The sequence below is a fragment of the Pseudochaenichthys georgianus genome, chromosome 5 (assembly GCF_902827115.2).
Source record: "Pseudochaenichthys georgianus chromosome 5, fPseGeo1.2, whole genome shotgun sequence".
Lineage (NCBI taxonomy): Eukaryota > Metazoa > Chordata > Actinopteri > Perciformes > Channichthyidae > Pseudochaenichthys > Pseudochaenichthys georgianus.
Window position 1 is genome coordinate 42,033,466 of NC_047507.1, and position 64,991 is coordinate 42,098,456.

Sequence of the window (64,991 nt, forward strand, 5' to 3'; positions counted from 1 at the left end):
ACTATATGGATATGACGCCCATAATGCTAAACGGGAGCAAATGTTAAAAGGGGACCCAATTATCCCAGTGGGGCCGCCGGAGTCCACGCCGCCGAAGCTAACGGGGCTGCAGGGGGTTTAGCTCGCTAGCGCGTCCCGGGCCATAGGTCCCGGCGGCCGTAGCTAGCCCCCTGGGGCTCCGTTAGCTTTGACCGGCGGCGGAGTCCGGCGTTATAACTGGAGATCAAGGAATGCATCGAAACGCGGACTTGGTTCGCCTGCAGCCCGCTGTAGTATTAGCTAAATAAATGATGTTGAACAAGGTAAGCTGAACACCGCCACAATTATTCTGCTATGTATCGGTACTTATTTTATTTTATTGTGAATGACAAGCATTAAGAATAATACCAAATAGCTAATTATCTTGCAGATTGTCTCGTTTGATTATGAATGTAACGTTTATATAGTGAAACTACACTGTTTTATCCAAACTAAAGTGCCACGCAGTAACTTGGTAGGCCCATGCATGTATTTCAGCAGGAAATGTGCAACCTAGATGACATTTACCAACACAGACTATATAGAAATATTTGTAAAAGTTGTTCATGCGTTACTAAGTGAATATGGCATTAACCCTCCTGTTGTCTTCGGGTCAAATCTGACCGATTTACTACATTCATCAATCATGTTTTACATTCGATTGCATTAAGGCTTTATGATATCCTTCACAGTACACATTTGAACATATACTGATCACCACTTTCATTAAATTATGGATGATTTAGTCAACGTTGTAACACCCACGGTGTTCCCGGTCACCGCCATAAAGAAAAGGAATTACTAACCATCCAGATCAGATAAAACACACACACACAAACCCACGCACACACTAGATGTGTTTCCCCCATAGACTGTATATAAAGCATATACAGGTTTCCCCTCCCCATTATGTGCCTATCACACCTGCCACACACAAACACACTGCAGAGAACAATTTGATACATTTCCCGCTCTTATGTGCCCATCCCCCCACAGTTTGAAAGACTGATAAATTAAATGTGGTGATGGTTTTTGTGTTAATGTAATCGCAGTTAAAACAGGACCGGTCAAATTTGACCGCGAACACCAAACTAAGGGGGAAAACACTTTTTGACTGTCACATTTTGGCATTGCATCACTATTTTAAGTTCTATGTGTTGCTTGTTAATCAGTCTGTAACCCTACACCTAACATATAACTTCTCATGTATTTTTGTATAAAGGTTTCCTTTAGATGATCCAGACAGGCTGGACCAGTGGGTGCTGAACATCCGGAGAAATAAATGGACCCCCAAAGTGTGTTCTCGCCTGTGCAGTGAACACTTTGAGAGTCATCACTTCAGCACAGACTCATGGGTACAGATACTTTTTTTTTATTAAATAACTTTTATGGTTCAATTTGTAGGTGTCAATTGTTGTTGACCCTCTATTGTCTTTTATAATGCACTCTTAAATTTAAAACAACATTATTCAAAAGAAAGTTGAATATCTACAGACCTCAAACAGTTATTTGATGTGTTTTTGTTTATTATTTTTATTAGGGAAGGAGATGCCTGAAAAACACTGCAGTGCCCACCATTTTCTATTTCACCAAAGAACAACAGCCTGGAAGGAAAAGCAGGGTGAGTAGCAATGACGAGGTAAGTGACACTCCGTGTTGGCCTGTTAATAGCAATGAGGAGGAGGTTGCAGATGTAGACCATGGTAGTGGTGAAAACAGTCTTGCTGCAGAGCAGAGCAATATTATTATGATACAAGACACACCTGAAGAAGCCTTTGTTGTTCAAAATGTCGAGCATAATGACATTCCAACAGTCAATGCTTGTGAGGATGTTGGTTTGGGTAGCAGCAGCCAACAAACAAAACAAATGGAAAACAGGCAGACTCCGTTCACTCTTACACCATTACAACACAGCTGGCTAGCAGCTCTCTGAGTGATCACTGCTACATTATTTCTGAGTCTCCAAAAACACTGAAAAGGAAACATTCCCACGTTGAGGTTAAGCTATGCGCAGCTCGCAAAAAACTGAGGTTGAAGGCCCAGCAGACAAGGAGACTGACGGCACGAGTTTCTTCCTTGGTAGGTATTGTAAAAGTACTTCAGAAGAAACTCCTTATTTCAACTGACTGTGCCTCTCTTCTTGATGGTCTTGATGAGGTTCCCCGAGATGTCTTTGAGAGAATACAAAAAAAGAAGAAGTCAGTGTTTTCTGAAAACATGAAGCAATTTGCCACCACATTGCACTTCTACTCTCCAAAGGCCTATGACTATGTCAGAGAGAAGTTTTACTTGTCTTTGCCTCATCCTCAGACCATTCGAAAATGGTACAGTAGCATCTCGGCAGATCCTGGATTTACTGTTGCTGCATTCACAGCTTTAAAAAGTCATGTTGCTGAAAGGAAAGAAGCAGGGAAAGACACAGTTTGCTCATTAATGATGGATGAAATGTACATCCATAAGCAAACTGAGTTTGGGGGGGACCAAATTCATGGGTATGTTGACATTGGCTCTGGAGAAATTGAAAATGTGATTGCAACCCAAGCATTGGTCCTTATGGTTGTTGCAATCAACGAGTCTTGGAAGATCCCCATTGCTTACTTCCTCATAAACAGCATGACTGGAACCGAGAGAGCAAACCTCATCCGAGAGAGCCTTGTTAGGCTTCGTGCAATTGGAGTAAGGGTTATCTCTTTGACATGCGATGGACCCTCCCAAAACGTTGCCATGATAACGGAGCTTGGTGCCAAATTGGACATTTTTGACATGAGATCATTTTTTCTCCATCCTGAGGATCACACACAAAAGATCTATGTGATCCTTGATCCATGTCATATGCTCAAGCTTCTTCGAAATGTCTTCTCAACAGTTGGGGTTCTGGTAAGAGAAGATGGCCAGCAGATAATGTGGAAGTACATCGAGGAGCTCCGCAAGCTGCAGGAGAAGGAGGGCTTGCGTCTTGGCAACAAACTAAAAATGGCCCACATCCAGTGGAGAAATCAGAAAATGAAGGTCAATCTTGCAGCCCAACTATTTAGCAGCAGTGTGGCAGATGCCCTTGAATATTCAGAAAAGGAGCTTAAGTATCCTCAGTTTACTGGAAGTGCAGCCACAGTTCAGTTCCTGCGCACAATTGATGCAGCCTTTGACGTCCTTAACAGCCGAAACCCACTCGGAAGAGGACACAAAGCACCCATCAAGCCAGCAACTAAACACCGTGCCATAGGTATTCTATTAGAAGCTGAGTCCCTTCTCCGTGGGCTTAAAATGAAAGGAAAGGACAACAAACTTGTTCCTTTACATGCCACACAGAAGAAAACACCCATCTGTGGTTTCATTGCTTGTGGGAGAAGTGTTATTGGCATCTACGAAGACCTGGTAGAGCAGCCAGCGGCCCCCTGTCGATACCTTCTGACCTACAAGTCAGGATCATTTGGAGCTGTTTTTCTCTGCAATCAGAGCGCGTGGAGGTTACAACAACAACCCCAATGTCAGGCAGTTCCGAGGGGCATACAAGCGTCTCCTTGTAAGGCACCAGGTGAAAAAAGGCACAGGCAACTGTCTTCTTCGTGACAACACAACCATCCTTGACTCAACACCGGCAAATATCAACATGGCACGCAGGTTGGGTATTGAGCCAGTGGAAGAGATTGTGACTGAGGATGACACCCTTGCTAACCTTCCTGATGTTAACCATCTCTCTGAGTACAAAGAAGCAGCGATCTCATACATCGCAGGCTTCATTGTCAAACAGATAGAACAGAAGGTCACCTGCATGCCTTGCTCACATGCACTGACATCAGCTGACTCTGTGCATCCATTTGTAACTTTGAAGAACAGAGGTGGCCCACAGAAACCATCACCAGGCATCACTTCAGTGTGTCAAGTTACCGAAAGATGTTTTCAGCGGCTTCTAAATGCCAATGAGGGAAAGGCTCCACAGGGAAGAGGAACAACAGCGGCAATTGTCCATCAGGTGCTTTCTGAGTGTTCTGAGAAAAATCTCTTCCCACAGCTGCACAACCACATGTTTGACATGTGTGTTGAAGCTAACCATGTCCATGTTCTGGTAAAGATGGCTTCTGCCTTGTACTGCAAAGTCAGATTAAATCATATAGCAAGGCGGCAGACGGATAAGATTAAAGAAGGAAAAGTAGTCCGTAGAAAACTGACCAAATTAATCAATTTTTACGGAGACTAAAAAAAAGGTTGTTGGCCAGTTCTGTGTTTTGCAGGTGTACGTTTATTATCTGTGTTTGTCAAAAATTGTGTATGCATATATCTATATCGTATATATTAAGTTATTGGTTTGTGTTTTACGTGTCATGGCCAATCAATACCTTTTTTGTAATTTACGGACCTAGAACAAGGAACATGGCTAGTGGCAAGCCTTACTCTCTTTGGAAAACATTGTATATGTTGCTTGGAGCCCGCATGAAAGGGGCCTGAGTAACTTTCAATGTCTACTGTTAAATATTCTGGGTAATTTCAACGTATTTGTGGCACTGCAGTGTGGGTATTGTGTGAACCTGATTATTAGTTGGAGTCTGCATGAACGGGGCCCAACTGTTTATTATCTGTGTTTGTCTATACTTGTGTGTACATATTTGTAAATATAATTATACATCTGTATAATATATATTAAATTATTGGTTTGTTGTTTGCAGTGTTTACTGTGATTATCAGTTGGAGTCTGCATGAACGGGGCACAACTGTTTATTATCTGTTTTTGTCTATACTTGTGTGTACATATTTGTAAATATCTGTAAATATAATTATACATCTATATAATATATATTAAATTATTGGTTTGTTGTTTGCAGTGTTTATTGCGATTATCAGTTGGAGTCTGCATGAACGGGGCCCAACTGTAAAATACTCTCAAACCCAAGCCGGGATGCTACTCAAAGACATAACCATCGGAATGTATCATACTAAATTGTTCAAAGAGCCTTAACATATTGCCTACCTCAACTGTTCAGTATATCTTAGAGCCTGCATGAATGGGGCCTAAATGTATATTGATCTGTGATCCATAAACCACATTTGCAACCTCCTCCATATTCATGTTTTTGTAGATAGTTTCATAAGTTGTGTGTCAAAGTTAAACAACTGTTCATTGCCAAACGAGTAAGCATATGGAAAACTGTTCAATATGTCTTAGAGTCTGCATGAACGGGGCCTAATCTCATATTGATTTGTTAAACATATGCTTATTCAAATATTCATTTGTATGCTATGGTTTCTTGATGTGTTTGTCCAAGTTAAGGATCAGTTCAATGCAAATTAAAAAAAAAAAAAAAAAATCTATAAAATGTAAAACTTTTATAAAAAACATATTTCTTTCTTCGATTGCTGTTTTGACGAAAGGCTAAGTAACTTTTGGCATGTGATATTATATATTTTCTGATATAGGTCGTTTATAACTGTAAAAACATACTTTTGGAATGTATCAGTGATCTTTTGTTCATTGTTTACCTCTTTTTGATTGTTCATCAAATTCACGTTCCTATTACATTTTTATCGAACATTTATCTTAGCTCTATCTTTCAAGATGTTGACAACTGCCTTAACCTGTTTTTTCTTCTTGACCCTTCTGCACTGGTTTTTAGCATTGTGTACAGACTTTGTTGTGTGTGTTTGTCTCATTTTTATTTTTTGTTTGTCCATGTCCTGTGTCCATGCTTTTCAGTTTATTTTGCATTTTTGTCCCGTCTTATATGTTCCCATTCCTGACCTGCACCTTGTCGTGGTGAGTGGGCTTTAAACTAAGACGGGTCATACTGAATAGTTTGTGCACACGTTTTTAACATGTGATCTTTCTTTCATGTAGGACGCTTGAGGGAAGTTGCAACGCCTCGGCCAATGGGATGTCTTCTCCACGTGAAAGAGATTGAAGGCATCATTTATAACTTGAGACCATTTTCCAAAAGTTATGACTTGTATTGGCTTAGGCAGTAATGGATTACATCGAACACGAATAAAGATCGTATAGAAAAAAAGGAAAGTGTAATCCTTAGTTACATAGGAAAAGATGTAATCGGATTAGTTTAACTTTTTTTAATAATAGGGAAACTCAGGATTACAATCTTATTCAAAACCTAAAAAGAGCAGATAGTGGTTGTTGTAAAATGATCAAATGGTATCTCTTCTCTGGAAGCCGTACTGTTCTGGAGGATAATACTTTAATTGTGAATCTGTACACCTACTGCCTGAATCTGCTTTATGGTATTATATTATACATTTAAGTAAACAAATCATATTCATATTCCTTCTCTCCTGTGTTTATTTGCATTGCATTTGATATTGAGGTAATCCAAAAGAAAAAGAAAGTTATCAGGTTACATTACTTTTATATCTTGATACTCACATGAAGTTACTGGTTGTGTTTTTGGCAAGTAGCCCTCCCAAGCCTGTACATAGGTTATATCATTTTAATTACTGATACAGTTGTTGCACATCTTTCATTTATTTGCTAGTGTACTTAAGTCATAAAATGATTCGAAACCTTTACTTTTCATAAAATGCAAGATGTAACTTTCAATGTGTATTTATCACATTTTCAATGTGAAATAGATCTGATTAAATAAAGAGTAAAAGCACAATCTTAAATGTTGACATTTATCATTTTCCTATGCTTATTGTTAATGTAGTGGTGTTATAAACAAAATGTTGTCCTAAAGGAAATTAAGATGTTTTTTATTTGTTGACAAAAGATTTAAAGTTGATGCTCACAACATGTGGGAACATTTATGGAGAAAAATGTTTCTATTGTAAAACAAATATTTATCTGCATACTGAACAATTCGAAACTCTAAAAGGTATTATCTTCTGTGACGTTACGACCCTGTATGCTTATGACATAGTTGATGCCAAAATACATGGGATTAGGGGAGACCTTCTTGTTGTTTGCATTGTCACTGATAAATGACAGCGTAGTATTCATTGTCAAGATTTTGTTTTGTTAAACTTGGGACTCTTTTCAGACTGCTCCGGCTTGGGAAAAGATTTGAGCCTTAATGTGTAATGTTTTCTGTATTGTATGGTAAGCTTATCCTTGCATTTGATAGTCCCATTTGGATGTGATAGCTAACATTTTCAGTAAGCAGTAGACAAAAGAAGTGAACATGTGAATGTATTTATTTTCAATATTTACATAAATACAGAATTATTTTAACAAATAAAATAACAAAAAACATCATAACAAATACAAAATAAAAGGTTTGACAGACAGCCATGCCCAGCATGGGCCTGGAGAGCTGCAGAGTCCATTGGGGGAAGAGGGGGGGGTGGGATGTGGGGAAGAGGAAGAGCAGCCATGTTAACAGTGTTATGGCTACAGATGTAATATCTAACTCAACATTAGCCATGACAGTCTGGGCTTAGCAAGGGCCTTATAATACATACTCTAAAGGCCAAAGACAGTGATACTGACTAAGCAGTTCACAGTCTTTGGAGGTGGTCTTTCAGGCAATTGGCTAGTGACTTAAAAAATATATAATTTCCCCTAGGGAAAAAAAAACAGCCCAGGACTGTCATATCTCATGTTGGAGTGGTCAACAATGGCACCATTTAGGCTATGAACAAAAGTAGCCATAACACTGTTAACAAACTTCCGGGCCTTGTCCATTTTGACAGGATTTGCACCAGCCCTCCACCGGCGCCTCTGGGAGAGCATGATCTTCATGCCAAGGTGCCGATGGTGAAGCTGGTCCAGGTCTTCCTTCATCTGGTTCAGCAACTGAACACTGGGCACATCCCCCAAGTCATTTCCGCCACAGTGGATGAGGAGGACATCCGGGACTGCTCTTCCTCGCAGGGAGTAGGAAAAGAAAGGGAGGACACCTCTCCAGCGCAGTCCACCCCAACCGAACCAGCACACCCTCAGGTCGAGGCCAAGGTTGCTGCCGATGGTCTCTGTAGCTCTCTGGGCTCCACGCCGGACATAGCTGTCTCCGATTATCCATACAGTCACTATGGGAGGAAAATAAATGAGAGTAACAAATGCTTCAGATAATGAGGAATATCAAATGAATTATAAAGGGTTTCTCATTTTGTTCCTTTGACAATAACATGCAAAATAACCATTTATATATACAGTCTATGGTTTAGACCTTAAAACGATGTTTAAAACGAAAACTAAACGTCCAGGTTTTTTTAATGGTAATTTTGAGACTGTGAGTCGCTTAGTGGTAGCTCATATAGTCTTGATTCTTGTGGTTCAACGTTTTGCTCCGTATTTTGATGGTAGTGGTGTCGAATCCTGGATTTTGCATTCATTCGTCACTTCTTTTTCAGTTTTTGTTTTATTTAATATATGTTTTTTTTTAAAACCCCTCTCAGCTAACTTCCTCCTGACTGCTTTTCTGTGTTTTTTTGTTTCATTTTGGTTTTGTTTTGTTTGTCTACCCTCCCTCCCAAATGTCTTTGGGTTAAATATAATGTATTATTATTATTATTTACTACAGGGAGAATTACAAACAATCCTCCTAAACCACCAAGTGTGCCAATCCAGAACAGATACGCTCCGCTGACCGAGAGCCGGAGATCTCTTTCTGATGACCTGGATAACCTGTCCTCTTCACACAGCAGGGTAAGGACCAATAGCTACTCCAAAAGTAAAAGGCTAGAGGGAAAGCTAACGACTGGGCCTGAAACTCTGATTGTGGGTGACTCTGCTGTAAGAGATGTAAAAGGTCTGTGTAATAAGAACAACACCAAAGTACTCTGTTTTTCCAAGGATGTGGTCTCTGACTTGGCTGAGAAGATCCTGCATATTGGGGCTGAACATCCGACTGTGAAGAATGTGGTTCTGCACATTGGAACAAATGATGTTGTGAAACAAGAGTCAGAAATGCTGAAAGAAGACTTTAAATGTTTGCTGGAAACTGTCAGCTCTCTAAATGCAGAGGTGTTCATCAGTGGCCCTCTACCGCCAGTCAGAAGAGGAGTGGAGAGATTCAGCGGACTGTTTGCACTGAACACCTGGCTTTCAACTGTCTGTACTGACCATTCTGTCCATTTTATTGACAACTTTAACTTTTTCTGGGACCGCAGACATCTTTTCAAGGCAAATGGAGTTTGCCTGAACAAGTCAGGAGTGAAATTGTTTATCTCTAACATATTCAACTGCCTGCGTCATCAATCTGTTCCCTCTGCCAAGGACAAGCGGCAAGAGGAATCAAAACAGGAGAAAGACACAACACATCGCGCAGAAAACCCTGAAGAAGTATCACTGCACCCGCCTGAGGAATGTTCTGATTATGGGAGACCTATGACACAAATGGAGGAGTCTCCACTGCCCGTCACCCCCCCTGTCAACGCCTTTGAGGATACTCTTCATTCATCCCCAGCTCTCTCTACTCTCCGCTCACCCTTTCACCCTCGCCCTCCCCCCTGGAGTTTGATGACCGCATGAAGGCGACGCGCAGGGTTGGCAGCATGTCCTTTACCCCCGCCCCTCAACGACGCCCAGTGGCGACTGGTCATTAGGGGCAGGTGGGGCATATAAAATATATTTTAAGATCATGTTTAATCATCTGATTCGTCTGTACATTGCTGTTTTAGTCTGTGCTCTTCTAATTAGTGTCTACAGTGTGCCTATTGAGCTGTTTAGAGCCACGTGGGACAAAACCCGATCCTGCCCCTCCCTCTCTCTGTCTAAGTGAACGGTGACTGTAAAAACTACACTGCGCATGCTCAGAGTATTGTCCTATTTAATGTGTGTGGCAAAAAAATAATGACCATAGGGGCATAGAGCTGCCATCCCCACCATACGTCATCTCACATCATTCAGAGCTGATTGGCTGTAAGTACGTGTGCCGCGAAAAGTGTGGTGTGTGAAGAGGAGACGAGAGAGCTGCAGTGAGGTGTCCTAAAACCCGGAAGTAAACTGCGCATGGCTTCCCTCGACCTAAAAGCAATGAGATTTCTCCGTAGGATTTTAGAAAATAGCTCAAAATAAGATCTGTGGGAAACAAACCTGTTAGAGATAAATGCACGTTTTGTTCAGCCGGATAATATCCACATGTCTACCCTACTTTTATAATGTTCTAATCATAAATCTATTGATTAGATTAGATTTATGATAGACTTTTGAAACTACAAGAAGATAAGGAGGACTTTTACAAAAAAGTAATAGCGATTTTTGTCCAGAAGGATAGGCAAATGGACTTCATCTTCATGTCAATGTAAGACTGCAATTTTATTGAAAATGGGATCTTACTAAGAGAGAACAATTCAATATTTAAATGATAAAATTACATTTTTTTGGGTATCCTTTTGTTGAACTGTCTGTTTAAAATTAATTGAAGCATCAGACAAAAAAAGCTTTTGAAAATAATATTATATTTTGATTTAGGTCAAAATATAATATTTGTAAACCTGAAGAGTCAGTGCCAGAGCCTCACCAGCCATGAACCTCACTGCAGAAGCTTATATATAGACATCTAAGTATTTTGTGCCCCACCACTTTTGTACATATAGAAACGCCACTGACGACGCCCATCAAAATCGCCGAAGCAGAGATGCGCACCATCTCCCCCGGCTTACAGTGTAGCCCTCACCCTGCCCTCCTATGATGAGAGGAGCAGGGTGGTGGGTCCTCCCTCCCCTTCAAAGCCTGATAGGGATGTGTGTGTACAAAACGCTGCAAACTGATATCTGCTGGGTTCAGGCACACCCCTGCGAAACGTAACCATGGTTGACCATGGTCACCATGGTATTCCATTGCCAACCATGGTAATACCATGGTTGACCACAAAATACCATGATGGTCACAGTACCATGGGGAAGAGACCATGGTCAACCATGGTCAGCCTGCCATGGTCACAGTACCATGGGGAAGAAACCATGGTCAACCATTTGAATATTTGAACCATGGTCTCAAGAAACCATGGTCTACAGAAACCATGGTCGACAATCATTCTAATGAGGCTCATGCAGGCACCGTCACCTGATGAAAGTATATAAAATAGTCTTTACATTTTCACCAACTGTTTAATGAGCATTTAATGAGTGTGTGTGCAACTATAGAGTGACAGTGTACTGTAGATGAAATTAAGTGCAATTAACATGATCTATACAACATTTAAAAATTAAATGCTTGAAACTATTGAAAAGCTTGTATTAATTTATATTATTTCCAGTCTGGTGGACCATGGTTTATGTCCATGGTACTGGTGGACCATGGTTTATATCCATGGTAGACCATGGTTTATTATGTCCATGGTAGACCATGGTTTATTATGTCCATGGTAGACCATGGTTTATTATGTCCATGGTAGACCATGGTTTATTATGTCCATGGTAGACCATGGTTTATTGTGTCCATGGTAGACCATGGTTTATTGTGTCCATGGTAGACCATGGTTTATGACCATGGTAGACCATGGTTTATTGTGACCATGGTAGACCATGGTTTATTGTGTCCATGGTAGACCATGGTTTATGACCATGGTAGACCATGGTTTATTGTGTCCATGGTAGACCATGGTTTATGACCATGGTAGACCATGGTTTATTGTGACCATGGTAGACCATGGTTTATATCAGTGCTCTACCATGGTTGACTGTGGTGCCATATCCCAACCATGGTCTACCATGGTTATACCATGGTTAAATGAACCATGTTCTACCATGGTCTACCATGGGCTACAATGGTTCATTTCGCAGGGGCAAGGGCGTATGGCACTCTCAACTCTTTCCAGGACATGCCGGGGCCCTGCCTGCCTGTAGCTTTGCCGATATCTGTGTTGATAGGTAATAGATGAAGAGCGGTGAATCATCTTAGATACAGGAAGTGCTGAAACGTTTGTGTGAGTTTATCTAATTTAGCAGTGATTCCATGTCAGCCACAGCTTGTTACAAAAAACCTGACTGATAGTGTGTTTAACAAACTTAAACTAGCTTTATTAAATGTCAGGTCTTTGGCAGGAAAAACATTTTTAATCAATGATTTTATCACTGAGCACAATCTCGATTTTATGTTTTTAACAGAAACTTGGATTGAACAAAATAACAGTGCAGCTGTTCTTATCGAATCAACCCCTCCCAACTTTAGTTTTATGAGTCAGGAAAGAATGCATAAGAAAGGGGGTGGAGTTGCTATTCTGTTCAATGATTCCCTTCAATGCAGGAAGACATCTTATGGGAACTTTGCTTCTTTTGAATATGTGGCCCATCAGCTGAAATGCTCCTCTCGAGCTCTGTTCCTAAATATCTATAGACCACCCAAATACTGTGCAAGCTTTTTTGATGACTTTACTGAACTGCTGTCTATAGTGTGTATTGACTTTGACCGTCTAGTCATTGTTGGTGATTTTAACATCCATGTTGACAACCCCCAGGACAGAGGGGCAAAAGAGCTGTTTTGTGTTCTTGATAGCTATGGACTGACTCAGCATGTGACGGAGCCCACGCACAATAAGGGGCACACTCTGGCCTTAATTATCTCAAAGGGTCTGAATATCTCTAAGGTTGTGGTGACTGATGTTGCACTCTCTGATCATTCCTGTGTTTTCTTTGAGAGCTCTATTTCTGTTCACAAAAATGTTCAAAAAGAGGTAACCACAAAGCGATGTTTAACTGAAAATACTAGGGAAATGTTTACTCAGAATTTTTCTTCAACACTTGCCCCTGCTAACATCTCAGTAAATGAGCTAGTAGATCATTTTAATTCCAAAAATTAAAAATGTTATAGATGCCATTGCTCCAACTAAGGTAAAGGAAGTGACTGGGAAGAAAATATCTCCATGGAGAAAGGCCATGACCGTGAAAACAGAAAAAAGAGAATGTCGAAAAGCTGAACGCAGGTGGCGAAAAACAAATCTCCAGGTTCACTTTGAAATCTATAAAGAGAGACTTGGCCTTTATAATTTGGAATTGAAAAACGCACGACAATCGTTCTTCTCTGACATCACTACCAAAAACAATGCACGTGCCTTGTTTGCTACCGTCGACAGACTAACTAACCCCCAGTGTCAGTAGCCTCTGAATTTCTATCCACCAGGGCGTGCAATGATTTTGCCTCCTTCTTCACTGACAACATTCAGAAAATCAGACAAGCAGTCAGTGCCTCTGCATCAGGTACAGCAAATGTGTTGTCTCTGTGTCCACTTAACATCAAGTCAAACACAATTCCATCAGATTAATGAAAAAAACCTAGAGGACATTATTCAACTTCTAGAATCCTCCTCCTGCTGCCTTGATATTATTCCAACAGGATTTTTCAAAGATGTTTTACCTTGCATGGCCTCAGATCTACTTCATATAGTAAACAAATCCAAACCACAGCACTGAGACTGCTCTTGTAAAGGTCTTTAATGACATCCACTTAAACACAGACAGTGGCATAACTTCAGTGTTAGTATTATTAGATCTCAGTGCTGCGTTTGACACTGTTGACCACAGCATATTACTAGACCGACTGGAAAACTGGGTGGGACTTTCGGAAACAGTTCTAAATTGGTTTGAATCCTACTTAAAGGACAGAAACAACTTTGTTTCTATAGGTAAATACACATCTGAGTTGACAAATGTGACATGTGGGGTACCTCAAGGCTCCATCTTGGGGCCTCTTCTCTTTAACATCTACATGCTACCACTGGCTCAGATAATGAAAAACAACAAAATAAGTTACCATAGCTATGCGGATGACACACACATTTACGTAACAATTTCACCAGGAGACTATGCTCCAATTCAAACACTGAGTAAGTGCATTGAACAAATCAATGACTGGATGTGTCAGAACTTTCTCCAATTAAACAAAGATAAAACTGAGGTAATGGTTTTTGGAGCCAAGGCAGAACGTTTAAAAGTTAGCGCTGAGCTTCAGCCTGCAATGTTCAAACCAACAGATAAAGCCTGAAATCTAGGTGTAGTCATGGACTCTGACCTGAGTTTCAACGGTCACATTAAAACAGTTACTAAATCAGCCTACTATCACCTAAAGAATATATCTAGGATTAAAAGACTAATGTCACAGCAGGATCTGGAGACACGTGTCCATGCTTTTATCTTCAGTAGACTGGACTACTGCAATGGTGTCTTCACAGGTCTCACTAAAAAATCTATTAGAAAGCTGCAGCTGATTCAGAACGCCGCTGCTCGAGTCCTCACTAACACTAAGAAAGTGGATCACATCACTCCTGTTCTGAAGTCTTGACACTGGCTTCCTGTGTGTCAAAGAATAGATTTCAAAATACTGCTGCTGGTTTATAAAGCTTTGAATGGTTTTGGCCCAAAATACATGTCTGACCTCCTGCTAAACTATGAACCATCCAGATCTCTCAGGTTTTCAGGGACTGGTCAGCATTCTGTCCCCAGAGTCAGAACTAAACATGGAGAAGCAGCGTTCAGTTATTATGCTCCAAATATCTGGAACAAACTCCCAGAAACCTGCAGGTCCGCTGCAACTCTTACTACTTTTAAATCCAGGCTGAAGACTTTTCTTTTTGTCGCTGCTTTTAATTGAACTGTTCACATCTTAAACTGCACTGTAACTTTTATCCATGTATTTTTTCTTTTAATGTTTATTTTATTATCTTTTCTTTTTAATGACTGATTTTAAATGCCATTTTCTTAATGTCTTTCGTTTTTTGTAAAGCACTTTGAATTGCCTTGTGTTGAAAAGTGCTATATAAATAAACTTGCCTTGCCTTGCCTAATGTGTTGTTTAAAATAATACTTCTGCATACAGTATGTGTGACAATGTAGCATAAGTGTTGCACGGCCAGATACGGCTCGAGAAGCTGACTCAGACGGAAATATCGTTTTTATAATATATGACGGAAATATATGATATATTATGATATTATATGATCGATGATCTGATCGATAATGTGATATGAGTGATAAGTGCGACACGTCGGCGTCTTCTCTGCAGGCTACTGCGGTTTAAACTGTATTTCCTTTATCCTGTAATATGACTTGATAGATTTAAACCCCACACACTGAGCTCTGATTGGTCAGCAGGCGGTGCTTTCACTGAGTTGATCTCTTTTCTATAGACGCCGGAGTCGGGCAGCGTCATGTAAAACAAAGTTATTTAGCCTTCCCAAACCTGAGAAATCTTATGTTTATACATTTCTTCATTTAATTGTATATTTTTATTTGTTGCACATTCTAAATGTAACTTTGTATATTATATCAATATTTGTATTTTTTTATTCTTTTATTTATGTCATTTAAATATGCAGCAACTGCCAATTTCCCCAGGATAAATAAAGTATTATGATTGAGAACTCTGACTCCTTTGTCTTCAGTCTTGTTTTCTTCACCTGTGTAGAAGTACCAGCAGGTATTTTATTGCTACCTGATTTATAGAATGAAATTAGCCTACATTGTAAATCAGAGGCTGTACCTAGATTGCCTATATCTAAAAATGAAGATCCTTTACGTTTTGAACATGGACAAAATGACATATTTTACTGACACATTAAGCAGAGCTTTACGTAGAGGAACAGAGATTGCTCACGCAGCTTCAGCTTCCTGAAACTCTCAGTATTGTGTCATTATAGCAGCAGGGAGAGAAATATATCATGCATAGCTGAGAAACCAGATACACTCCACATTCTGCTCTGCACACCCATTTCTGCATCTTCAAAGTACAACCTTTGCTTATTTGGGAGAAAAACCCTGCAAACCAAATAATTGATAATTTATGGAATTGCATTTGACTCTAATCACATAATCTGTGCGTTAGAAAATGCGCTGCAAGTGGATTGTATCCAGTACGGCCTACTGAACTCCGGTTCTGATAAGCAAGCCCGCCTTAACCTGCCATCAGGCCCTGGGGCTGACAGGTTTTGTAGGCCCCCTATCTAAACAACAAATCAAAGTCATTTATAGCCTCGGCAGGCTCTGTGATCGCACTTCTCCACTCTGCTCTGCCCGCCTGGTCCTCTCCTCCAGATGAGTGACGTATCGGGCCTCCCTCATGTATCTGTCCGGTTGCCGTTGGCTCCCCTCCACGTAGCAAGTCCTCGTCGTCCTCTCATCTCCTCCAACAGATAATGTCCCTCCTGTCTGTTTTTCCTCTCCCGCTACTCCAGCTACTCCATCGCTATCAGAACCAGACGGCCTACTTGGCTCCGAGGCCCCGCGGCCGCTCGGTACAGAACTCATCTGTCCTTCCTCCTCATCCCGGCCTACAGGTTTAAAATAACCTGCAAGCTTCGGCATGTTTTGTAATAGCTGCTTGTCTCCAAACTCCTTTTCCCTCAACAATTTCCTTTTCCGAACTTTTTCTTCTCAAACTTTTTCTCCTAAACAACTCAATCACTCGCAATTTGAATAAGTCACATGTGAAACATATTCTCATTCTGATTGGCTGTGAAGTGGTGCCAAGTGACTGTTACGGAGTCATCTCTGAAATCCATCGATCTGATTGATTAGCGGAGCAAATGATCAAAATACTACGGAGGAAGATATTTTCGTTTGGATTACTGGTCTGGGGGAAGCTCGCGAGTGTGTGTGTGTGTGTGTGTGTGTGTGTGTGTGTGTGTGTGTGTGTGTGTGTGTGTGTGTGTGTGTGTGTGTGTGTGTGTGTGTGTGTGTGTGTGTGTGTGTGTGTGTGTGTGTGTGTGTATGTGTGTGTTTGTGTATGTTTGCGTTTGTGTGTATTGTGTTTGTTTCCCGGGGAAAACACTCAGGAGAAACCCCGGCTGTTGTTCTGCCCGCTGTGACGTCAAGTTACTCCGTTCTCCGCTTGTAATTATGCCGAAGCTTCAAAGTTGTATTTATCATCTGAATTTGCCGAAACAAGTTTACTATTCTGAAAGCCAAGACTTTGTTTATTTGAAACCAGATGAAAACAAACTGTAACGGACCCTGCCGTGTTATCTATGATTACTATACGCCTTACATTCATAATGTCAGCGGAGAGAGGGGAACAGCAGAACAGCAGAGTGGCGAGGGAGAGCTGTCTTCTTCCCTTTACTACGTCCCAAAATCACAGGCAAGACCACCTCGGTCTGCTTAAGGAAACTAATCTCAGAGTGGTTTAAAACACCAGCTGCCTTTGTATCACTGTGTTATGGTGGCCGACCTGCAACAACAGCCCAAAACACTTACACAAGCAAAAACGCGCTACACTTTCGAAAATGCCGTGACGCACACAGCTGGGACCTGAGCGCTTGGTGATGTTCAGGATTATAGAGCTGACTGGACAACTGTCTCTGTTGGCATAGTCAGTATTTTTCATAACTCTAAGTGTTTTGACAGTATATTTATTTAGTAGTATAGTATTTTATTTCCACTAAATCTTATTAAAGCTAATTCAATAATTGTGGGTTAATCGATGAAGATTAGGATCTAGAGGTGAGGTCTGTCATGGCCGTTTAAACAGTGGACCTGCTAACAGTAGAACTGAGTCATCAAACATGATGTTCAGAGACAGGTTATAAAGACATCTGGAACAGCCTGTGTTTCACTAAAGTATGTTAATTCACATTTACTTCTGCTTTGTACTGAAGTGCTTTTACCTCATTTACTCTTTTTTCCCAATGACTTAGAGATTTCAGCTCAGAAGCTGCTGCTTCTTCAAGTCCCTATAACCACAGATCCAATCCATAGATAAAACAATCATGAGTTTCAGCCATATATGTATAAAAACAGTAGCCAGTTTATTATATCTACATGGAAATGTCCTGTCTAATACATAATTCAGTAAGGATTCTGTTTGCCTTATCTGATCAAAATGGCCTGGACATATTTGTATAATGCAAAACAGTTTAACAGTAGCACAAAATGATCATAAAGAGGAATGAACACTCTTAAATGCTTTCATAAAAACGTAATATATATTAACCTGTGTATAATTATCTAACACCATAGTACAACACAGTATTTCTTTTAGACAGGCGGCCCTCTGCACTATAAGTGCATTAATTTGGGACTTGAACACATGAATACAGGACGGCGTAATTGTATTTTTACTGCGGTTTAGAATATTTCCTAATTCTGTACTGGAACTGGAAAAGGCCCGGGGTCTATACCCCAGTTCCTTTTCCAGTTCCAGTTTCTCTAAACAAACGTGCAATTAAGAGATGTGGCACGGTCACATGCACAGTGGAATTTCAATCCACTGCTAAGTAGGCTATATTAAAGGCTCCATCTGTAAGAGCGCCAGGCAGGCGTTAAACATGTATCGGACCGAACGTTTCCTGCAGAACAACAGCTCTGAAGCACAAACAGTCACACACAGAAAGTGCCAAATATGGTCAGCACCAAGGCGCATATACAAAATACTTGATGCAATAGGCCTACATTAGAGTAGCCTATTACATGTGACGCAAACAGGAGCTTAAGCTGCAAAACAAACAGTTCTTCTGATATAATTCAGTCTGCAGATACAGTCTTCCAGAAGGTCATCAGATTGTCTCTGTGCCGTCGCCTTGGTGACCTGATGACTGGTACTGCTAGATAATAGACTTAATGTCCTGCCAATCATCATTCATCATACGTTGTTCCCGGAAATGTGGGAGTTCTGGCGGTGCAAGAAACACAGCGACTCACGGATTTGTATCTTGCGTGAAGAATTGTGCGTCTAAAATCGGTCTACGGTAACGCGCAGCTCCTGTCAGACCGGCCAGAGACATCCGGGCCCGGTTACTGACCCGGCGGATCCTCATTAGGAAGTCATCATTCCCCACGATGTAGATCAGCGGGTTTATGACGCTGTTCAGACTAGCCAGGAATCTGCCCACTTGATGTGCGATGTAGATGTTTCGGAAACTGGCGTGGCAATCCCCACTCTGTTTCAAAATTCTGATTTTCAGGTTAACATTCCGAAAGACATGGTAAGGGATGAAACAGACGGAGAACAGAATCACCAGAACCACCACCAGTTTTACACACCGCTGCTTCAGCACAGGGTTGACGTTGGATGATTTTTTTGCGAGAACCACAACAACGTGTCCGTAGCAGAGCAGAATGATCACCAGCGGGATGGCGAACCCTGTGACGGTCCAGCCGACGCTGTAGGGCAGGTATGTTTCGATCAGCTCGTCAGAGGTGGTGTCATAACATGAGTTTATGGATGTTAGAACATTCTTGTCGAAAAACATATCAGGGAGGATCTGGATGATGACCAGCAGCCAGACCAGCGCGCTGACGGCCAGCGAGTGTCGGCTGCTGATCCTCCCCATCACCCGCATGGGGTGCACGATGCCCAGGTACCTGTAGATGCTGATGCAGGTGAGGAAGCCGATGCTGCCGTACAGGTTGAGGTTAAAGCAGAAGCGGGTCACCTTGCAGAAAGGCTGGCCGAACTCCCATTTGCTCTCGCGCATGTAATAGTGCACGAGGAAAGGCAGGGTGAACAGGTACAGAAGGTCCGCGACCCCCAGGTTGAACATGAAGATGTTAATGTTCCCGATGTTGTTCCAGCTGTTGCACAGGCTTCTTAGTCCCCAGATGTTGGACAGCGTCCCAACCACGAACACCGTGACGAACGCGGACGGCAGGAAGGTGTGCGTAAAATCTAGGTCGATGCGCTCGCAGGGGGCCGTCGTGTTGTTCCCAGACATCTCCTGAGTCCCCACTCGCGAAAGAATCTCCATATCATTCAACTTCCACTGGATAAAAACACAGCTGCCAGCCGGCTCTCGCAGAAACTTGTGCAAAACAAAACTGAAGTGCATTCGAAAATAAGATGCCCGCCCACTTCCCCGGCAGGAGACGGTGTGATACACATGCAGACTAAACACAGATCACACACAATACCATCACCGACCTGCATTCCTGTGAACTGATTTACTCCAGCTGTTTATATGAATAACACTTTATGAAAATGTCTCGTGGACTTATTACTATCAGAATATGAAAATGTCCTGCTTCAGGTTCGGCCCTGAAAGCACTCACACACTCCCCTCTCTTGACAAACACTGATTATGCAATAACCTTAAAGGTGGATTGTGGACCATCATTAAAACCAAATGCAGATAAGCCAGGGCCAGATATTAAGATATTCATCCCAGGAAGGAAGTGATGTGTTTGGTTAAACACACAATATGTATCTCATTTCCATGAATGTGAATCAATCCAGATCATTTTATTTGGTTTTATTTGGTATTAATTATTTAAATATTCCAAAAATAATAATCTATTACAAATTCAGCACATTTTCTAATTAAAGACTCTTTTTAAAAAAAGCTTTCATGTCATGCACCCAGGTGACCTTGTAATACCCCGACGTGTTGGACACATCTCTTTTGATTGGATTCCAGTGTTTAATATTGAATTTTGTTTTCAATAGCTGTAATAATAATACATTACATCATTGTAATGCTGAGCTGAAGGAGGACACACCTCTTTATTTACCTCTTCATTTCGGCAAACATCTCAGGGCTTTGTGGACTTAATCCATGACAAACTGGAGTTGAGACCAGGAGGCAGAGTCGCAGTCTTACACGCTTCTCTGCGCTCTCTCCTAGGCAGTCACCCATAGGAATCCCGAACCCAATAAAATACCCAATATTAGCGGTGTGTGTGTCTGCCCAAGGACAATTTAAGGTAAAACCTAATAGAGGTGTCATACATAATAACCTAATAAAAGTAAATGTAACAACTACTACAGTGCAACAAAACAGGAAGATTAAATGTGGTCTCTTAAACATAAGATCTCTAGCATCTAAAGCAATATTGGTAAATGATTTAATATCAGATTATAATATTGATATATGCTGTCTCACTGAAACTTGGTTGAGACATGAAGAATATGTCAGCATAAATGAGGCCACTCTACCCAGCCATGTCAACACTCATATTGCTCGAGGCACGGGCCGAGGAGGTGGAGTTGCAGCAATCTTTGACTCAAGTTTACTTATCAATACTAAACCAAAATGTAATTATACCTATTTTGAAAGCCTCGTTTTTAGTCTTACGCATCCGACCTGGAAAACTTTGCAGCCAATCTTATTTGTTACAGTGTATCGTGCACCAGGTCCTTATTCAGAATTCTTATCAGAATTCTCTGAGTTTTTATCAACTTTGGTTCTTAAAACAGACAAAGTAATTATCGTAGGTGACTTTAATATTCATGTTGACGATGATAAAAATAGCCTTACTGTTGCATTTAACTCTATATTAGATTCTGTTGGTTTCTGTCAGAGTGTAAATAAACCAACCCACTGTTATAATCACACTCTCGACCTTGTTCTGACTTATGGTATTGAAATTGAGCAACTATTAGTCGAACCGCATAATCCTGCTTTATCCGACCATTTCTTAGTAACTTTTGAAGTACTGTTACTAGACTACAAAGCATTAGTCAAAAGCTCTTGCAGCAGAAACCTATCTGTTAGTGCTATAGCCACATTTAAGGAAGAGATTCAACCAATACTTAACTCGATAGCATGTCTGCATGTAGGGGAGGAAACTTATACAAAATGTACACCACCCCAAATTGATCATGTTGTTGATAGTGCTATAGATGCGCTGCGAATAAAATTAGACTCTGTTGCTCCTTTGAAAAAGAAGAAAATAAAACAACATAGATTAGCTCCATGGCATAATGCCGAAACCCGCAAAATAAAGCAAAAGTCTAGACAACTTGAAAGGATATGGCGTTCCACTAAACTTGAAGAATCTCGTTTCATTTGGCATATTACTCTCAATGAATATAAGAAAGCACTGCGTAAAGCGAGAGCAGCCTACTACTCTTCATTAATAGATGAGAATAAGAATAATGCAAGATTTCTTTTCAGCACTGTAGCCAGGCTGACAGAGAGCCACAGCTCGATTGAGCCTTCTATTCCCTTAGCACTCAGTAGTAATGATTTTATGTGCTTTTTTAACGATAAAATTGTTGCTCTTAGAAACAAAATTAATGACCTCTTGCCTTCGACCAGTATAGTGTTATCAACAGCTCCCGGAATCGTAAGTTCTAATATTACACTAGATAGTAAACTAGAATGCTTTTCAGCCATTAACCTTGAACAATTACATTCAATGATTCTCTCTTCTAAACCATCAACGTGCATGTTAGACCCAATTCCAACTAAGCTGTTGAAGGAAGTTTCTCCATTAATTAGCACTTCTTTATTAAATATTATGAATATGTCTTTATTATCAGGCTATGTTCCACAATCATTCAAAGTAGCAGTGATAAAACCGCTTCTTAAAAAGCACAACCTCGATCCAGAGGTTTTAGCCAACTATAGACCTATTTCTAATCTTCCGTTCCTCTCAAAAATTCTTGAGAAAGCGGTCGCAAAACAGTTGTGTGATTACTTAAAAAACAATGATTTATTTGAAGATTTTCAGTCTGGCTTTAGAACACATCATAGCACAGAGACAGCTCTGGTTAAAGTCACAAATGATATTCTAATAGCCTCAGACAAGGGACTTGTCTCTATTCTTGTTTTGCTCGATCTTAGTGCTGCATTTGATACTATCGACCATGATATCCTATTGCAAAGACTAGAGCACTTAGTTGGCATACAGGGAACTGCTTTAGGCTGGTTTAGGTCCTATCTATCTGAACGCTCTCAGTTTGTACGTGTTAACGATGAATCTTCCACGCAAACCAAAGTTAGCTATAGAGTGCCACAGGGCTCAGTGCTCGGACCTATTTTGTTCACATTATATATGCTTCCGTTAGGCAATATTATAAGGAATCATTCTGTAAACTTTCATTGTTATGCGGATGATACTCAACTATATTTATCAATCAAGCCTGATGAAATTAATCATCTAAATAAAATTCAAGACTGCCTTAAGGACTTAAAAACTTGGATGACCTTAAACTTTTTGATGTTAAACACGACCAAAACTGAAGTTATTGTACTTGGCCCGAAGAATCTACGAAACAAATTATCTAAAGACATACTAACTATGGATGGCATTAATTTGGCCTCCAGTGAGACTGTAAGGAATCTTGGTGTTATATTTGATCAGGATTTATCCTTTAACGCCCACATAAAATCAATTTCAAGGACCGCCTACTTCCATCTACGTAACATTGCAAAAATCAGGCATATCTTGCCTCAAAACGATGCAGAGAAACTAGTCCATGCATTTGTTACTTCTAGGCTGGATTATTGTAACTCTTTATTATCAGGGAGTACCAAGAAGTCAATCAAGTCGCTTCAGCTGATTCAAAATGCTGCGGCTCGTGTACTAACCAGAGTTAGGAAAAGGGACCACATTACTCCTGTTCTGGCTGCCTTACACTGGCTCCCTATAGAACACAGGATAGAATTTAAAATTATTCTTCTCGCCTACAAAGCCCTTAATGGGCAGGCGCCATCTTACCTTAAAGAACTCATTATACCCTACTGTCCTACTAGGGCATTGCGTTCCAAGAATGCAGGGTTGTTGGTTGTTCCTAGAATCTTTAAAAGTACAATGGGAGCCAGAGCCTTTTCTTATCAAGCTCCACATTTGTGGAATCAGCTTCCAATTTGTGTTCGGGCGGCAGACACCCTATCCGTTTTTAAGAGTGCGCTTAAGACCTTCCTTTTTGATAAAGCTTATAGTTAGGGCTGATTAGATTCAGCCCCTAGTTTTGCTGATATAGGCTTAGTTTGTCGGGGGACATCTTACTTCTTCCTTCTCTCTGTCTATACCCGTGTACACTCATGTTCCGATTAACCCAGCTTCCCCAAATGTCTTTCTTTTTGGTGTCTATATATGCTGGGATCCGGAGTCATGGATGATCCTGCGGTCCTGTGTCCTGGATCGCGAGCGCTGGATCTTGAGTCGTGGCTGTGGTCCTGGATCATCGGTCCTGGATGGATATCCTCGTGGATTCATCTTCCTATTATACACACATGCATTTCCAAACATTTGGACTACCTATGTTGCAAATGTATTATCTTTTCAATTTACGCACGGCATCTATTGCACGTCTGTCCGTCCTGGGAGAGGGATCCCTCCTCTGTTGCTCTCCCTGAGGTTTCTCCCATTTTTCCCTTTAAACTGGGTTTTCTTTGGAAGTTTTTCCTTGTACGATGTGAGGGTCTAAGGACAGAGGGTGTCGTATTGTCATACTGATATTCTGTACACACTGTGAAGACCACTGAGACAAATGTAACATTTGTGATATTGGGATATATAAATAAACATTGATTGATTCATTGATTGATTTATTTATTGGTACATATGGTTTTATGTATTTTTATGAAAGTTGAGCATTTTTTTATTAATAAGTCTAGTTTTGTTGAATAGCTTTCATTTCCTTTGACCTAGTGACCTCAAATCAAAGCAGCATTTTAAAACAACACCTGGACAAGTAGAACTCACCTCTTTCAATGAAATCAAAAATCCATCCTAACATTTGCAAATGAATACCCAGACTGACTCACTTAGATGTGTGAACGTGCAGCATTAGTGTGTAGCTGATGGAAACTATGAGATCACCGAGATGGAGAGTAAAGCAGAGCAAAGGGGAAATACAGAGCTGGGTGGATTTCTGTTCTGTGTGTGAACACACAACCCGAAGTGCACGATCTAATTATCATATCTATCAGGAACCTGTGGCTGCTAACGGTCATAGAGCAGACATCATGTATCAAATAGTACATGAGAATATTAAGAAGCAGAGAAATGAAACAACCCGGGGAACGATCTGGAAACAACTTTAATCGTATTACTTGTTGAGTTTCCATTTACACAACATCTGGATACATTCTCACAGATACTTTCATATCTTGTTTTCCATCCTGATTTGAACACTTCTCTCAATCAAACCCTGGTTAAACCATCATGTGTGTATGCAGGGGGGGGGGAGTACTAAGATCTTGTACTTAAGTAGAAGTACCAGAGTGTAGGAAGACTCTGTTACAAGTAAAAGTCATGAATTGCAGATGTTACTCAAGTTAAAGTAGAAAAGTAATAGCATCAAAAATATACTTAAAGTCTGATTTAAGAGTTGATTATATTTCACATCATTAATTCAAATCTGTAAAGTAACTAAAGGCATTCAATTAATGGAGTAGAAGTACAATATTTACCTGTAAGTACAAGTATCTTACATTTGTACTTAAGTACAGTACTTGAGTAAATGTACTTAGTTACTTTACACCCCGGTGTGTTGAGTCCCTTTCCTCAGATGCAGCTCATAGCCAGGGCAGGGCAGCGCGGCCTGCGGTGGGGGGGCGGCGGCGGCAGGGGGAGGGGTTGCAGGAGCAGGACTCGATCACCATCACCTGCTGCAGGGTCAGCCTGTTCTGGGGACAACGGAAAACCACCCGCACGGTCCTGGTAAGGGAGGGGCTGCAGCTGGGGGGGCAGTAGCGGGGCCGGTGGGCTCCGGTGCTCCTGCAGCCCTGGTGCTCCAGCTGGTCTGGCAGAGGGGAACTGTAGCTGCTCTCACACCCCCCCGGACCCTGAAATACAAGTTGTTCAGCTGTGGCTTGTCTTGTTACATGTTCAGCGACAAGTCATTGAGGGATAATTCTTATCCTAAATGATGGCACAACTTTTGGTAGGGATGCTGTAATCAATAATGTCATGATTTATTGCAGTGTCCTTTTAACCAAGCCTTACCTCCCTTTGCCCCAATCAGAGAACAGCCTCACTCAGCTCCATGGTCTAACACACTATCACCTGGAGACCCAGGTCAGCAGGGTCAACAAGTCTTACACCGTTTAAGTTTTTTCTGAAATTGAACTTAAGCCGCTTTTTTTTTACAGAGTAGGATCCTATGCTCACATAAAACACTAGTGGGTAAGTGTGCTGATATTTGAATCAATGGATAGCAAGTTCCAGCCCCGCTGCAGTCAGCATGTCGTCGTGTCCCTGAGACGCTTCACCCCAAAGTGCTCCTGTGGGGATTGTCCACAGTATTGAGTATGTAAGTCGCTTTGGATAAAAGCGTCTAACAAGTGACATGTAATGCAACCTTTAGCCACAGTCTTACATCTCACCCCCACCCTACTCTCCATATAGGATCGCATACATGAGGTCTACATGAGGTCTACCTGGTCTACAGTTGGGCCCTTCTTACAGTGGCTTGAGATCACTGAGCTCGTGTTGTGATTGCTGTCTGCTGTTATGTTGTGTCTTCTAGCTAACAGGAGCTATGCTATTCAGAGTTTCATATATAGTCAATCTTGTGTATATTGTATTCAATGTTTACATTTGATAGGCTGGACAAGCGTAATGTACATTGCCTTCAATTCTGTATATTATTGATGTTGTATATTGATATTGCTCCATAGATATGTATTCACCGTTTTGCGTATTTTGTTTATCTTCTACAGCTAATATGTATATCTTTATTGTTTTATAATGGAATTTTGTTTTAATTACATTTTTACATTATCATTTTTTTTTTTTTGATTGACTTCTAATTAATGTGCAATATCTGGACATAGCTGGTCAGGAAACCAATCCCACTTTTGAATCAATGAAGTATGTCTTATCTTTTATCTTATTTCATTCCATATATGGGGTCAGATCAGTCTCAAAAATAAATAAATGCACACAGAAGGATACACAAATATAATCCGGATTTATATATATATATATAAATATGTCTCTATCCACAAACATATTTTTCAATGCACACACAAAAACGTAACATTTGTAAATGTAACACAAATAGTTACATCAAAAACATATTTGAGTATTGTTACATTTATATAAAAAACGAGGCGAGTGTCTTCGGCCAATCAGATGTCTGCTTCATTTTAAGCCAATCACATGCGTGTGTCCCCACGAGGGTGTGCCTAATGCGTTTGCAACGTAACATAACATCTACGGGGTTTGCGGAGTCTGGGGATGTGACAGAGTCCAGGGGGGGGCAGTTCAGGGTTCATCTACAACATGGCATCTGGAAGTGAAGTATAATACTTTCACATCTTGTCGTTAGTCATGCAATAATCTCAAATGCTAAATGAGTACTTTTGCTTAATTATGAAGGTAGCTCAGTTAGTTCGAGGATATTTTGAAACCTGTTCAGTAGGTTTAATTGTGTTGTAACTAATATAAGCTAACATTAGCTAGCGCTGCTAAGTCTGTCTGAAATGTCTGCATGCTAATTTGGTTGTTCTGCTATCAAGTATTATCTTTAATTGAAGTTTGACAGGGTCTATCGCTTCAAGAAGAAGTATATTGGCGTTCATGATTAAGTATGTTTAAGCTATGAATGGTTGCTTTGTTACTGGTGTGTATTGATGTATTATGCGTGGCATTTAATGCTAGCATTTGCGAAAAATTAAGCTAAATAATGCTAATAGACAACCTAGGATGAGTAGGATCGTAAGGTAACGTTAGCCATAGGAGTAATCAGTGGGTAAAATCAACGTTCTAATCACAGTAAATACCGTGGTAGCAGAGTAGCAGTGGGCAAAATATCCTCAAACTAACTGAGCTACCTTCATAATTAAGCAAAAGTAATAATTTATGATACGATGTTATTGCATGACTAACGACAAAATGTGTAGTAGCGGGAGCGCCACTTCCAGATGCCATTTTGTTGGAGATGAGCTCTGAACTGTCACCCCCCCGGACTCTGTCACACCACCAGACTCCGCAAACCGCGTAGAGCAGGGGTCCCCAACCTTTTTTGAACCGAGAGCTACTTTTAAAGTTGCCCGTCTGCCGAGATCTACCAGTCCAAATAGAGAGGCGTAGCCATTACTGACAGCCTACTACCAGGTAAATACACACTTCTACTTGTATAAAACTGACCTTTGTACGATTAATACTTCATAAAATACTGCAGATCCTTTATCTTAATTCTTTCTAATCTACACACATACAAGTATTTAACTGAAGTTACACAACAGTGTTGTTGATACAGAGTTGGAGTTTATTCACACGTCACTACAGTGGGTAATGTTTTCAAGAAGCATTGAACAGTGCTGCCACATATGACACAGGGGAAAAGACTCTGAACCCTTTCTTTGCCATTATATAAAAATAGTGTTGCTACAAAAGTATAAATTAGGCTTCCTAATAAGACAACTCAGATCTGAAGCTACTCAGGAATCTGCTGCCAACGTGCAATAAAAAAGACCAAATTAATAGAATCATTACATGATGAATTACATGACATTTATGAATCCTTCTGTGGGCATTTATTTCTTTTTGACACTGATCTGACCCCATACTTATAAAACCAATTGAATGTAAAAATGATAGAATCTTTATTGGTCACACAAACATGCCCACAGCACTTACAGTGACCTCTGCATGTAACCCATCCTAGCACTATGAGCAGCGGGCAGCTATTGCCCAACGTTGGCCAGGGGAGCAGTTGGGAGTGAGGGTTTGGGGGTGGAGTCCGGTGCCTTGCTCAAGGGCACCACGGCAGTGCCCAGGAGGTGAACTGGGACCTCTTCAAGTGCCAGTCCACACTCCATACTTAGGTCTGTACGGGGAACTAGCGACCCTACGGCTCACAGTCCAAGCCCCTACTGACTGAGCCACTGCCGGAGATGCACAGAAAGCCAGTATCTCACCAAAAGCCTTTGTAAACGATATGCCTGTTTTTACTCTGAAAAGTCTTAAAGTGTGTGGTGGTGACTGACCGGCTGCAGCCTGCGGAGCCCCGGCAGAGTCTGGCAGGGCCGGACCTGGCACAGTCTGGCCTCAGTCTGCAGGCGGCAGGCCCAGTTCCTATTGGTGCTCCGGGTGGAGACCCCGGGGCCACAGTTGTGGGAGCAGGGGCTCCAGTCTGAGCTCCAGTGGATGCAGTTGGAGATGGAGCCAAACGGCGGGCCAGACAGCCCACCCCCCGGCTCATCTGCTGGAGGAAAATATGTTCTGTGTGCATCAAGCTGAAAGTTGTTTGGAGTGGACAGCTTTGATGAGAGATTCAACACCATATGGACCCTGACATGTTGTAAACTGCAGCGTTGCTAAGAATAGTGCTCACAGATGTTTGGTCTTAGTCACTCTTCCTTGGCATTAAAATCTGTTTATCTCTTCACAACACAAAGCTGGTATTTGCCTGTGGGACCATGTGTTCACATGCTGACCAGCTTTTAGTTTCAAAGGAAATAGCTGAAAATCATCCATCTACTTCAGGGATTTCCAAAGGGCTTGCAGGGATCAGAAGGAAATGCCTCTACGGCTTGCAAGGTTCCTTTGGGCTGTCAGCAGAGGTGGGAGAAGTACTCAGATATTGTACTTAAGGGAAGGAGTGTAGGAATACTCTATTACAATTAAAAGTCCTGCAATCAAAATATGGCTTCGGTAAATAGCATACACCATTTACACGGGAACGCAAACTAAACAAAATCGATATCAAAAAAGTCTTCCGTTCACACGGATACGGTTCAATAAACGTGTCCCTTCACACGAGACCGCTCGACCCGCTGGAGAAGCTGTAGTACATATGCCGGGCCTGTACCACCTTGATGGTGGAGACCGAGTTCCCCGACCTCGCCAAAAAGGCTGTAAAAGTGCTCATTCCCTTCACCTCCACCACGTGTGAGCGCGGGTTTTCCGCATTGACTTTGATCAAAGCAAGTGCCGGTCAAGGCTGCAGCCAGAGGACGATCTGCGTTTATTCCTGTGCATCAAAGACGCAGACTCATTGTTCCCACTAAAGTAGGGGTGAGTGTAATAAGGAGGCAACGTTTCGTTCAGCGTGTTGCCGGGAGCATATAAGGATGTATCCACGATGTTGGACATTTTAAAAATAAAAATAAAATATGTGTTGAGAACACGGTGTGCGAAAATATACGGGTCGTGCTGCAGCAAGATTGGCCTGTCCTCTGGAAGAAGGTGTCGGCGACTGACATGCAAGAAATAACGGCTGTTCCAACTGTATTAACTTCCAGGGCAGTGAGTTGAACATGTAATTGGGTTGTTTGGTATATTTTCATGCACGCACACGCATGTTCCACAACACACACTGAACAACACTCAATTGTCCAATCGCTACCAGTGTCCATGCGATCTTGTTATAACAACAAGTGCACGTGACTGATGCAATATGGTTGAGACCATTCGGCTTATTCTAGAGGGGTGCAAGGAATAGTCCAAGTAGTGGGGGAGTTTTATACAATATGTTTAAAACATAAAGATAAAAAGGTTTTAAAAAGTTAGCACGACAGATTCAAACACAGAGACGAGACAAGAGGAGAGAAACAGTCTTAATTTTCTCTTACTGGACCTCTTCGAAATGCAATTGAATACCCCTGCATTATAGCAACAACAACAATAATAATAATAATAACAATAATAGCAATAATAATTGGGAGGGGGGGCGCGGCTGTTCTTATTTTCTCTGAGGGGAGGCTCACCTTCCCACACTTTGAAAACCCCTAGCTATACGAAAGAGAAAAGTAGTGGATACAATCCGTTTCATTCCCGTGTAAACAGCACCATAGTTAAAGTAACGACAGTAAAAGTAGTCGTTGTGCAGATTGGTCCATTTCAGAATAATATATATGATGTGTTTTATATTGATTGATCATTAAAGGGTTCTCAAAGCTGGTGAAGGTGCAGCTAGTCTGAATGACTTTGTAGACTGCAGGGTAGCTGGTGGAGGTGCAGCTAGTCTGAATGACTTTGTAGCTTGTGAATTTACTCCAGGTGGAACTAAAGTCTGATTTAGGGCCACCCCTCCCTACACGCAGATCACGCAGACTGCGTGGGGCCTCACCTTGCTGAGGGTGCCTCACCTTGCGGACGATCTATGCGTGAATGCGGTGCAATTATGCGCTCCACAGTTTCAGTTTCCCCGCTGCGAGGCTCCGGCGCAAACAGTTCTAACTGCTCCGGTGATGCACTAGAACCCACCCCCCCATCAACGTTCGCAAAACATATGTGGCCGACCCGGAGGGCCATATGAAACACTTTCGTCCCCCTGCGACGTAAGCGTGACATATGCGGTTTTCGGGGGAAAAGAGCTGGCTCCGCTGCGGTATGAACAGGAAAAAACGGTGCTTATCAGGCTCAAGCTCAGAACCGGCCCTGGAACCGCGTTGGTGTGAAAGGGGCATAACTGACAGGTCAAATTTGACAGGGAACACCAAAGTAAGGGGGGGGGGGAAACCAACACGACAGAAGTGCATTGTCCCTTCTTAAATAAACAAATACAAATTCAAAATGTAGCTATTTCAGGCTTTTGCTCTTTCATATGAATCTGAACAAACACATTTGTTGTTGCCGTTGTTCTTCTGATCGTGTAACATCATGGACAACATGACCCCCCTCACCTGCAGGGGGGTTGGGGACGATGCTGTTGTCCCGGCCCTCACACACCCACTCCCTGCAGCAGCGGCCTGGCAGTCTGAGTAGCTGAGGGCGGGTGCACCCCTCAGCAGGCCTCTGCAGATCCTCGCTGCACAGGGGCACACAGGTCACCCCCCCACCCATGCAGTGGCACAGCTGGGCACAGGACGGTTGAAACACCTCCCCCTCCTCCAGCCTCCTGCCATCCAGCTCACAGCCCAGCTGGTTTCCACCTGACCACAACAGAAGGAGGGGGGGACGTTATGTGGGGGAGTGCCACGTTTACTACCTCCTTTTGGTGCCAATATGTGGTGAGTTAAGTCAACATGTGCAGACAGAGAACCTGCAGGAAACATTTTGTATCGAATCGCTGCCTGGAGCTGGGCAAGAAACTGTTATAGGGAGTAGGAAAGATGGTCGGTTTTATCAAATAACTGAAAACATGAAAGAAATGAAACACATACCTGCTCAATAATGCAATAATTATTATCATGATGAACATAGTAGTATCAGTAGTTGTAGTGGTAGTAGTACTTGTTGTAGTAGCAGGCAACCTCAGTACTATCAGTAGTTTGAGTAAACTTAAAACAGAAACCTCAGATTGCTATATATAATATAGCAATATATATATATAATAAGGGGAAATAGGAAGGGTATATTTCAAGCTTGTTATGTTAATAAGTTAATGGGCTTTTTTTTAATGAACTAACATTTGTTTGAAAATGTTCTCAACTTTTATTGACTTGTAACTGTGTAATATATTTTTACACAAGGGCTTAGGACAGCCCTAACATGAAATGGTTGTTATCCTTTAAATGAGAGGTAGGCGATGCTATGGTAGTAATGAGCAGAGCACGGAGTAGCAGTAGCTTCTGATCAGACTGATTTGTGTGAGTGTGTGAGTGTGTACGCACCAACACACTGTCCCGGCTCCCCAGGGAAGCTGGCGCTGAGGTCACACTGCAGGCCCCGGGAGGCATCACAGGGCCGCCGGGGGCCACAGGCCTCGCCCTCCTGCCGGGCGCACAGCCTGCAGCACCCACAGCCGTCTGACACCAGGGGGACCCCCGCCGGGCAGCGCGGCATGCTGGGAGGGCACTGACAGGGCCCAACACAAGGTTGGCAGCACACCTGGTGTGAGAGAGCAGAGGTGGGAAGTAACTAGTAAGTACACATACTCAAGTACCATTTTGAGATATTTGTACTTTACCTGAGTATTTCCATTTTTTGCTACTTTGTACTTCTACTCAACTACTTGTATTTAATACCTTTTACAGATGTGGATGAATGATGTGAAATATAATCAAGTAAGCTCCAAGGACCCCCTCGGCGGGTCCTTTTTTTTCTTTTTCACGACACTGTGTCTCAGGTAGGGATGTTCCGATCGCCAATTTCGGGGCCGATTGCCGGAATCAGTATCGGCCGATACCGATCACCGATCGAGTGGGCGGGGCCTAAATGGAAGATTTAAACATCACTTTAAATCTTCCATTTAAAGTGATGTTTCAAACTCAGTTAATGCTCATTCACTGGAGCTTCCACACACAACAATCAACTTAATTATTACATTCAAATGATGTACATTATTCAAGTTTACATTCACTTTGGAGAATAACACGGGAGAGATGAGCGGAAGCGCTCTCTTTTCCTCTCTCCCTCTCTCTCTCCCCCTCTCTCCCTCTCCTGACAGCCTGTCAGTATCTCATGCAGCTCACTGATCCAGTAATGAGTGACCCGACAGTGAAGAAAACATATATTTATAATGACTAGTTTAGCTTGTTCCATAGATAAAATAGCTAAGTGTGTTCGGTCTAACTCTTGTGTGTTTCGCTCCGCTCACCGGAGCTGTAGGATTTCTGCTTCACACACGTTGCATTCCGCTATTTTACTGTTTTTTTCGGACACCTTAAAATAATGCCAGACCGGTGAAGCCATTTTGGCGAGCTTGTTTTGCCGCGCACAGAGAAAAGTGTCATGTATTTTACGTCATGCGATCGGCTCTCGCGATCGGCATGTTTAGAGATCACCGATCGATCGGTAGAGAGTGAGTATCGGCCGATCGATCGGAGCATCCCTAGTCTCAGGGGATCTTAATATGTAACAAACTATTAATGTGTTATACCAGATTAACGGGAATAATCTCAGCTAATTGACGATACAAACCATTTTTACCGAAACAAAACACAAGTCTCATAAGAAGCATCTAAATGACCCATGAGCGAAAAATGCTAACGCACTTTGGCACAGAACTCAAGATAAAAGATACCCTTATTACTTATCGTAGCTGCACATACAAGATATCCGATTAAAGCTGAGATTCCACAGATTATTTAGGTATATATATCATCACTGAGTGATCCGAACTCTTGACAGGGGAAGCAAACTCAGACATCACAACACGTACCTTTACGTAGCTTATACGGGAGATCCTCTCACCGTAGCTGTCAATCTGATCAAAAGACGTGTTCAATGGCATTAAAACGAGAAAAATCGGTTAATCCATAGGTTGATAATGTTTCTGGGACATTTTTTTAATTTATAATCCATAATTCCATTTTTATGTAAAAATCGGAGGGTAAAAGTTAGCTGCTAATGGTAGCTACCAGAGTTATCGCAGCTTCCGGTCTTGGCTATGCGGCAGTCTCACACACGCACATTACCAAATAAGGAGTATGTGGGAGTTCCCCTCGATTCCATTGGCTCTGACGGTTAGAAAGAGATGTCAATCAGCAAAATCGAACAAGGGGGGCCAGAGATAAGTCAAATTCACCCAAATGACCCCAGAAGTGGGTTTTTTTGTGCTAAATCTCTCTAAAAAGGTCACATTTCACTTTTGTTGCATCAATCTTGATACAGGGTACTTATTGTACTTTGGATTCCTAAAGCTTTTAGTCTACCATCCCATTATTCAAGGGTGGTTTTCACTATAAGTAAAACCATTTTTTTGGACGGACACAATCATTTACATTGTTTTACTGTGTTCAATCTGAATTTACTTTAAAATAAAAACATCTATATTGATTCTGACACTTCTACATCCAATTCACAGGTTTATCATTACTTTGAGAAAAAATATTATTAATGTAACCCTTTTAGAAGGGAATATATGGTCATTTGTTCTGGGAATGTCATTTTCGAGCCTGAGACCTGAAAAACAGGCTCTGGGTTTAACAGGTTAAACCAGCCTTTAGTTCCACCTGGAGTAAATCCACCAGCTACCCTGCAGTCTACAAAGTCATTCAGACTAGCTGCACCTTCACCAGCTTTGAGAACACTTTATGATCAATCATTATAAAACATATCATATATATTATTCTGAAATGGACCAATCTGCAAAATGACTACTTTTTACTTTTGGTATATTTTGATGCTAATACTTTTGTACTTTTACTTGAGTAACATTTTGATTCTGAATGCAGGACGTTTACTGTAACAGAGTATTCCTACATTCTACTTCTACTTTTTCTCAAGTACAAGATCTGAGTACTCCACCCCTGGGAGCGAGAAACAGCTGCTGTTTATACTGTCGCTCAGCAGCCTGTTGTGCAGCCAATTAGCTCTCAGGGTATAAAAGTAGGAAACAATGCTTGTTTCTACGGGTTCCACCTAGAGTTTAGTTTTGACACACCTACCCTGAGGTAAAGTTTGGCAACACAGTGAAGTAAAGTATGCCTTCACTGAAGATAATTGGTTAGTGCTGGAAGGAGTTTGGCATGAAGTCATGTTATGCGAAAGTATTGTTGGAATTTCTTTCTACTGAAGAAACAACATGATGCTGTTGAGGGTTTCAAATAGGGTTGCCAAGGGGCGGAACATTTCCGGAAAGTTTCTGGTAAATTTCCATGGGAAGTTAAGCTGGGGAATTTTGGAAATATTCCATATTTGAAATAAATACATTTAAGTGTTCCGCACTCTCGCGGGAATATCTCCGCGAGCGAGCTTAAGTTTCACTTTCGATTGCATGATAGAGCCCAGGGCAACCATAGATATAAACACTAGATGGCTCATGGGAGATTTTCTAGCGTAGCTAACCGGCCGCCATCTTGCTACAGTCAACAGCTACTCTGGTACGCGCTACGGTAGCTGTTGTAAGGTGAGTGATCTGTAGTGATGGCAAAATGAAGCTTTGAATGAAGCATCGAACCACTTGGACAATTGTGTCGGAAATAGGTTCATTTCTCGAAGCTTCAGTTACAGCCTCTCCTGGCGAAGTGCAAGGCTGCAGTGGGTTTAACGTATCTTTGCCTTGAAAAATATTCGATGCACTCACACACACTAAGACTGAATATCATGTTCTATTTTCAATTAAAGATTGATAATTGTGTGTATTGGGTTATTGAGAAGAGACTAGAGAGTGCTGGACATTTTTTTGGGAGGAGAGGGCCTTTTATCAGTTATTAAAGTTGAAAAGCAATGATTAAAATACATCCATTCCGGGCTTTTAACCAGCTGCGCGGAGGACAACGCCTCATTCGGGCCGCCGGCTCTACCCGCTATCTATTCCTTAAAATATTGAACTGTTTTTATATTACTGATAATTGTCTTTTTTTTCACAACTTCTCCACAAGTGTTTCCCAAGCCAGAACGACCTATCTTTCTTCCTGGCTTGCTCTATAATGATATCAAATGCAATACCAACAACAACTCAACAGCAACAACGCAAACTACGACAACAACCCACACATTGCGCATTGTTTAGAGCGGTCATAAGGTGTTGAAGCGCTAACATTTGAAACTGTTTCAACCTGTCACCTGTCAGAATCGAGACCAGGCAGTGCATTGAATCGCGTGACTGGACCGCGAACCAGTCAAGTGATTCATTCAGGAAATGAAGCAGTTGCTGCTTCGGACGTCACATGTCACGTGATTTGAAGCAGTTGCTGCTTCGGACGTCATATGTCACGTGATTTGAAGCAAGCTTCGAAGCACTGCTTCTATGGAATAGGAAGTCCAGGGTTGAAGCTCCGTTCGAAGCTTCAGTGTCAAACTGCCATCACTAGTGATCTACACAAAAATACTCTTAAATCGCTGAAATCTTGACTGATTTACAAACGGTTTGGTTTATTATAAACATTATTAGCATGGCTATGATACAGGATGCTTGGACATGTTGAAATTGCAGCTTTTCTTTGTGTATGTGGTTGTATTTATTAGCTGGCTAATAACAAGAGGCTGTCAGTGAGACCTAGTATTACAAAGTTGACCCACAACTCCACCAGTGGGAGAGGCAGAACTGCTCTTTCTTTTCAACATAACTTAAGTTACACATGATTTCTTCCAAGTGGTTTGGCTTGTTAAAAACATCTTACATTTTAGATACATTATGATACAGGAAATTGCTGGCTTTGTGTTTACAGAAGTACCTGACTATGCCTGACTTGTGTGCAGCCTACGGATGCTCTAATCACCGCAGTCGGCAAACAAGAACCCGTGGAATCACCTTTCACGTGTAAGATATGACAATATTATGACTATAATTAGGATAATCGTTAATTACTTAGTGGATGTATGTACATTACAAGTCTTGCTACACAGGATCAGTGGGGCTATGTGAGATAAAAGTATTGCAAGATTGATGTTGACCCGGCCTCTTTAGAATATGTTACTACCATTTCTTTACATTTTTATTTTTATAATTATTTAATGTTTCTTTTGGACACGTTTTTTATAACTGTTAATGTGGTTGTCTTATTCTTAAAGTATACAAACATACAATTACCCCAACAATATGATAATTTCAGTGTATATTTTTGTCCTTACCCTTAATGTTAAAGGAAAGACGGGAGGACAATGTTGACAATAATTTATATATCTGGCTAACTTTCTCCAATTAAACAAAGATAAAACTGAGGTAATGGTTTTTGGAGCCAAGGCAGAACATTTAAAAGTTAGCGCTGAGCTTCAGTCTGCAATGTTCAAACCAACAGATAAAGCCTGAAATCTAGGTGTAGTCATGGACTCTGACCTGAGCTTCAACAGTCACATTAAAACAGTTACTAAATCAGCCTACCATCACCTAAAGAACATATCTAGGATTAAAAGACTAATGTCACAGCAGGATCTGGAGACACGTGTCCATGCTTTTATCTTCAGTAGACTCGACTACTGCAATGGTGTCTTCACAGGTCTCACTAAAAAATCTATTAGAAAGCTGCAGCTGATTCAGAACGCCGCTGCTCGAGTCCTCACTAACACTAAGAAAGTGGATCACATCACTCCTGTTCTGAAGTCTTTACACTGGCTTCCTGTGTGTCAAAGAATAGATTTCAAAATACTGCTGCTGGTTTATAAAGCCCTGAATGGTTTAGGCCCAAAACACATTTCTGACCTCCTGCTAAATGATGAAGCATCCAGATCTCTCAGGTCTTCAGGGACTGGTCAGCTTTCTGTCCCCAGAGTCAGAACTAAACATGGAGAAGCAGCGTTCAGTTATTATGCTCCAAATATCTGGAACAAACTCCCAGAAACCTGCAGGTCCGCTGCAACTCTTACTACTTTTAAATCCAGGCTGAAGACTTTTCTTTTTGTCGCTGCTTTTAATTGAACTATATCTTAGACTGCACTGTAACTTTTATCCATGTATTTTTTCTTTTAATGTTTTAAATTTAAATTTAATTAATTTCTCCATGACATTTATGAGAGGGACTGCTCGGAAGTAGGATATTTGGGATATCCGTCGTAGCCAGGGTTTACGATCAGTTTTTGGGTGATTTGTACTGAGGAACAAGTATCACAGCACCGACGGGTGAAAAATAGTGTTTTGGTAACACGGGGTGTTCAGGTAACACTTAAAGACTTTGTTATGGAACGCAAAGCAGAGTAGGGGGCTAGTACACCCTCCTGAGGGTCCGGTTGTGGATGTCTACAATCAAAACAATCAGGGACGGAAATGTTCGGATTTCCAAAGGGAGGTTCTGTGAATAAATAAAAAATCAAGAACCGAAATAATTGAACTATTCATATCTTAGACTGCACTGTACATTTTATTTTATTAGCTTTTCTTTTTAATTACTGTTTTTAAATGCCTTTATCTGAATGTCTTTCATTTTTGTAAAGCACCTTGAATTGCCTGGTGCTGAAAGGTGCTATATAAATAAACTTGCCTTGCCTTACTCATGTTTTTAAGGTTTCCCAAAACCGGAGAGAGGAGGAGGCAGTGGGAAGTTGCCCTAAGAAGGGGTGGTTTTGTTTCCTGTGGCAGGACACTGCTCTGCAGTGAGCACTTCAGTTGTGAGGACTTTGACAGGACGGGGCAGACTGTCCGGCTTAAAGATGGTGTTGTGCCAAAAGTATTCAATTTCAACATTTATGTGATTAAATGTCACACTTTAGTTTTTCTTTCTGCGAGTTTAGGAATAAATAATGTGTTGTGTATTACAGCACATTTTAAACACTCAAAATGTCTTTAATTATGTTTATTTTAGCCGGAAGCAACAAGAAGCACAACCACTTCTAGAAGAGCGGAAGATGAACCTCAGCCTAATGTTGTGAGTATTCTGAATGTGGCCAAGACCAGAGAGACGGTCATTGATTTCAGGAGGGCGAGGACGTCTCCTCTACCCCTGTGCATTCTGGGAGAGGATGTGGCTGTTGTGGAGGACTACACATACCTGGGAGTGCACTTAGACAATGCGCTGAACTGGAGGATCAACACTGACGCTGTGTACAAGAAGGGGATGAACAGACTCTATTTTCTGAGGAAGCTGAGATCCTTCCACGTGTGCAGCAAGATGCTGGAGATCTTCTAGTCTGTTGTGGCCAGTGCACTCTTCTTTGCTGCGGTCTGCTGGGGGGGGGGGGGGGCAGCATCAGAGCCGGTGACACCAGCAGGATCAATAAAGTGATCAGGAAAGCTGGGTCTGTCATCGGCATCAAGCTGGACCCCTTTGAAGCTGTGGTGGAGAGGAGGACACTGAACAGGCTGTTGTCCATGATGGATAACCCACCCATCCTCTCCACCTGCAGCTGGACAGACAGATAACCCCACCCCCTCTCCACCTGCAGCTGGACAGACAGATAACCCCCCCCCCCCTCTCCACCTGCAGCTGGACAGACAGATAACCCCCCCCCCCCCCTCTCCACCTGCAGCTGGACAGACAGATAACCCCCCCCCCCCCCCTCTCCACCTGCAGCTGGACAGACAGATAACCCCCCCCCCCCCTCTCCACCTGCAGCTGGACAGACAGATACCCCCCCCCCCCCTCTCCACCTGCAGCTTGGACAGACAGATAACCCCACCCCCCTCTCCACCTGCAGCTGGGACAGACAGATAACCACCCCCCCCCCCCTCTCCACCTGCAGCTGGACAGACAGATAACCCCCCCCCCCCCTCTCCACCTGCAGCTGGACAGTCAACGGAGCTCCTTCTCCAACAGACTGCTGCAGCTCCGCAGTGCCATAGCTCTGTACAACAAATCCCCTCTGGCTGGGAGATAACTCTCTGCTCCATAGTTTCTCTTGAATAACCACGTTGTACATTTTACACATATATAATCTGTTCAATATTTAATATTTAACATTAATATTCCATATGCCTTATATTTATGTATATTATATATATATATATATATATATATATATATATAATATCCTGCCAAACTCAACATGTATATTTTCCTCTTTCTTTATTTTATTTATTTGTCTTGCTTATTTCTAATTCATTGTAAAATGCCTTGTCCCTTATGCTGCTGTAACTCAAAAATGTTTCCGAAATTGGGATCAATAAAGTACCATCTTATCTTATCTTATTTGCATGTGGAATGTCACTAACAAATGAGAGCATCATATGGCTCGTCATATGAAGTCCTTTATCTTGGTGGTACCCAGGAAGGTCTATGATGGTGTTACTCGGAGAGCCCAATGTCATTTGAGGTGGTACTCTGTGTAAAAGGTTTGAGAGCCACTGGCCATCTCACTTGAATAAACATGTGCAAACACTTTCATAACACCCAAGGACACCTTACAGGGCATAGGGGCAATATAGGGAACAATTAAAACAGTGGATTTAGTGAGATATCAGCCGGGGTGAGACAAACATAAATGGACTACAGAAGGACACAAAAGGACACAGGGTACAGTTTATATTATTCTTGGACTTTTTTCGACTACAAGCGCACCGTGACTACAAGCGCACCGTGCTCTGAAGTGGTAACGTATTTCAAAGGTTCTGGATTTGTTTACAAATCTAGAAACTAAATACAAAACTAGGATGATATGAAGATCTCATGTCAAAAATAATTGTGATAAATTAGACAGAACTGGCCTGTCTGTGAGCACATTTTATGTTGGTTTGGTTCTTCTGATAAAGGTGTGAATATCTAAATAATATACCAACATATGCTATTGTCATTAGTTGTGTCCCTGTTCTTCAAGCTAAGGCATTGCTAAATTAACAACTATTGGCTTACAGAGTGGTAACATGAGACCGATTTTTATATATAAAATATAAATGTATTTAAATTTTATAATTTATTTTAAATATTAGCAATATAATAAAATAAATGGAAATATGTATACACCGGCAAATATTTAATATAAATACCTTGTGTGTGTGTATAGCTATTGCTTTATCTGATTAATGTTATTTTCATATGAAAGTCCATGATTATAAGTATGCAGTATCATAACTACATATTTGATGTTTATAAAAAACCAAACCGTTTGAAAATCGGTTGAAAATTGAGCAAGCTATGGTTATTTAAATAGTAAACCATAATGTTATGAATGAGAGCACTGCCTGTAGCAAGATGGCGGCCAAGTGGCAACGTCGGTCTCCATTGGCCAGCAGCGCGGGTGAGTCATCTAGTGTTTATCTATGAGCGCAACGCCTTCGTCACATGTTGCCACTTGTTTGTACCATTTTCAGGCGATTTGTAATCTGTTCTAGAAAAACGATGTGTTTTGGGATATTTGAGGAGAAACACTGGACTAGATTAATACATTTGTATGTGATATTTGCAATTTAAACATTAAATAAATATATTACCCCATAATATCATCAAAACTTACTTCACTTTGTGTAGTCCACAGGCTCAAATGTGTGGCTTCATTTGTCTTGTGCTTTGGGCTCAAACGTGTGATCATGTCTTCTAGAAATCATCTGTGCATGTGATGGAGGAGTGCACAGTGCCTGTAGGGGGTGTGGTCTCAATACAACTTTAAATAAATCCATTATAGAGAACCGCAGTGACGCGTCCTAAAACCCGGATGTAAACTTCTTCCGGTTCCTTCGTCAAAAACGCAATGCAATTTCTCCATAGGATTTTGGAAAATAGCTCGAAATAAGGTCTGTGGTTGACACACATTTAAGAGACGGATCACGTTTTGTTCAGCCGGATAATCTCCACATGTCTCCCCTACTTTTATAATTTTTGAATCATAAATCTAGTCGCCAAAAGCGAAATGCTAACGTTATGCTATAAACGAACTACAAGCCAGGACAGCAGCAGGGTCGCACGACTTCAACGTCACGCCAACTTAAGATCGTTTCAACTGACTTGCACTGAAACTGCACTTTGAACACTTTAAATATATTAACATTTTAAACTGTATACCCCGTTTATCTAGGCCCTTTTTGTTTTGTTTTATGTATACATGTTACACTGTGGGAAACGATATTTCTGGATTTATAACACATGTAGAATTTGTTTACAATAAAGCTGACTTTGACTTCCGCGTGCTTGCATATTTTAACAAAGCTTTTCATTTTAGCCACACTGAATTTAACTAGAAGTCATGGCTGTGTCAATGACCAGTCTGATATCGTTTTACAAAGATGACAAGAAGAGTGTAGATAGAGGAGAGAACCACTACAAGTCAGGACACGTAAAACAGTGCAGCCTAGATGAAGGTGTGCTTACCGGTGTTGTCAGGGCTAGCATGAGGGACAAGGTTTATAGAGTGTCGGTGAGTAGTTATAGCAAGAGTACCGTTAACCTAGAGTTAATTTATTCACATTAATTCCCATCAACAAATCCATTTTATGTGTCACATGAAATCTTTATTAGGCAAGGCAAGTTTATTTATCTAGCACTTTTCAACACATGGCAATTCAAAGTGCTTTACAAAAAATGAAAGACATTAAGAAATGGCATTTAAAATCAGTCATTAAAAAGCAAAGCTAATAAAATAAACATTAAAAGAGAAAATACATGGATAAAAGTTACAGTGCAGTTTAAGATATGAATAGTTCAATTAAAAGCAGCGACAAAAAGAAAAGTCTTCTTGCTGGATTTAAAAGTAGTAAGAGTTGCAGCGGACCTGCAGATTTCTGGGAGTTTGTTCCAGATGTTTGGAGCATAATAACTGAACGCTGCTTCTCCATGTTTAGTTCTGACTCTGGGGACAGAAAGCTGACCAGTCCCTGAAGACCTGAGAGATCTGGATGGTTCATAGTTTAGCAGGAGGTCAGTAATGTATTTTGGGCCTAAACCATTCAGTGCTTTATAAACCAGCAGCAGTATTTTGAAATCTATTCTTTGACACACAGGAAGCCAGTGTAAAGACTTCAGAACAGGAGTGATGTGATCCACTTTCTTAGTGTTAGTGAGGACTGCAGCTTCCTAATAGATGTTTTAGTGAGACCTGTGAAGACACCATTGCAGTAGTCCAGTCTACTGAAGATAACGGGACAAGTTTTTCCAAATCCTGCTGTGACATTAGTCTTTTAATCCTAGATATATTCTTTAGGTGATAGTAGGCTGATTTAGTAACTGTTTTAATGTGACTGTTGAAACTCAGGTCAGAGTCCATGACTACACCTAGATTTCAGGCTTTATCTGTTGTTTTGAACATTGCAGGCTGAAGCTCAGCGCTAACTTTTATACGTTCCACCTTGGCTCCAAAAACCATTACCTCAGTTTTATCTTTGTTTAATTGGAGAAAGTTCTGACACATCCAGTCATTGATTTGTTCAATGCACTTACTCAGTGTTTGAATTGGAGCATAGTCTCCTGGTGAAATGGTTACGTAAATGTGTGTGTCATCCGCATAGCTATGGTAACTTATTTTGTTGTTCTTCATTATCTGAGCCAGTGGTAGCATGTAGATGTTAAAGAGAAGAGGCCCCAAGATTACAAATTTTACACACCAGAAAACACAGAAATATCCATGAAATAAACATACAGTAGGCTATAAACAATTAAAGGGATAATTGGGAAGGCATTACAAATGTAAATATATTTTAAATAATAAAACAATCCCACCACCACAGGTATCGACAGGAGAAGAGGGAATTCTCTCCACAGAATGTGAATGCCCATGTGGAGAATGGAAATGCAGTCATGCAGCTGCATTAGCCATCTTTGCCATCCACACTTTCAGCTGCACTGACACCCCGTCAGTGGAAGAAGCCAAAGGCAGCTAACCGTACGCATTCAGTGGAGGAGCTATTTCCTCCAACCAATAACTCATTCAACCCGCTGACAAGAGAGCCCACCTCCGAAGATCGTGACTGGCTGAGGGACAGACTCGGGGGCAGGTTCTCAGGAATGTCTTGGCTTCTCTCCCCCGAGCCAGAAGAGGAACACTACAGCTTGGAAACACTTGCTGTTCCTGAAATTCTCAAATCTGTTGGGCATCAGGGACCTGAGGCAATTGTGGCAAGCATGGCATAGTCTGAGGAGCAACAGAGGGCAATTCAGGTGGCTACACTGGTCAGCGAACCAACCCAAACGGGCATTTGTTCAGGAAAGGAAGGTTGACTGCCAGCAGCTTTGGAGCTGTCCTGAGGTCAAAGCGTGTGACTGCTTCCCTTAGTGCCAGGGTGCTAGGGCAACAACAGGCCCTTGATGGTGCTTTGTCTGTACAGTGCGGGACTATGAATGAATGTGAGGGCGTCAGGGCATTCACCACTGCAACCCAGATGCAGGTCCATGAGTCAGGTTTGTGGCTCTCCCAATCAGGAGTGTTGGGGGCATCTCCAGATGGTCTGGTAGGGTCTCCCGCTGTGCTGGAGGTACAGTGTCCCTACGGAGCCAGGGAAATGACAATTAGTGAAGCATTGCAAATCAAGGGCTTCTGTGTCAGTAAGGAGGGAGAAACATTCAGCCTGCTTGAGGAGCATCCTTACTGGCACCAAGTGCAAGGTCAGCTTCACCTCACTGCAAGAAAGAAGAAGAAATTAAGAAATTGTGAATCGTTTTTAATTTACATTTACTCGCCTTTGCAATGTTGTGGTTGTTAGAGTGTTACCCCCTAAACGCACCAGGAGCGTCTGCGCCGCGTTACGTTGCGGCTGCGCCACGCTGCGACCTCCTCCTGCGACCTAACACACCAGGCGCGTTTCAAAACGTTGCGGAAGCGGAGCGTCGTGTGTGCAGCCTCGCAGTTCTTAATTAACTTTAAAACATTAATATGTAGTTGTTACCTTCCACTCCACAAACTGCAGCGACTAAAAACCAGGCCTTGTCCTTTCTGATGTTGTCCTTGTAAAAAGCATCGGTTACATCGTATAACATGGTGTGTTTCTCCACTTCCATTATGAACACCTCGTCGTCCATTGTGCGTATCGTAGTGGAGGTGTTGTGATGAAGGAGGGGGGGTCTGCTAAATTAGTATATACGCAGGATGGGCCTGGCCCGGATGCTCACCTTTCCACTTCCTGCGAGGGGGGGGGGCTGCCTGTCCGACCTTACCTTACGGCTGCACCGCGGCAAAAATAGGATTCATCCTAATTTTAGAGAAGCGCTGCGCCGAGCCGCTTCTGGGACGCGTCTGAGCCGTAACGCGGCGCGTGTGGTGGAATAGCACCCATTGACTAGAGTGGCCGCGATCCTTACGACCGCCGCGGCGCAGCCGTAACGCGGCGCAGACGCTCCTGGTGCGTTTAGGGGGTTAGGCTTCCTGTCAGCTCGTCTGTTGGGAAGATATAAAATATTAGTTTCATGGAAGTCACATCGTCACATATAAGAGCATTAAGACATACAGTACATAGGCTAAAACAAAACATCTAAAGATATAACCTTGCACTTTGTCTCGTGAACATTTTCACTATTTTGACATTTTTATAGATCAAAATTGAACTAAAGAAATAAAGGTAGATTAATCCATATTGAAAATAGGTGTCAGCTGCTACACTAATTATAATAGTTAGATTTCTTAATTAAGATAAGATATTACTGTATTGATCCCAATTTGGGAAATGCTTGTGTTGCAGCAGCATAACAAGAAAAACTAAATATAAGTTGTTATTATATATACAAAAGTATGTGAGGGATGGAATATTAAATTGAATATAAATGTAAAATGTACATGTGATGTTACGTCCAAGAGAAGCTATGGAGCAGAGTTCTCTGCCAGCCAGAGGTGATTTGTTATTAGTTCAATATGTCAAACTGATTTCCCTGACTACAATCTTTAGTTCCATGGTGAAACGTTATGCTGCTTGTACTAATTAGACTTATCATATAAGCCACACAGGTTTTAATAGGATGTATTCATTATCTTTACTTATGTTACGGTCTTTTCAGCAGTGCCATCTCTAAAACGGCGATACACTACCCATCATTTACATTTCACCGTGACATGGACAACAATGTAACGTCAGCTTACCTCATGACACGAATCCAGACTCTCCTTTGGAAAACATTGGCCGGGAAACGAAAGAACGAGCACGTTTCATGCGAAGACCTGTGGCTGCAACCCGGAGCAAAGCAACAAACCATTGCGTAGCTAACTAGTAGCGCTAGCTTTAGCTAACGTTAGCCAACGAAACGAACTGCCGAGTAAAATTGGAAAACACTGGTAATTAATTGTTCTATAATTTGTAAAACTACGGTGTTAAAAATGACCATTTCAAAAATAGAGATTCTAATGGTAAGATATAGATATACAGATACTAAAGAGACTACAGATAGGCTACTAAAGATAGGCAGGTACTTGCTTTCAAGCAGAACACAGGGGAAAACAAACTTAGCGGGAGTGTTTACGTGTGTAGGCGTAATGACGTACAACGGACTCGACCATTTCTGTAGTCCTATTCAGCCACTCGGTAACAACCATCGTTTTTCAGACACGTAAACTCTTCACAAATCACCAGTGGGGTCACTGCTGATGTATCTACTGTCGTAGAACAAAACGTGATTTATCTCTTAAATTTGTGTCAACCACAGACCTTATTTCGAGCTATTTTCCAAAACCCTATGGAGAAAATACATTGCTTTTTGACGAAGGAACCGGAAGTGCTAAAAATGCTAACTTACTTCCGGGTTTTAGGACACGTCACTGCGGTTCTCTATTGACTTATGTTACGGCACGGTGCCTGGTGCGTTCAAGTCCCTGACCATGCCCCCTTTTGGAGCTGTATACCACACGAGCGTTCTTCTGGTGCCGATCTACAAACCCATCTGCAGGAAACAAGTGTGCATAACAAACACTGTGAAATGTTGGACAGAGGAAAGCATTGCCACCTGACAGGCATGTTCAGCCTGCACGGATTGGGATGTGTTTTATAGCTCATGCTCTGATCTCAATGAACTGACGTCAACTGTCTCATCCTACATATCATTTTGTGTGGAGTCGAACATTCCTTGTAAAGACATTATATAAAGACATCATTATTGTGATGCTTTGAACTATTTATAGTGTCAATTGGAATGATCCACATCTGTGCTCCCGGGTGTATCTTGTATGTTCCTGCCTGTGTACATGACATAAGCTGCTGCTCATAACCAATTGCCCCTTGCGGGATTAATAAAGTTGTTGATTGATTGATTGATTGATTGATTGATTGATTGATTGATTGATTGATTGATTGGTTGATTGGTTGGTTGATTGATAGCCTTGCAGTAAGCAATGTGCTATGTGCATGTGATTGAGGAATGGCATGGATATTCAAGTGAATTGCATCTGTTTGTTTTAGTCAAGATTATGCTAAAATATACTTTCCCCAACCACATTTAAAGGTGGGGTATGTCATTTATTTCAGATACACTTTTTGTTATGTTCCAAGGAATGCTCTTAACATCCCGATAGCAATGAATATATGAAATGCTTTGACAAAAAATCCATTAAAAAAATGTCATCTGTGGAAGCCGTGGCGCTGTAAAAAGCACGACCAATCATCTGAGTCGGCCCGGCTAAAATAACTGGATGGCCTACCTGCCTGTCAGCCTTCCATCTGTGCACAAAGTTATCTCGTGCCCTCATTGGTCATGTGCGCGTTCATGTGTATTGGAGGAGGGACTCTGTGAGGAAGTGGCAGCGCCCTCGAGCTGGTTTCTCCAAAGTTACCTACCCCACGTTTAAGTTCCCTATGAAGAGCCAACCTTCAATTTAGAAAATTCCCAGTTTATTCCCATAAATTCCTGTTAATTCCCGTGGAAAGTTTCCATCTTTGAAAATTCCCGGAATTTTGCAACCCTAGTTTCAAATGACAATTTCTTTCTCTGAGCAGCACATACAAGTCTTTTATATCACACTTTACTGCATTGATGTTAGATAAACTGCTCCTGACTCTGATGCCACCTGACAGTCTTTCCGTGGATCTCAGGGTGAATCATCTGTATTCCTGCAGCTCTACACAGGCTCACACACGTGGCAGCAGTGTGGGTTGTTTGAGGTGATTCAAAATGAATCCATGTTTACTCGAAGTGCTTTGACATTCCACATCTCAAAAAAAGCCAGCCTCTCAGTATGTCTTCCAGGGACAGCCCCATGTCAAACCGTGAGCTGCACCATCAGATTATAGTTTCATCATTGAATCATACCACATATTTTCAGTGTATCTATTTCCTATGTCACCCAGCAAGGTCAGGGGGAAGCTTTTCTAATGGACTACTATAGTGAAAAGATTAGTCAGCGCAGATCATCAGCAGGCTTGGGGAGTAACAGATTACATGTAAAGAGTTATGTTATCAGGACACAAACAAGGTAACTGTATTCCCTTACAGTTACATACAAAAACACATATCAGGTTACTGTAACATTTCTATAACTGGGGATTATTTGCAGGATTACAATGTTAGTGAAAATCTAAAAAGAGGATCAGATTTTATCGTAGGAATTATTATTGTGTTTATACTTTAAGGGTTCAAGGTTCTTTATTGTCAAACTAGCATTGCTACAGAGTAATTATGTCGTTGAAAATCTTAGGTCACAGGTTTCTCCAACAAAGAAGAGCAGAGTTGGAGAGAGCCAAAGACAATGCCGCCGTCTTCACCGGCGCACCTTCAGCTTGAAGTCTGAATCGATACGCAGGCCTGAATCTGCTTTATGGTGTTCACTTTCTTTGCTTCATTTGTTCTGTTTTTAATTCTGTAGGTGAACCTATGTTCATTAAATAGTGTGCGTATTAAACTAAAACGGAGCATTTTCTGTAACTTATTTCTGCTTTGTTCAACTGTAGTATGTGCTGTGTTTCCGTGTTGGTGTAGGCTGCTGCCTGAATATGCTGAAGGAAATACAGGTTTTCTTACCAATCATTTTTTATCCTAAATATCTGGGTTTCTTCTTTTCCAAGGTCACATTGTTCTGTTGTCTTAAATAATTCACTTCATTAAAACATTTGATTGATATTTCTTTACTATTGGATTTATTTGCATTGCATTCAGTATTGAAGTCATCCGAAAGTAACGGAAAGTAACCAGGTTGCATTGCTTTTATATGTTCACACTCAGATTAGGTTACTGATACATTGTGTTTACAGGTAACGTGTAATTGTAACATAATACATGTATAAAGTTACCCTCCCAACACTCAGACATCACAATAGGATCTTTAAATATCCTTTGATAAGCACGACAGATCATTCTGAGGGACAGCAGTACAACACCTGGACTGATTTTCCAATCATACAATAAGATACAGTCATTCATATTTTTTTCCATGTCAAACATTTGCTCATCCCACATGGGATTAAGGGACACTGTCATTTCTGAAGCATGCAACATCTTCTGGTCACATATACAGTATGCCAAACAAAAAGCAAAACATCAGCTACAACAATATCCTCCTGATATAGATCTGCCTCATGAGGCCTCACCTGAGTGATGGCACACAGCAGCAGAGAGCAGAGCAGCTGTCTTCGGGCCATGTCCCTCGCCACTGCCTTCTGCTCCTTCTCTTGTTCTCCTCCCGCTCTGGAGAAGATGTATATTAGAACTGCCTGCCTCCATTCACTTATATAGTCCCGGTTCTGATGTCACAGGCAGTGGACTGTGGAGTAAATAGTAGCTGGAAAAGAATAAAACCTCCCAGGACCAGGACACCTTTCTGCAGTAACCCTTTCCACTGCCCCACGTTGCCCTGGATAGGTCTGGACCTGCAATGTGCCGCTCAAATATCCAATCAACTTTTCGGGTGGCTAACGAATAAGAGCTAATTTAAATTAGACTAAACACTGACTAGCCTATAATGTAGTATTTACAATGGATCATGGATGTGCATGGTGCCGCAAACAGCAACGGAGTGTTGGCATATAGCTGGTGAACACATTGGAGCGTTTCACATTTAAAGAGACAGATGAGTTTGTTGAATATGTTGCCTGGTCACCAGAAACATGGCTATTACTGGAAGCTTCTCAGGACAGCTAATGTCTACATTGTTAGCCACACACATCATAAGAGAAGCAAATACAGTACATTATACCCTACCGCCATTCTTTTATGAATGTCAGAATTGCCAGGTTCCCTCAAAAATTCAATCAGCTAACAATCCCACAATGCAATGAGTCACATCATGTGATGATGTCACGATTTACTACTCCTTATCAAGAACACTTCCAAGGTGTGTTTCATGGAATTAATGATTACCGAATTCTGCTGCCCCAAAGACATGGAAATTATTAATAAATTCTCCTTAACTCAATACATCTGAGTAAAACATTTCTCACCACAAAATATGTTCATTAATTGAAACAATTAATTATAGCTGATTTATAATATGGCCATTATACATGTGTATAGTTGTTGTGTGTGTGAGTGTGTGCAGCATTTTGAATCAGCTAAAGAGTCTCAAGAGACCTTTTGGGACAGCCTGATAATACAAAGTTACAATAGGAGGCATTTAAGTAGCAAATGCAGGGACTAGTTTTTCTGTAATGTTGTGAGGAAGGATATGCCTGATTTTTGCAATATAACCAACGGTCCTTGAGATTTGTTTTATGTGGAAGCTAAAGGACACATCCTGATCAAGTATAACGCAGAGACTCCTCGCGGTTTTGCTGGAGGCCAACTTGGTGCCATCCAGAGTGAGTATGTTGTTGCAGTTTATTTTTCAGAGATGCTTAACTCTAACCCTTTAACATCACATTGAAGGTCCTTGAAGTTTTTAAGTCCTTGAGCCAATTCAAAATGGTAATGAACTGATTGGTTTCATCAGGCTTGATCGATACATATAATTGAGTATCATCCGCATAACAATGAAGGTTTACGGAGTGATGCCTTATAATATTACTCAAGGGAAGCACAATATGCTTTATATTTATACATGATATAATATGAATAAAATAGGTCCAATTACAGAGCACTGCGGCACTCCATGGCTAACTTTGGCTTACAAGGAAGATTCATCATAACATGTACAAACTGAGACCGTTCAGATAAATAAGACGTGAACCAGCTTCAACTAGGGTTGATTAGCAGGCTTATTTATTTAATCGTTTATTTGAATCGGGACAGTGCACATTGATGAACACTTTAAAACAAAATAATGCTTACAAGCATAAATGAACCGGATTTTAGCTTTGAGCTCATTTCCATCCGTAGTCCCGTCACATACAACATATAAGAACATGACATTTATATGCATAGCAAAAATAAATACATGATATCCAGGAAGAGCATGAGCAGCATACACGAGCATTTACCACATGGCAGTACAATGTAGCAGCTGTGATATATAAAGTGCAAGATAAGATAAAAGTGCTACCTAAAGTGCAAGAGGAGTTACCCCTGTGTTAAAGTGCATTAGCGGTGATTGCACGTCTGTTTGTTGCTCAACCTTTCTTTGAGTTGACCTTTGAAGCTATTGAGAGTGGGACAATCCCGTATCTCAGTTGGGAGGCTATTCCAGAACGAGCTGCCTTTAACGGAGAGGACATTTTGTCCAAAAGTGGTCCGTCTGCGGTGGACTTCACAGTCTCCTCTGGTTTCTGACCTAGTGCAGCGTCCAGTGTGTTTTTTGTGGATGATTCCCGTAAGGGAGGGGGGGGGGGCAGTCCATGTAAACATTTATAAAAAAAACACATACTTTTAAAAGACTTAAAATTGTCAAAACTCAAGAAATTGTGTTTCTCCAGGATGGCACAGTGGTGGTATGAATGAGGCTTTCTGTCAGACACCTTGATAGCTCTCTCGTACAGCTGTTCTCTGGGTTTCAGGTCTGTGGCTCAAGCGAACGACCAGTTTGTCAAACAGTATTCAATATGGGATAGAATCATACAGTGGAGGTATGACTTTGCAGCTATGTTGTTCAGCTAGTGTTGAACCTTGTCCAAAGCATTTACAAATCAAAAGCCCTGGATGAACAGCGAGGTGCGTGGCAAACTGAAAGTGCGCACTATCGCGCACAGAGCTGGAGATTTGGAGGAGTACAGGAAATCTAAATATGATCTCTGGAGAGCAATCAGCAGTGCAAAGAGACAGTACAAAGAGAAGGTGGAATCTGACTTCAAAGGCTGTAACACCCGGAACATGTGGGCGGGACTAAGAACAATGACAGACTACAAAGGAGCAGCGGGGGGTGCTGCGGGAGTGTCTGCGTGCGCATCTCTCCCAGATGAGCTGAACAGCTTTTTTGCACGTTTTGAGAGCGGCCAGGCTGTGGAGGCACAGAAGGACCAGGAGCCCTGCCCTCTTGTTTTAGACAGGGCAGATGTGAGCAAATCCTTTAAAAGGGTTAACCCACACAGGCTCCTGGACCTGATGGCATCCCTGCCGTGTTCTCAGGCTGTGTGCAGTTCAGCTGGCAGAGGTGTTCACAGACATCTTCAACAGGTCCCTGCTGCAGTCTGTAGTCCCCACATGTTTCAAACACTCCACCATCGTTCCTGTCCCCAAAAGGACAAAAATCACCAGCCTCAACGACTACCGCCCAGTAGCCATACACTGTAAAAAAAGTCCGTGAAATTAACAGGGAAAAGCTGTTCACGACATCAAAAAACTGTAAATAGAGAAACAATGAAGCAGTGTTTAATTTACAGTAATATTTCGTAAAGTACTGAACCAAGCAAAACTGTTAGATTCACATTAAGAATTATGTTAAAATAATGATATTTCATTGTATAATTTACAGATTACTGTGGTTTGAACACAGAAAAACTGTAATACATAAAACAATACAATACAGTTAAAATTACAACATGACAGTGTTAAAATCATGTTTTTTATATATTTTTTCATTCTTGATTATACTAATATACTTACTTCTTATTTCTATTTGTTTAATACATATGTTTATTTTGAAATTGGAAATAACCCAGTGCTGAGATATTCTTGGAAATTAAATGAGAATCCATAAAACAGCTGGCGTTTGGATTCTGGGGCCGCCCGGCTATTTGGAGTGGAATGCAGCCCACGGCAGACAGCCCAAACAGTAATCGAACACGCCACTACGTGTGGACCAGAGCCCTAGAGATACTAAGAGTTACGACACTCCCATAGACCTCCGTTGTAAAAAATGGCGGCGCCTACTTCCGGGGTATGGACATCGAAACAGTTCAAAATATTGTCATTTGGGCGTTGGACCTCATTCACTTACATTACGGCGCGTCGATTAGTTCCAGAGGTAAGTTGCTGAAATATCGAACTCTTTTGAATTGTCAACTGTCTATATTGTATCAGAGGCCCTTTATGATGCTTATACTGGTCTTCATTTGTATATGCACAGCGTCATTATCTATATTTTATCTTGGTTGTTACAACCAATTGTGCTAGCATTGCCTGCTAGTTAGCTAGCGCGACTTCGTCAGCTTTGAAGGTAAGATTTCAGTAATGAATCGCTAGCAGCTTATATATCAATGATGCTGGGTAACTAACAAGCAGGATTTAGATTGATTATGTGTTTTTATTGTTATTTTGGTTTTTATCTGCTGAACCTGACCGTGTCAGCCATCCTTAGTCGGCTTTTTCTGTATGATATGACTTAACTGCTAGCACTAGTAGAAATGAGGTGGCGTTTGTGATAAATATTTCATTTAATATTTCATTGCATTTTGGGATATACTAACATTTCATTATGTGACATGTTGACTGTACTTAGTTTTTTTTTGTACTGTTCCGTGTTAACTTATCTGTACTGTACAACTAGCGCTACTTTTTAATGCTTGATGGCATGCTAGGATAGATTCCTTTGTATTGTAAATTAAACACTAGTTTAATGATTGTTCTTCAAAGGTATTATTCAGTCTTAAAAAAATAATAGCCTACTGAATAGGCTACTCTACAGCAGTGAATGAAGGATGAGCCTAAAACATGGTCATGCATCCAAAATGTTTGTTTTTAACAAAATAAACACAAATAATTAGCACTTTTTTTTATTCAGCCTCATATGTCAGCCTCATATGGCTGCTGCTGCTGCTGCTGCTGCTGCTGCTGCTGGCAGAGGCTGCTGCTGCTGAAGGAGGGGGAGGCTGGAGGAGGGTACTGCTGCTGGAGGCTGCTGCTGCTGAAGGAGGGGGCTGCTGCTGGAGGAGGGTACTGCTGCTGGAGGCTGCTGCTGCTGAAGGAAGAGGAGGCTGGAGGCTGCTGACGGAGGACCGGGAATGGAGATGCCAAGTACATCGATGGCAACGAGTAAGGTGTTTGGCAGTGGCCTAGATGTGCAGAGGTCTGTTGGGTCTTCTTTGCCTTCTTACTCTGACTCTTGCTGCCAAGATACCCTTTATGTTTATCCTTCCTCTCAGCCCTGATGCACTCTGATGCAATCCTTAACCTCAGCCTGATGTATGTTGAGAGGATTTTTTTCTTCAGGTCATGGCATGAGGGCAGGTTGCTGTCCAGCAACATGGCTTCTTGTTCCAGCTGTGACACTGCATTTGAGGACTCCATGAGGGAATCGCTCGTCCTCACACGGAACAGCTGCTCCACGTTCTGAACAAGGGTGAAAACCTCATCTGATGGACGGTAAAGTGCACCCCTTTTAAATTATTTTAATACCAGCAGACCAGCTCTCTCATTTTCACCATCACTGACATTTTTCACTAGGGCACACTGGCATTTGTCACAAAGTGAGAAGCTGATGACCCTTTTCACGATGTATCCTGCAAGGTGGTATAGCACACAGGACTCGGTTTTAGTGATGTCAGGTGGTGTTGTCAGGTCTACCAGCTGCTCCACTCTCAGAACGTCAGGAGGACTGCAGCTGCTGTTCTGCGTGTCCAGGAAGTCTGCCAAGTGGTCTGATCCATCCTCCACGTAACTGCCAGTATGCACTGGCGACAGGAACTGGCCCACGGTGACAGCGCGCAGTGCATATTGGAACTCTACAGGTGTTGGGGCAGAGTTCCTCAGACGAATGGACGAAAATGTGCTTTCCAGGCAGTCTTGAGTGAAGCGGCTTGTGAGAACAAATGTGTGCCCTTGTCTCAACAGGTCATGCTGGACCTCCAGGATTGTTGTTGTGGCCATCACCAGTCCTGTCTGGACTGGTTTCCAGCTGCCTTTGGGACCGATCTTCAGGCCCCGAAACAGATGGATGGAGTCCCGGAGGAAGCTGATGGCCTTATCATACTCCTCCATCTTGCAATGACTTAGGGCAGTAACAGTGTTGCGTGACGACATGAGGTCAAACCAGTGGTCCACCGTCTCCAAAAACCACGCAGTGGTAAGGTAGGACTCTGGTCTGTGCTCCTCCGCCACCATGTACCTCAGGGCAGCAGTCGATGACTTGGAGAAGACGTGCATTGCTGAACTGACCTTCATTTTGTCAAAATGACTAGGCTCCAGGACGCCTCTAGACCAGTGGTTCCCAAACGGTGTGCCGCGGCACACTGGTGTGCCGTGAGGCAAGTCCGGGTGTGCCGTGGGATTTTGTGACAACCATACGTTATTATTGCAATATACAACTACATAAAAATAATAATTTTTTTATTTACTATATCAGTACTTTGTAGGTTTATATGTACGTAATCTGCGCGACTACATCTCCACCTGCAGTGCTGCATAAACATGGCTGAGTCAGCGATAACTCTCGAGGGGTGGAGGTATGCCCATTATTTTGAGTTCATCCGAAGAATAGACAGGAATGTGACGGTGAGGTGCAAACTGTGTCCAGGCCAGAAGCTGTTATCCACTGCTGTGACACCACGTCAAACCTCAACAAGCACCTGCAAAGAACACGTGCTAAGGTGGAGCTACCGCACACGCTATGTGTTTGTTTATATCACAGTCTGTTCTTCTTCTCTGTCTTCCGGTTGTTGCCTGTTTTGAATGACGAATACACACTACCGCCGCCTGCTGGTAAGGAGAGTTATTGCCACTCACGCATGCGCAGTTCGTACGTGCTCGGCTGAAGTCTTTGCGGTGTCTGGTTCCAGTGCAACACATGGCCAACACGCAGGAGAACACGCCGACGCAACAGAGTCAGCAGAGATAGACTGCGCAAAATATACAGATAGCAGGAGACAGAGGACAGCCATGGTCAGATAGCAGGAGACAGAGGACAGCCATGGTCAGATAGCAGGAGACAGAGGACAGCCACGGTCAGATAGGAACACATTCAGGATGGAAACTGAACTAAAGAGAACATTTGAAACTTTAGCAGTCTGCGTGATCTGCCTGCAGGGAGGGGCGGGCCGGCCCTGCGAGTAAAGTAACGAGTTACTTTATGTAGAGAGTAACGAAGTAGTGTAATACTTAAGTAATATGTAATATATTACTTTTTTTTAGTAACGACTCTGCTGAAATGTTACATTTATAATTTGTAGTTCAGGACCATGGACAATGCAGCTTCCTTGCATTGACAGTTATCTGTGCTGAATTTCCTTTGTCTCATTTTTAATGTTGTGACCTGTCTGGTTTAAATGAGTGTGTTGCTGCTTTGATGAAGCCTAATTTGATAACGTTTCAAATTCATTTCTGAAATATTTCGTTACTAAATATTTCATGAGTAATATAGTTGTCTTTGTTACATTTTATTTGGCATTTGTAAATAATTATGCACATTTACAGATATTTTACATATGAGTGATAACACGTGTTATCAGGGCTATTTTGCACAATAGGTGTGCCTTGAGATTTTGACTTGTCCTTTGGTGTGCCTTGGGCACAAAAAGTTTGGGAACCACTGCTCTAGACAGCTTAGGCGCCAGTTTTAGGGCCATTCCCTCTTGGTATGACACCAGATCCTTCAGGGGGCCAACAGACACCACACTGGACGGCAGCTTCTCTTTGTCCACCACATCCTGTGGTATGGTGATGACGTGACCATTCACCAAGGCACTCTTTAAATTCTTCACCACGTGTGGAACGTCAGGCATGAAGTACAGGTGCTGGTGTGGCTTCACAGGATGTGCTATCCACGGCTTGTCATAGGTCACCCCAAAGGACTTCCACATAGCCCTATTGGGGCTCCCCATATCAGTGGTGATGTTAACCACATGAAGCCCTATAGATGCCGCTGCTTCAACGATGGTGAGTATTATGGGCCGGTACACTGCACCGTCAGTAGAATTACCACTGTAGTGGTAAGCCACAACCTGTTTCCACCGCGTAGTAGCACCAGCCAGCATGAACACTAAGGCATGAGTGGCCTGGCCTTTGTGGCCAGGTAGTGTTGTGTTCCCAAACAGCCTCCCTGTTCCCAGATGCAGCTCCACGCTAGGGGTGATGGACATCTCATCCAAGGTGAGCACACATTTCTTCTCCATCTCACTCATGCCATCTGCCTTCAGCCTCAGCATATCAAACACCTCCCCCAACACTCCTGGCTCCAGTTTGACGTGCTGCATCCTCCTCTGAATGGTCCTGATGTCCGGCAGAGGCATATTCATGGCTTGGAGGGTTTTATATCCTGTAGTGCCACAACAGAACCTTAGTTGTATTGCTTTTTTCACGTTTTCTTTCCCCCACCGTATCCCACCTTTTTTTGATTGCCCAAGTGCTCTAATTTGGTCTGTGTTGAAGATTTTTTGAAACTTTAGATTAATCAAATTGTGGGTTTTTTTTAATGCCGAATTAATCTTTTTCCGGTTTCCCAGAGCCCTCTCGGCTCTCTTTCTTAGTCATCTCTCCCTTCTCAGTTGCCTCATTAGATCCTCCACGTGAGCCCGGTCACAACTGGCCCTTGGCAGTCTGGTCCCTGGAGCACCTGACCCTGGCAAACTGGCCTCTTCATAGCTGACCCCTGACTGACTGGCCCCTGGCACACTGATCTCTGGTAAGATGGCCTCTTGATTGTCGGCCCCTGACATACTGGCCCCTGGCAGTCTGCTGACACCTGTCTCACTCTCTCTGTCTGTGATGTCCCTTTCATTCCCTTGGAACTCCACCTCAATATCTCCCTGAATCTCTGTAACAATAACAAGGCAATGGCTGTTATATGTGTATGCTGCCTTTACATGTGCACCTATTGTCATGTAAGGGTACTACACTCCTATAGTGACATTCATCTAAGTTCGTCTATTGGCAATGTTACAGTATGAAGAAATCTGTAGATGATCTACATGTGGTATATGAGTCTTCAGAGAATCCCTGAACCCTGGTAGCTTTGAAGCTGTATAATCTGAAGGTTGCATTGGAGTGTCGTCTATCCTTGAATGATATAACATGGGAAACATTGTTAGCTTCATATATCATACCAATGTCTGATGTGCAGTAATAGGTGTGGTCATTATTCCTGACAGCTGGAGGCATACTCCTTGACGTGAATGTTCTCCTTTTCGGTTTAGGCCGATGTATAAATACTGTTGGAACAGCATCTGGCCTCAACCTCAAATTTCCTCCTGATTTGTTGCCAATATATTGGTCGTCTTCAAAGTGTACCTGTGGGTAGGTAGGTTTGATCAGTTTCCACTGCACACTTCAAATGTCATTGAAGAGTCATAATTCTCTACACTTGGAAATATGATGCCCTTTAAAATGTTAATAAGTCACCTCTGTGAACATTACTTACATGACAGAGTTGTCTGCTGTTGTTGTCCTCTGTCAGACACAGGTTTTGTCTGTTGACCAGACTACGTCCTTAGGGGAGCCATACATCCGGAACCCCTTCTCGGATCGATTAGAGCATCCAAATGCTGCACATCCAACCATGGTATGACAACTGATCTATTAAAATGCAATATAAACGAAAGTGCCATAATATTTATTGTGCAAACATTTTAACATGAATATTGCTATGTCCTCTGTTCAGTCTGCTCCCAACTGTATTCTCTCCCCTTATTCACCACTGTTCATATTCTTGCTCTGCCTTTTAGGGCCCAGGAAACCGATGAAGAGGATGTCCCTTTCACAAAGGAACCTTCTTGTTTTTTTCAAAATGGTTAGGCCCCTGGATGCCCTAGACTAGAGTTCTGTATTGCTTTTTTGTAAATAGTTGCTTTTAAATATTTGTAAAATGCCCCCCCCCACCCACAATTGTTGTTCGCACAATTATGCTTGTGCGAACAACAATTGTGGGTGGGTGCATATTGTGCTGCAGACGTTGAAGGACCTGAGTCTCCTGAGGAAAGACAGGTGAAAGGTGAGGAGAGGTCATGGCTTGGAAGCTTTTATATCCTGTGGTGTCTCAACAGAACTTAATATGAATTGCTTTATTGTCTCGTCGCTGGATCACCTCCCCCTGGCAAAGTGGCCTCGTCATTTTAATTTGTATTGTTGACAAACCTGTTTGTGTTGCTCTGTTGAACCATGGTTCAACAGGAGCTTCTGTAAATAGTTTTGTAAATAGTTTGAATATTTATCATAGTAATCATTTTCAGTCTCCCACTCTCAATTTAATTTATCGTTTCTTTGCCCCACCATATATTTTGTTGTCCAAGGGCACTACATTGGTCTGTGTTGAAGATTGTTTTACACTTTAGATTAATCAAAATTGTGTTTTTTGGCTGAATTAATCTTTTTCTGTTGAACCCTAACCCTCTTTGTTCTCATTCTCTTTCATTTGACTTTGTTTTGTTCCAACACACATCACTTTTTCCATACACTGTTCTTAATACTTGTTCACACATTTGTTCGTCCCTTTTACTTTGTTCTTCCTGTTGTTCTTGTTCAAACACATATATCAATTGTTCATCCACTGTTGTGGTAAAATGATATTCATAGTCTTAACATGATCATGCTACCCATGCTAACATGAACACAAGCGTTTACCTCCAAAAAAGTAAAACGTATCTAAGTAATAGGCTACCAAGCTTTCCGTTGTCACCCTGCCTCTCCAAATGCAAAACTGTCAATAAAAAGTATGCAATAATTCTGAAAAAGTACTTGGGTGTGTGTGTTTTTTAAATATATATATTTACCATTCAATAACGCAATGCTGCTGTCTGTCTGTCCCATAGAGGAACATGACAGCGCAGCGCAACTATACTACGGACGTGACTGCCCTGGCAGTGACAGCAACATAGCCTGCTTGTGCTACAACACTTTCCCCTCAAAATATCGTTAAATAATGAAACTTGTAAATATTGCCAATCCATACAAAGTGTAACCACATCATGTAAATATGAAAGCAATCTTTAAAAAATAACAGCGTTGGTTTAATCTATGACTATTTTGACCATGTTTGTGCTGTTTTTGCCATAGAGAAGCATTGCCACGGAAGTGCGTTTTGAACTATCCCGGCATACATAAACCACGTGACCGGCTGGCGGCGACATCAAAGAGTGTCGTAACTCTTATCTCTCTATGGCTCTGGGTTCAATAAACGTGTCCCTTCACACGAGACCGCTCGACTCGCTGGAGAAGCTGTAGTACATATGCCGGACCTGGACCATGGTGTGGACGGGCCGTTACGATCTTGTATTTTTTTTAAATTGGGACAGCCTCTCGGCGGAAGTGACGCAAGCGGTCAACGAACGCAGCCTCCGAAGGAAACGGCCGCTGAACTGAGATACGCCTACTGAGCAGTAGAGTTTTTTCTGTTATTTCATTGGACTATTTAATTATCGCGGGAGCAGCCACTTGTTGCAGGTTAACGGCTCGGTGCACGGCCAAGTCTATCTCAAGTCTGCCTGCCACGGAGCTGCTGTGTGCACATGAGCGGAGGATCACATCTGTAGCACTGGTAAGCTAACCGTTTATTTTCTTCAAACTTCAATTATAACACGGTGTTGTCAGGACAATACTAGCTTCTGTTTGTGATGTATTGCATTTTGCAGTCATAGTTATAACGTCTACTGACAGAGAGTTAATTTAAATAGTCTGGTAACGTTATTGAAGTATCATGCTAAAAGCTGAACTCTTTATTTTCGTTTAATTCATACTGTTGTGAAGCGGAGGGTTTGAAGCTACATCTGAGCAGGTTCAAATTTAACGGGCAGTCGTGTTAGCGGGCTAAAAATAATTACCTGCTGTTTTTGCAGGTTAACAGTTGCGTGGCCAAGTCTGTCTCAAGCAATAGTATGAAGCTGCAGCGTCGGAGACAGCAGTTACAGAACCGCACACACAGGTCCCGCGTCACGACCGCACACACAGGTCCCGCGTCACGTGACGGTGACGGAGCACGTGACGGTCAACGCACGTTCACATGAATGTTTATATATATATATATTCTGTTAATTTAGTTGAGAATTTCAAAAATATAGTCTTTTATGTCTTTTATATGTATATTAAACAACACTGTTAATTTAGTTTTGGGTATGTTTATAATTCTCTTTCATTATTATTCAAAAGAAAACAACACTGTTAAACACTGTTCCTTCTACAGTATCATAATTCTCGTTTCATTATTATTATTAATAAATCAAAGGTGTCTTCAAAGAGGTGCTAGATTACTGAAAAACAACTGTTAGTGTGTTCATGCACCAGCCTGCAAAAGATAAACAAGCAGTTTGACCGAGAGGCATTTCAGTTCAGAATACATTTTTATTTATTTTTATTGCGGGGTCTGCTGTTTCTTCACTGGGGGTGAGGCGGGGTCTGCTGTTCCCTCTCGAGGGAGATAACCTGTCGTGGCACTCCAGCAAGCTTCTGGCCTCCAGAGTCCAGAAGGCAAACCTTTGGCCATGCCTTTGAAACAATAAGAACAAGACGTCATCTAAAGTATTGCATAGGGAAAGGCATTGGTGCACAATTGATATGCATTAATAATCTCAACAATAACTGACTAAAACACCTCATGCAATATTACACAACATGTCAAAATGATGACACTGTCTGATAAACGGTAAACAGGCAGTCAGCACAGTAAAGATTATTTACAATGAATTCAAATTGTAATACAATGACTATTAAAGAAGCATTTACACTGAAGACAGAACTTAGGCTACTGCTGATTTAATGTAGTGCATATTGACATGCTTTTGTCATCCGTTGAAGTTTAATTAATTAGCTGACTATAATTAATCATTAGGGTTGGGAAGTTTACTTTTTTTAAATGTAGTAGTAGGAGTAATTACCCTGTTAAAAATGTAATAGGTAATGTAACTTGACTATGTAACTATTTGTATTGAAATTCTAATGTTAATTATGGTTATTTTGGATAAAAGCCTCTGTCAAATGACATAACCATAACATACAGTTTCATTAAACAAATAAACAAAATGGTTAACAGTTGGTTTTGCAGCGAGTCATCATAGGCTAACAGATTACATTTAGCACTTGTTGCTTGTATGGCTGTTCAATACAACAGAATAGTTGTTAACTTTTAAAAAAAAACATGATTCACATTGCTCACACTCTTACTGTAATTAGTGATTCAATTACTCAACTATGACACCTAGTTGGGCTTGCCAAAATCACGCTAGTTTCATTAAACAAAGGATCAAATATGCTAACGAAGCTAATGCTTTTGCCGAAAGCTATAGCTAAGGAATAGTTGTTTTTAGAGACTTTAATACGGTTAGAAGCTATCATAAGCAAACAGATGTTTGTTTGTATTGCCTTAACACTATCATAGTTAATGTTAGCTAATCACACTTCATTTCAAGACACCGGAATTGTTATTAATGTTAAACAAATAAAACTGTAAAAGCACTTCACATTACTCACATTAGGCTTGTTTGAGACACATTGCGGCTCGCCTCGAAAGTAGACGAGAGTAGCCGATCGCAGCCGGGGGAGGTGTCAAAATGCTCGTCTTAAGTTGGACAGCTCGGACTCGGAGTCGGCTTGACTGGCTGGGTTTGCAATGGCGGAAATTGCGTTGGCGTTTTTCGTTGCAGATGAAGTGGATGCAATAGAAATCCCACATGTATTGTATGGAGAATGGCATGATGAACACCGTCTGAGGAGGTAATTACGTATCTTTTTATTTTTTAATTTGATAGGGACAGAGCATGTTAATGAACATCAGTATAAAATACAAGAAGTATAAATGTGTTTGAGCAAACGTGCTAATTTACATCCGTAGTAGGCTACCTAGGCAGGTAACAAAAACAGATACACAATACAATACACAAGTAAAAAGACAAAATATATTGTAGGCCACTACATGTATCGAGGCCTACTACTGGCTGCATCAGTCTAAATGAAAAAGTATGATCGATTATCCGGACTGATTACTTTACTCTACAGATCACAAATTGTGCAAAATTATGACACTATCAGTCTTTTTTAGTCCAATGGGATAAGATAAAAGCTACTTTACTAAAGATATAGAAAGCAAGCAAGATAGTAGTACAAAGATACAATAAATAAACAAGAATACAACTGAAATCAAGTGAAGATAATATAGGCCTACAGCAGCAGCAGTTATATATAGATATATATATATATATATATATATATATATATATATATATATAAAGAATGTTGAATATGTCTAATGATTTATGGTCATCATTTGCTCCTGTGTCTGCCTTCCTTAGATCCGTTCCAAAGGTCCAACAATTTGTGGAAGAAGTGGTCCCACAGTACAGTCCTTCAGACTTCAAAAGTCATTTCCGATTGTCCAGGGGACATGTGGAAGTATGTGTGTGTATATATATATATATATAAATAACATCAAATATGTATTATCTGGACTGGTGATATTAAAAGCCATGTATTCCTTTCTACCAAACAGGATGTGATGACGACTATTGGCCCGTTCTACTGGAACAGACAGCACAGTAAAGTGCCGCTTCAAAACAGTGTTCTTGCCTGTCTATCAAACCAGGAGTCCTATAGGGGGGTTACTGATTGTTTCAATATCACCAAATCCACTGTCTGCCTGCATCTCCATGAATTCTGTAGTCTTGTCACCACATATTTGTCTCACCACATGTCCTGGCCCACAGGGCAAGCCCTACATAATTCTGAGTTAGGATTTCGTGCAGCAGGATTTCCCAACACTGTCTGTGCGGTCGATGGATGCCACATTCCTATTGTGAAACCACACTGTGAGAACCCAGTAGCATACATCAACAGAAAACAGTTTTATTCTGTTGTGCTTACTGGGTTCTGCGACAGTAAACGGAGATTCTGTCATGTTAATGTGGGCCACCCTGGTAGCTGGCATGATGCACGGGCATTCCGGTTGTCTGCTGTTGGAAGGCTGCTTGATGAAGATCCCCAGTCCCTGGTGCCTGAGGGAATGCACATCATTGGGGACTCTGCCTACCCACTATTGCCTCAGCTTATGAGGCCATACAGGGACAATGGCCATTTAACTGCTCGGCAGCGTCGTTTCAATCAAAAATTAAATGTTGCACGCGTGGTCATTGAGCATACCTTTGGCCTACTGAAAACGAAGTTCAGGAGGCTCAAATGTTTGTACATGAAAAACATTGCAAACATTAGCACTGCAGTCACTGCCTGTTGCATACTTCACAACATGTGCTTGGAGGAAGGGGAAGCAATTGAAGTTGATGAGCAGGTTGAAGCAGCAGATAACAGGGCACCGCATCCCCAGAACCAAGATGCAGTGTTGCACAGAAATCAGATTTGTGACCTTTTTTAAAGACACCCACCCCCCCACACACAAAACCACTGTCATACTCTTTGTGGAAGACATTTGTTTTTTATTTCCTTTCGTTTTATGCCCACAGTATTGAGTATGTAAGTCGCTTTGGATTAAAGCGCCTAACAAGTAACATGTAATGTAATCCAAAATGATTGGGCAAGTACAAAATAAATGCATATATATGAAAACTAGATATGGTCATTTTCTGCACATGTCAAGAGCAGTTGACTATCTTCTTTGAAAATGAAATAACTATATATACATATGTACACATGTACTTGGCAAATACATAATAATCATTGCATATAAACATTGTGAATACTTAGTGTACACAAATACAAATATTACAAGGCAATTGCCAGGGATGAAATAATAACACAACTGCATAACGAGGAAAATAAATAACTAATCTAAACAATATTACTTCCATAAACAAACTGAGGTGGTGTTCTTTATAAACAAATTAATTCAGGGAATACCCAGTGTGGGGGAAATTATGGCTTGTCCTGCAAAAGCTCAATGATGCGCTCTTGTTGGCTCCCAATGGACTTTAACTGGGAAACAACTTCTCCCATCGCAGTCAACATTTTAGTTTCAAACCTCCTCCTATTTCTCTCCTTCAGCCTTCTCCGGCGCTCCTGTTCTGGCCGCACCAGTGTCTCCAGTGCACTGGTCCTCCTCTCCGAGTGGGCCTCATACAGGTCGTAGAAGGAGGGATGGGAGACTCAAGACCGGATTGATCTCGGCTGAGTGGTGGGCAGGGTCATGGAGGGACCAGGCTGGCCCTCAGAGGCACACGGCAGTGTGGTGGGCAGGGTCATGGAGGGACCAGGCTGGGCCTCAGAGGCACACGGCAG

The 64,991-nt window shown here is 41.7% G+C and overlaps 2 protein-coding genes and 2 long non-coding RNA genes across 4 annotated transcripts; 2 read left to right on the top strand and 2 right to left on the bottom strand.

Moving 5' to 3' along the window:
• Window positions 1-17,621: 17,621 nt before the first annotated feature.
• On the bottom strand, window positions 17,622-20,059 carry LOC117446414 (P2Y purinoceptor 1-like). Its single transcript, XM_034082573.1, has one exon. It carries the CDS (start codon window positions 19,659-19,661, stop codon window positions 18,531-18,533), a length of 1,131 nt encoding a protein of 376 aa, XP_033938464.1. The 5' UTR covers window positions 19,662-20,059; the 3' UTR covers window positions 17,622-18,530.
• A 5,020-nt stretch (window positions 20,060-25,079) lies between these two features.
• On the bottom strand, window positions 25,080-49,186 carry LOC117446397 (CCN family member 5-like). The gene is made up of 5 exons (XM_034082557.1): window positions 49,136-49,186; window positions 32,070-32,286; window positions 31,114-31,388; window positions 28,500-28,709; window positions 25,080-25,349 (listed from the first exon to the last, which is right to left on the bottom strand). Exons 1-5 carry the CDS (start codon window positions 49,184-49,186, stop codon window positions 25,080-25,082), a joined length of 1,023 nt encoding a protein of 340 aa, XP_033938448.1.
• Window positions 49,187-53,804: 4,618 nt separating this feature from the next.
• LOC139433912 (uncharacterized) lies at window positions 53,805-54,405 on the top strand. The gene is made up of 3 exons (XR_011643309.1): window positions 53,805-53,885; window positions 54,063-54,215; window positions 54,297-54,405. It is a non-coding gene; the product is annotated as an uncharacterized lncRNA (long non-coding RNA).
• A 2,089-nt stretch (window positions 54,406-56,494) lies between these two features.
• Window positions 56,495-57,442, top strand: LOC117446419 (uncharacterized). Its single transcript, XR_011643310.1, has 3 exons — window positions 56,495-56,723; window positions 56,864-56,936; window positions 57,332-57,442. It is a non-coding gene; the product is annotated as an uncharacterized lncRNA (long non-coding RNA).
• Window positions 57,443-64,991: the final 7,549 nt, after the last annotated feature.

Bases quoted from the DNA above. Each gene is read 5' to 3' on its own strand.
- LOC117446414 (XM_034082573.1), bottom strand. From the start codon at position 19,661: ATGCACTTCAGTTTTGTTTTGCACAAGTTTCTGCGAGAGCCGGCTGGC.
- LOC117446397 (XM_034082557.1), bottom strand. From the start codon at position 49,186: ATGGCCCGAAGACAGCTGCTCTGCTCTCTGCTGCTGTGTGCCATCACT. The intron at 31,389-32,069 runs GTGCGTACACAC...TGTTGTGGTCAG, and splicing joins GGAGCCGGGACAGTGTGTTG to GTGGAAACCAGCTGGGCTGT. The intron at 28,710-31,113 runs GTTACACGATCA...CCAGCAGATGAG, and splicing joins GGGGTCATGTTGTCCATGAT to CCGGGGGGTGGGCTGTCTGG.